This window comes from Papaver somniferum, chromosome 4 (genome assembly GCF_003573695.1).
Source record: "Papaver somniferum cultivar HN1 chromosome 4, ASM357369v1, whole genome shotgun sequence".
In the NCBI taxonomy this organism is placed as follows: Eukaryota; Viridiplantae; Streptophyta; class Magnoliopsida; order Ranunculales; family Papaveraceae; genus Papaver; species Papaver somniferum.
In genome coordinates, this window is record NC_039361.1 from 46465672 (window position 1) to 46537760 (window position 72089).

Consider the following 72089-nt stretch of genomic DNA (forward strand, 5'->3'; position numbering starts at 1 on the left):
AAAAAAAATTCCACGACAAATTTTCTATGGGAAACTTTGTTTAACCACAAGTTGTAACACGCGTATCCAAGAGGAGCACACACAGCCAAAGGAGTGGGGGAATGATGCTCGCTTCAACAAGCCATATTTTGCCTCATAAAACACGCCCCTAGCCAAAACCGTGTCTTGCAACGGGAAGCATGCTCTCGGCCAAAAGGAAGAGTGCATCCTACCGCGGAAATTGTGCTCACAACCACAAAGGAAAAGGAAACCCTAAAGCTAGGTTTTCATGGGAAAGGAATTAATGGCAGCCACCCGTCCGTGCATGCCTACTTTGCATAATAATTGTTTTCGTTGTTACTAATGTGGTGGCTAACATTACCGCGGTGCTACTGGCAAAGAGGAATCATTCATACTAAAGTATTTATACAAATTTATGGAAGACACCTATGGCTAGGGTTTACACCAATACAGAAGAGCAATCAAAATAAGAAACACTGGTATACGTACCTGAAATATGCTCTCCTTCTTTATTGCTACTGCTCTTCCGATAGCACCAAGATGTGGAAACAAAGACAATAATACGAGATAAAGAGGATAGGTAATGCCTTTTATAGGCATAACACTTTTGGAGTTCGATTGAAGGAAGGTTTCTTGTTTGCGCTATACACGGAAAAAAGCAACCGGGCCCACACTGACGACGCTCCATGGCGCTAACAGGCCGCGGCTAAGCCAGCACCAACAGTCCACGCGCAAGCTAGACCAAAGGTCCGCGACCCAGCCAGTGCTACGCCCGGCGCCAACAAGCCACTCCCAGCGCCAACAATCCACGTCCAAGTCAGCAGCCATCTCTGCCCTTCCACATCCCAGCCAAAGCAGCGCCATCCACCATTCCAAGCAAGCAGCGTTATTCCAAGGTCAGCAACGCCATCTCCGTACGGTCAAGATTGAAGTGTCATCTCCGCCGTTCAAAGAAGCGTCATCTTCACCATTCCAAGTCAAGCGCCATCTCCACACATTCTGTGACCTAGCTTGCCCTTGACCGTTCCACGAGACAAGTTGCAGTGCCATCTCTGCCGATTAGTAACCAAAGTTGTTGCGCTGACGACCAACACCCTATGGCTGAGCCAGAGTTATGCAAATCCACCAATGCAAGGATCACATATTATTCATGCCTTCTGACAAAGGTTAGCCAAATTTTCCTGACAATCTCTTCATAACTTGTCGTTTTGATTTTATCCTTGTATGTCACCATCTCATGTTTACCCCGCAACAATGCAACTATCACGGGCTAAGCAGTGTACTTAATGTTGATGGTGGTTTTTAACTTAGGGTTAAAATCGTAAAACCTTGTATCTGATGTGACGTCACTCTGTAAGGAAGCGGAGCCATGAGTGTCAACCTCTTCACTGGCATATTTATTAAGCCGTTTAATATATTTACATGAAATTTATCCAGACTGGCGCATGTAGCAGCAATCCCACATGCTCTGTAAATTTCGGCGCCTTGCCTATGTTACTTATTAATATGAGAATCACTGAGTACCTTTCATGTGCTATATTCCCCGACAGAACCCTTAATATCAGTATGGCATGACGAATTTGTGTTCACTCGCAGCAGAGTAGCACGAATCTCCAAGTACCAAAGTTAAGGCCCTTGCACAAAATACTCAGTCAGAAAGCGCACTGCACTCTATAAATAAAGAATTTTGTGCCAGCACATAGAATTCAATCAATTTTGTGATAACTCACAAAACTCATGAACTTGACTAATTTACAAAGTTGGGGTTTTTGCGTCCTGCGCGGTATATCATACCCCGTTGGTCGAGACCATGCTTAAATAACTAAGCAATTAATCCGATGTGGATTAATAGGAGCAGGGTCCTACCCAAAATCAGAATACAAAGAATAACGGAGCCGCGGGGTAGGAGCAGAAATAAAAGGGAGCGTGGCCACGCCACAGGCTAGCCAGTGCCGCTTGGCCACGCCCCATGCTACTCAACCGACCCTTGTTACTTTATCGACCAATCGGGTCGCATTAAACCTGTCACGCGCACCAAAAGGGTAGCCGCGCCCGTGCTTGGCCCACCCCCTACTTTCAGTGACCAATCAGGTTGCTCTAAACCTACCACAGAGAGGTGGAAATTGTGTCAAGAGGTCTCCATACTAAGTTGGCTTTCCAAAACCGTGCCAACATGCTAACGTCATGCCAAACATGCCAAAACAAGCATGTCAGACGCACATGCCAAACGCGCCACTTACCGCGACAGCATGCCAAAACTTTCCAACCCACTCTCCGTGCGTGACCAGCTTCACAACAGACTTCAATTTGGATAGCCTAAACCCTAGGCGTGGACATGCTCTAGTGGCAGTGGAAGTAACCCTAATTTCTAATCGTGGCACAAAATTATGCCACCTCGGGCTCGCAACATGCCATATATGCTAATTAGGTTTCCAACATGCCAAACCCTAATTTAGGCAAAGTTGCTGCGCCAACCGAGCCAAACAATGTTCCACATAACATGGGGATCAATGTGGCCATTGAAACTGATGTTGCCACACCACGTTTGAGTCTAACACCAACGTGCCAAAATTTCAGTGGCCATGGCTACGCCAGGCGCCACTTGCACCATCGTGCCGCTGGCATCACAAACTATGCCAGCCATTCCACCGTGCCACTGGCATGCATGAACTATGCCATCCATGCCACAATACCGCTGGCATACACTAAAGGCGCCATTGTGCCACTATCAGGTGCCAACAAAAGGTATCCATAATCAACGGCTACCCTTCCTCATGAGATGCAATCTCAGCCATCCAAGTTTGCCACCAAACTGACAGACTTGTGGCAACTTTTAGGCGACCAGCCACCTAAGTCTAGTGGCCATGGCTACGCCAGGCGCCACTTGCACCATCGTGTCGTTGGCATGCACAAACTATGCCAGCTATTCCATCGTGCCACTGGCATGCACGAACTATGTCATCCATGCCACAATGTCACTGGCATGCACTAAAGGCGCCATTGTGCCACTAACAGGCGCCAACAGAAGGTAGACATAATCGACGACTACCCTTCCTCATGAGATGCAATCTCATCCATCCAATTTCGCCACCAAGATGGCAGGCTTGTGGAAATGGGTGGCCAGCCGCCTAAATCTAGTGGCCATGTCTATGCCAGGCGCCACTTGCACCATCATTCCACTGGCATGCACGAGCCATGCCAGCCATGCCGCCGTGCCACTAGCATATACCAAAACGCCATTGTGCCATTATCAGGCGCCAACACAAGGTAGCCATAATCAATGGCTACCCTTCCTCATGAGATGTGATCTCAGCCATCGAAGTGTGCCACCGAACTGACAAACTTGTGGCAAATTTTAGGCAACCAGCCAAGACGAGCCTAATTGCATCACATGTTATTTTCCTACGGCAAGCCTCTTGATTTTAACTTGCCACACGTAGCAAAGTGCTACATGTTTTCCACGAAAACACTCGAGACATCAAACATGTCATAAACTGGGGGATGCTCATCAGGGTATTGGTCTGGCGGTTTACAGCATGCGGCGTGCAATACACCCATTACAAGAAAGTTTCATAAAGTGGGGCAGTTAGTAATGGCAAGAAGTAATGGTGTAAACGGATCCTTCATTATGGAAGCATAATTCCTGACGTTACACGTTACTTCACTCTTCCACCACTCAATCGTTTTCCACTTACTACGAGGCCAGGGTACGTTTTATTAGGACTTGTATAAATAGGTTTCACCTATTTCCACCAGACAATAAGTTTCGGTCAGAGAACAACATAGTATCCAGAAATCACCTGGTAGCTTTCCATTCTCCTAGCCGGTTCTACTTTCTGATACAAGTCATAAACAACCACACCTTCAGGATCAACGATTCTGGTCTCAACACTTTCTTCGCTTCCCTCCCTAAGACCAACCCTTCTCCTTCACTTTGTGACCGAAGCAAGCCTAGAACGGCCATTTCTTGGTTTAGGACAGGATTGTACATATTGATCTCTTGAATCAAAGGTACTCCCGTGCAGTATATTGTTTAGGGTTTAGACTTGTTTCTCATCCACACACACGAATTTACCAAAACCAGCAGAAATCATTTTCACCCTCAAACAGTCTCATCGTTTGTGATTCCACAATATCTTGTTTCGCTAATCGATTAAGATTATTGTGAGGTGATTGATAATACTAGGTTGTTCTTAGGGAATATAAGTCTGGTTTATCAATTGGTTCATGTTCACCTTGATTTATCAAAAGAGGGAAAAAAAACTCTTAGGTATTTCTGTGGGAGACAGATTTATTCAATCCTATTAACTTTTATGTGTGAGACAGATTTGTTTATCAAGTCTTCGATTTTGGTTCGTAGCAACTCTTGGTTGTGGGTGAGATCAGCTAAGGGAATCAAGTGCGCAATATCCTGATGGGATCAGAGACGTAAGGAGCGCAACTGTACCTTGAATCAGTGTGAGATTGATTAGGGTTCAACTACAGTCCAATCCGAAGTTAACTGGTAGTAGGCTAGTGTCTGTAGCGGCTTAATATAGTGTGATGTTCAAACTGGACTAGGTCCCGGGGTTTTTCTGCATTTGCGGTTTCCTCGTTAACAAAATTCTGGTGTCTGTGTTATTTCTTTTTGGCATTATATTTTTTTATATAATTGAAATATCACAGGTTGTGCATTAAGATCAATCAATTAGAATATCCAACCATTGGTTGTTTATTTACATTGATTGACACTTGAACATTGGTCTTGAAAAAGCGGGGGGGTACAACAACCACACCCAATATTGCGCTTACCAATCTGTATGGACTAACTCCAGTATACTTTCAAGAGAATCAACTAGACTCAATTTTAATAAAGTATATCAAAGAGTTATATTATATCGATCTCTCGATTTAATCCTTTCTCAAGCAAATAGAAATCAGCGAGTCCGATTAAATATAAGAGAGATAACTTGGATGGTACCAAAGACCAATATCCAAGTGTCAATCAATGTAAATCAACAACCAAAGGTCGGTTATTCTAATTTATTGAACTAACGCACAACCTGTAATATTTCAATTATATAACAAAATATAATACGGAATAGAAATAACACAGATCCCAGAATTTTTTTAACGAGGAAACCGCAAATACAGAAAAACCCCGGGACCTAGTCCAGATTGAACACACATTGTATTAAGCCGCTACAGACACTAGCCTACTACAAACTAACTTCGTCTGTACTATAGTTGAACCCCAATCAATCTCACACTGATCCAAGGTACAGTTATGCTCTTTATATCTCTGATCCCAACAGGATACTACGCAATTGATTCCCTTAGATGATCCCACCCACAACTAAGAGTTGCTACGATAGAATATGAAAGATCAGATCACACAACTACGAGAAAGTAGTATCGGTCTGGCTTCACAATCCCAGTGAAGTCTTTAAGTCGTTAACCTGGTTTTCAAGAAGAAACCTAAGGTTAAAGGGGAATCGACTCTAACTAATGCAACTAGTATCACACAGGAGGTGTGGGGATTAGGTTTCCCAGTTGCTAGAGTTCTTCTCCCTTATATAGTCTTTCAAATCAGGGTTTGCAATAAATGTTAGCTTGGTAACAAAGCATTCAATATTCACCGTTAGATGAAAACCTGATTAGATTCAAGCTAATATCTTTCGACCGTTGGATCGAAAACTTATCTTGTTACACACAAATGAAATGTACGATTTTAGGTTTGTGTAACCGTACCCAAACATGTACATTTGTTGGTTCAACAATATTTAACCAAATGGTTAGCCATATGAGCAATTTCATTTCAACCATATTCTTTTTCACCATAACTAGTTCAAATGACTCAAATGAACTAGTTAGAGAGTTGTTCAATTGCTTAGATCTTATAGAAGTATACAAGACACAATCGAAGCAAAAACGATTTGATTCACTCGAATCGATTCATGAACTTTATAGCCACGGTTTGCAAACTTGCATTCCTTAGTTTATATAAATATAAATTCACAAATAATTGTCTTTAGAAATAACCAACTCAAGTACGCGGACTAAGTTCGCGGACTTAAGTTCCCGGAAGGAGTTCACAAACTCCAGCTGATTTTCTCGGGATGAGAACCTCCCCCAGTTCGCGGACTGAGTTCACGGCTCTTGTTGCGGTTTCCTGATAAACAAAGTACGCATACTTTGGTTCAACGTATAAGGACTTATACATATATGTGTTACCACACAATGCTTATATCCAACATTGGTTATATATTTTAAGCTCTCATTTCAATCATTGAAACATTCTTAGAGGACGTTATATAGTTGTTATTCATAAACCATTTTTCGTTAAAGACATTTTCAAAGTGATTGAAACACAACATGACTTTCTTCATTAGGTAAAGATGAACTTGGCCAAAGCGAAAGCTTACCAACAAATATTTCTAGAAATAGATAAGCGAGATAAACTCGGCTCGAAATATAAAATGTGTATAATCAAAGTGTATATAGAAAAACGACTTTTGTCTCAAGATAGGAGATACAGTAGATAGACTTTTGAGTGATAGATAAGTTAAAGTCTCCACATACCTTTTAGTCGATAAAGTTCACCCAGTTCCTTGAGTAGTTCTTCATCTTATATGATGATCGCCATGGAGTTCTTGATCTCAATTACACTTTCTATCCGAGTCCGAGACTTAGCTATAGTAGACTAGAAATCAAGACTTATAGTTTTGATCACTAAAATTGACAAACATGCTTGAGATAGCAATGTATGCGAGTTCGACCGGCAGTGCTCTAACAATATCCCCCTTTGTCAATTTTAGTGACAAAACTATTAATACATATGGAATACAAAAATAAATAAATGAACTTTTGTAGCTCCTATTCCACATGCCTAATCTTCAACATTACTAGAAATCTTCGTCACTTCCAAGTAATCCAATGATTCCAAAGGTTGTAAGTTCAGCATCATCGTTGTTGAAAATCCGTAGCTATAACAATGAGAAAACATAATTCTCGATCATTGTTATCCAGTGTCATATTATCTTTATGCAGCATCAAAGTTCAATTGTATCACAACTTCGACAACAATACTATGGTGATATGTATCACTCCCCCTTAGTCAATACTCCATCTCACATGGAAACCACTCCCCCTTACATGATGATCTGAAAACCATATGTATTTGTAGTGTGAAATACATATTAATTCTCCCCCTTTTTGTCAATAAAATTGGCAAAGGTACAAGAACGGGATCCTAATGAAAATTTCCATAGAGACATTTCATGACCAAAAGTAAGCACATATCAACTTATTTAGATGCAATCATATAGCCGAAGCTAAATGCTTTCATCAAGGAGTTTATAAAGATACAAGATAACCCCTATAATATTCCACAGCCGCACTCCCCACAAAGATTTGGCAATTAAGCACAAGTTCAATTAAGAACTCACCCCCATAATATGTCATTCTAGAAATAACAACAAGAGCGACCTTAATTTCAAGAGATAAAAAGGATTTCTTTAGCAATAACAAATCACATACGAATATGAATTTGAATCCAAATAATACTCAATTAAATTAACCACAAGAAAACCCATGATTAATTCAACACAACTAAATTACCACAAGAGTGTGATCAATTTAATTGGTCATGCTCAACATAAGTGAACTTACGGAGCCTCACAGTATATACATAAAATATGGATCAGGAAGATCAATACTGTGGAATAGACAAGGATTCATTCTATTTTCCATCACCATTTACACAATGACATAGAATAGACATAATCCTCGTAAACAAAAGTTCATCCTATCTTCCATTAATAATGACATAATAGGATTCAAACTTTTGTGATGTCAAAAGCTCATTCATTCTTTTATCAATACATGCATATCGACTTACGAAGGACTTAACTTTTGACAAGGTATGGCACAATCATAGTTCACGGACGCAAACACACATATCCCATATTGCAATATATAAAACCATAAAGATTAATACTGCAAAAATATCATCTTCCAAACAATTTTTTAGAATTTAAACAAATAAACCTAAAAATAGGAAGATGAAAATGTTGGACATAGCTATGTGTAATCATAATAATGGTTATTCCAGACTCTAGTTATTCTTCTAAATAATATAATAAAAGAAGACTTACTAGGCAAAATAAAAACTACTCATCAGCTTCATCATTGGAAATACTCCAAGATGCTTGAATCATGTTCAATTCTTCCTTGAGCTCGGGAAACTTCGTTGCAACTAACAACAATTGTTCTTACACGCACTTCACCCTTGAATTGATCTTGCACACAAACTTGTGAATTTTATGAATAAGGCTCAAGGTGGTAGGGTCACAATCGTCAAGGGAATCATCTCTTTGTCTTTTGCATACATTCTCCCTTATACGTCTGAAAGTACAGGGACGAACAGGTTTGGGAACCCCAAGAGAATTTCCAATTGAATCAAAACCACGATGACGGCAAATTTGACTAATTAAGCAAGGTAACCTAACTTCTTTATGGGTGAAGTCATCGAGGTCATTTGAAAATGATGAAACCACAAATATCGAGACTTGGAACACCCATTTCAAGGAAATAGACCAATTCCGCAAACTCACGACTCCGCCGAGAAATCTCAATTGTGGAGGGACAAATATTAGAGATGTCAAGTTTTCCGAAAGCCATCAAGGCAACACTAAGAACATTAGTAGGAAATGAAAAAACGGGGGTCTAACAACACCATCCAATATTTCGCTTAGCAATATGTATGGACTAACTCTGAAATACTTTCTAGAGAATCAACTAGACAGTCAGACTCAATCTAGGTAAAAGTATCTCAAGGAGTTAATATATCTCTGTTGTTTTGATTTACTCAAGCTAATAGAAATCAGCGAGTCTTTAATCAAATACAAGGAATAACTTGGATGGTAACAAATACCAATATCCAAGGATCAATCAATATCAATCAACAACCGTAAGTCGGATTTCCAATTGATTTATTCAGACGCACAACCTGTATTATTTCAATTATATAAACAAATATAATGCAAAAATAGAAATAACACAGACACCATAAATTTTGTTAACGAGGAAACCGCAAGCGCAGAAAAACTCGGGACCTAGTCCAGATTGAACACACATTGTATTAAGGCGCTACAGACACTAGCCTACTCCAAGATAACTTCGGATTGGATTTTAGTTGAACCCAAATTAATCTCCCACTGATCCAAGGTACAGTTATGCTCCTACGCCTCTGATCCCAGCAGGATACTACGCACTTGATTCCCTTAGCTGATCTCACTCACAACTAAGAGTTTCTACGACCAAAAATCGCAGGCTTTGACAATAAACAAATATGTCTCACAGACAAGTCTATCAAAGGATCAATCTGTCTCCCACAGATAAACCCTAAAGTTTTTGTTCTGTCTTTTGATAATAATCAAGGTGAACAGGAACCAATTGATAATCCGGTCTTATATTCCCGAAGAACAACCTAGAGTTATCAATCACCTCACAACAATCTTAATCGTATGGTAGCGAAACAAGATGTTGCGGAATCACAAACAATGAGACGAAGATATTGTGATTACTTTTTATATCTTGCCTATTGGAGATATCAATCTCAAGCCAATCAATCTGATTGTACTCGTACGATAGAAGATGCAAGATCAGATCACACAACTACGATAAAAGTAGTATCGGTCTGGCTTCACAATCCCAATGAAGTATTTAAGTCGTTAACCTGGTTTTAGAAGAAGAAAACCAAAGGTTAAAGGAGAATCGACTCTAGCACGCAAACTAGTATCACACATAAGGTGTGGGGATTAGTTTTGCACAATACTAGATGTCTCCTTTATATAGTCTTTCAAATCAGGGTTTGCAATCAATGTTAGCTTAGTAACAAAGCATTCAATATTCACCGTTAGATGAAAACCTGATTTAGATTCAAGTTAATATTTCTCGACCGTTAGATCGAAAACTTAGCTTGTTACACACACTTGACAATGCACTCTTCTAGGTTTGTTAACCGTACCCAAACGTATGCACTTGTTGGTTCAACAATAGTTAACCAAAAGGTTAGCCATATGAGCATTTCATATCAACCATGTTCATCTTCACCATAACTAGTTCAAATGAATTCAAATGAACTAGTTAGAGAGTTGTTCAATTGCAAGGAAATTTTATGTACTACACAAGACACAATTGAAGCAAAGATGATTTGATTCGCTTGAATCGGTTCATGAAATTTTATAGCCACGGTTTGCAAACTGCATTCCTTAGTCTTTTTAAGTTTAAGTTCAGAAATCAACTTCATATATATAACCTTCTCAAGTTCGCAGACTAGGTTCGCGGACTTAAGTTATCGGGCAGAGTTTACAAACTCCAGCAGAAATTCTCGGGTATGAGAACTTCGCCGGTTCGTGGACTGGGTTCGCGGACTTAGCTTCACGCAAGTAGTTTGTCAACTCCATCAGAAATTCTCGGGTTTGAGAACTTTGGAAGTTCGCGGACTTGGCTCACGCCATTCTTCCAGTTCTCTTGATCAACAAAGTTCGCAAACTTTGGTTAAAGGAATAGGACTTATACATAAATGTGTTTCCACAACAATGCTTATGTCCACCATTGGTTATGTAATCTAAACTCTCATTTCAATCATTGAACCATTTCTCGTCAAAGCAATTTTCAAGATGATTGAAATATATCATGACTTTCGTCACATGGTAAAGATAAACTTGATCGAAGCGAAAAACTTACCAACACATATTTCGAGATATAGATAGGCGAGGTATACTCTGCTCGAAATACCAAATGTGTATAATCCAAGTCTATATATATAGCATACGACTTCTTGTCTCAAAGAGTAGGAAACAGAGTAGATAGAATTTTGAGTGATAGATAAGTTCAAGTCTTCACATACCTTTTTGTCGAGAAGTTCCACAGGTTCCTTGAGTAGTTCTTCTACTTGTATGATGAATCGCCATGATGTCCTTGAGCTCAACTACACTTTCTATCCTAGTCCGAAACTTATCTATAATAGACTAGAAATCAAGACTTATAGTTTTGATCACTAACATTGACAAACATGCTTGATATAGCAACGCATGCTGGTGCGACCGAGAAATGCTCTAACAATCTCCCCCTTTGTCTTTAGTAACAAAACTATCAATACATATGGAATACAAAAAAGATAAAGAAACTTTAGTAGCTACTATTCCACATGTCTAATCTTCAACATTCCTCGAAATATTCGTCACTTCCAAGTACTCCAATGATCCCAAAGGTTGTAAGTTTAGCATCACCGCTGTTGAAGATCCATAGCTATAACAATGAGAAAACATAGTTCTCGATCATTGTTATACAGTGTCATAGTATTATTACACAGCGTCAAAGTTCAATTGTATCACAACTTCACACTATGGTGATATGTATCACTCCCCCTTATTCAATACTACATCTCACATAGAAACCACTCCCCCTTATATAATGATCCGAAAACCATATGTATTTGTAGTATGAACTACATATTAATTATGCCCCTTCTTGTCAATAAAATTGGCAAAGGTACAAGAACGGGGTCATAATGAAATTTTCGAGTGAGACATTTCATGAAAAAAGGAAAAAAATACATACCAACAAATTTAGATGCAATCATAAAGCCGAAGCTAAATGCATTCATCAAGGAGTTTAAAGATACAATATAACCCCTCTAAAATTCCACATCCTCACACACCTCAAGATATGACCATTAAGTACAAGTTCAAAAGAGATCTCCCCCATTTGATGTCATTCCTGAAAGAACAACAAGAGCGACCTTAATTTCAAAAGAAAAGAAGGATTTTATTGGACACCAAAAATCATGAGAACGATTTTCTATATCAAAAAAACTCAATCAAATTAATCACAAGTAAACCCATGATTAATTTAATCGGAATACACAATCAAATTAAGCACAAGAGGTGATCAATTCAATTGATTATGCTCAACATAAGGGAACTTATGGAGACATGAAAAAACTCAACTAGATTAATTACAAGAGAACCCATAATTAATCTAATTGGAATACACAACCAAACTAATAACAAAAGTAATCAATTTAATTGTCATTCGTTTTTCTCGACATAAGAAAACTTATGGAGCAATAACTAAATAACCAAACAAGATGATTAATTTAGTTCGATATGCTCGACATAACATATCTCACGGAACACCAACTAAGATAATAAATCAACTTGGTTGTATACTGCTGAACATAAGATGCATTACGGAGCCTCACAGTAATACATAAAATATGGATCAGGGATGATCAATACTGCGGAATACACAAGGATTCGTTCTATCTTCAATCACTATTTGCATAACGACAATTAATAGACATAATCCTTGAAAACAAAATATTTTAACCTATCTTCCATCAAATGTTTGACAATATAGGCTTAACTTTTGTATTTGTCAAAACTCCATTCATTCTTTTACTAGTATGTGAATACCGAACACGAACGACTTTACTTTTGACAAAGTATGGGACAAACATAGTTCACGGACGTAAACACCAATGTCCCATAACAAATTGCAATATAACAAATCATAAAGATTAATACTGCAACACATCATCCTCCAAATATTTTTAAAATTTAATACCAATAAACCTAAAAAGAACAAGAAGATGAAAAATAATAGTTATGTGTAGTCACAATCATTGTTATTCAAAGAACTAGTTATTCTTCCAACTAAATCAAAAAGAAGACATACTAGGAAACTATTGAATCAGGTTTCTTTTACCACTTCATACCTTTGAAACGGACCATCAAAGTAAGTATCGCTGATATCCTTGATCTTCTTGACAGTCGAAACACCATGTTCAAGAGTTAAAACATTAGTTTTTAGGTCAACAATGCGAGCAAGATGTCTAGCTTTGGCGCAATCAAGGATAACTTTCTTCTGATTCCTGATTAAGATATTCTGAATATCAAGGATTTTTGCATGTCCATCAATAAGATGGTTTATCTGCAATTGAAGGTTAGCAACTTCGTTCTTAACCTCACTTTGAACGAGAATTAAATCCTTGACAGATTCTCCAATCCAAGAGTTATACTCTTTTCTTTCGAGCATCTTTTCAGAACAAAATCTTGAGCTGGATCACACCCTTTTAGGTCTTCCTCCGTTGTAGGGTTAACTTCTTCTTTAGGAATAGTTTCCACGGACATCCTTTTTGAAGATTAAGAACACATATATGAGATATATATATATATAAACCCTAGAGTTCCTTGAGGAGATATGGACGTCCGTGGGCTAACCCGAATGTATGAAAAAATATGATGGACCAAACAGGGAAAACTGCATATTGTGACATTTTCAATGCTTATAAACAGGTTAGAAGAGTCACAATGAAGAAATACTAAAAACTCACAATGTAAGCTATCAATCATACAGACATATGAAAATCAACTAAATACTTGAGCATTTCTCATTCATCATCCTTGTATCTCTCAAGTTAGATACGAGAATGGAACTTTCTACTATTAGGTAGCAGAGGGAGACATAGTCTCACCATAAGTATTGAGAGGATAGTTGTGATTTTCATCTGGATGGATGACCTTATTATTTCTTGTCTTCCCATGGATTTTTCAAATTTAGAGAATTTTCTCACAGCCCTTCCTGAAATCTCAAGAGAAAAAGCTTTCTGATTACTGAGTCTAGGACCTCTAGAGATCGGTTCTAGAGGATTTTCCAAAATGGGTCTCCATACTCTAGACTTAGATTTACCAGAGTTGTTCTTATAAGCACATGACATGCTTTCATTAGAAGCACAATAATTTGTACCACTAGCATGCACAAAGGTCCTGTAATGATTTCTAGGGAAGAGATCATTCTTATAAGTTGTCTGGTTTCCTATGGACATAAGGTTCACTGTTGTAGTCGAATGACTATTTGTTCCATTGACAGCGAAACGAAGCAAATTGTGAATCTTAGCAATTTGTTTTCTCCTGGCAAAACAATGGATAGCATAGTGGTTCCCTTTTCCACGGAAAGTACAGGTTTGTGGAGGAGAAGCAAAAAACGGCATCTGTTTTAACTTCACAGCCCTGTGAGAAGATGGTAAGTTATGTAAACTTTTCTTGAAACAATCTTCTCTTGGAGGATATTTATTCATGTACTGTACGCCAGGAACAGTTGGAACAGAAGATTTTTTCCTTAAGACAGAGTTATCCTTTTCCAAGGACTTGCACTGTTCATGGGATAGTGAAAGGGATGCTTCTATTTTCTCTTTTTCAACATGAAGTCTGTCAAGATCAAATGAATGCGTCTTGATCAAACTTTTTTCTCTAATTGACCCTTCTTTGACAATCTTTTCAAGATCACAAATCTTTTGACGTTGTAGATTATTTTATTGAAGAAGTTTCTCAATATCCTTAGAGAAGGACTCCATAATGTTATAGAGTACACGTTCTCGATCAATATACTTTTCAAATTCATCGATGAGTTGATCATGATTATGAAAATCAACAAACTCATTAGAATTTTTTGCGATTCTGGTGAGCTCCATTTCAGCTTTTGCCATTGTGTCCAATGTCTCATTGGAGGAAGAGTGATCAACACAAGATGAGACAATCTTCCTACCTCGGAATTCGGAAGAATCAACTAAGGAGAAATCCTTTGAGGTATTCCCGAGACAGCTGACATGGTTGAAAGCTTTAGGAGGAATCTTGGTAAGCGTAAGAGATTCTGTCCTCAGACTCATATTGGTTACAAACACAGACTTGTTAGGTATTGAACGTGTTTACCTGCTCTGATACCAATTAAAAAAACGGGGGTCTAACAACACCACCCAATATTTCGCTTAGCAATCTGTATGGAATAACTCCGAAATACTTTTTAGAGAATCAACTAGACAGTCAGACTCAATCTAGGTAAAAGTATCTCAAGGATTTAATATCTCTTTCTTGTTTTGATTTACTCAAGCTTATAGAAATCTGCGAGTCTTTAATCAAACACAATGAATAACTTGGATGGTACCAAAGACCAATATCCAAGGATCAATCAATATCAATCAACAACTGAAGGATGGATTTCCAATTTGTAGATGGTGGATTTTCGACAAAGTCTAAAATCGTAAAAACATAATTGTAGTACTTCCGATCCAACAATCAGATGAATATTGAGACCCATGTCTCTCGCCGAAATCATGAAAGCTTGTGCTGCAAAATCTCTGACTGAGAATACTGTCTCTCAGAGTATATGTATATGTGTAGTCTCTCAGCTGAGGCAACGACACATCTCATAATTACTGAGCAATTTCAGTAATTAATTCTATATAGAATCGAATGATTGCACGGCTCCTAGGCAGTTTGCCTACTAGTATAGAGCAACAACGTCTTCAGGATGCAACAATGTTTTCCCTGACTATATAAAGGAAATATGACGTTTCAACAAGCTCATATCTCTCAATTCTCAGATAATTAATGCTCATGGACAGCATGCCTGCTAGTATAAAGCCATCAATTAATTATCTCTAATCGTTAACTGAATATTCAGCAATATTATACGATTCTTCGTAATATTTCATCACTTCAATTTGTGGTTTTTCCCAGAAGAACTCCGCGGGTTAGTGATAAATATTCAACGTGCGGGCATCTGAGCGGCTCTCGAGTAAACCCCGACCAAAATGGTGCAAGTTTACGCAGCAATAATGCACAAACGAGCACCTGAATGCACAAACGAGCATTCCAAAACACGAAGGAACGATGAACCTATGCAAAATAGGAAGAAAATAATAAATAATAAAATATTAATCGAGACGCTGGGGGACTGGGCCCACAGGCCGTCCGGTCGTGCCGTGGCCGGTCCCACATGCCCTTTATTTTATTATTATTATTTTTTATGTTTCCCTCATCTCATGGAAACTCCCTGATTTCAGCAAATTCCTTGGTTTCAACAAACCTCTTGATTTTATGATATTTCCCTAAAATCATGAAAAATATTATAAAATTGGGAAAAGTGCCTTTGGACAGGCTCTTTGGCCGGCCGACTATGCCTTGGCCATGGCTGGTCCCACACTTGATGACTCCTTATTTTATTATTATTTTTTCATCATCTCATGAAGATTCCTCAGTTTCAGCAAAAACCCTGAATCCTTCATATTTTCTCAAAATGTTGCTCAAACGCGCATCAGAAAATATCGAAACTCTCAGGACTGAGACAAAAACATTATGGTGACACGTGCATGTCTCCATGACCAACCAAGGCTGTCCCTGAGGCTCGCAAAGAGCCGGTCCCATTTGTTTTAACAATTTTGACCTAATTTGCTCAATTGCTCATATTGGGTCCAAACTCTTCCCAATCAACTTGGAGTTTGCTCAAACGACCATCATCTGGTCCCATGATCACCAAGGTACGGTCTCATTCCACCTTGGTCGGTCCCTCATCTCTCCATAATCAGGTTTTACTACCTGACACTCACACGAGCACTATTTTAATAAATGATTAAACCATCATTTAATCATCTTTTCACCAACTGGTCTTCAGGAGACTTTGGTATTTTGCTCACTTGAGCATCTGAGAGCTACACGGTCGATTCATCATCCCACGTAGCCGGTCCTTCCTTCATATCATGAACGATTTTCAATAAATCATCAATTAATCATAAATTCAGCAATTGATCAAAATTAGGGTTTCAAATCCAGAGCTCTGCAAAAAACATAATTCTGATAAGATTCAAACATTAACAATTTCACTATGATCCCGTGGTCAACATTTTAATAATTATGCTCGCTTCAGATGTCAGCATCTTAAATCAACATTTGCTCAGACAAGCAACATTTGTTCAAATGAGCAACATATTCTCACACCAAAGAATATTGGTTCAATTATTAATATTCAACAATTCATCAGATGAGCAACATTCGCTCAAATGGAAAATATTTGTTCACGCTGAAGAATGTTGGTTCAACTATCAATATTCAATAATTCATCAGATGAGCAACATTTGCTCAGATGAGCAATATTTGCTCAGACTAGCAATATTTTCTCAGACTAAGAAATATTGGTTCAACTATCAATATTCAACGATTCAGCAACACAGTTTTCTCAGGTTATCAACATTTATTCGACAATGATATTTTCTGTCTCAGCAGACATGTTCGATTCATGAGTCTCAAAACATTTGCAAATTATGTTCAACTTAGCAATACAAGGACTCATAGTCCCATAAAGTCAGCAACTGACTAACTAAATACATGTCTGTCTTGCAAAATCCACATTCATGAGATATCAATCGTGTCACTTGGGGGGATATTAACTAGGGTTTTGGTCTGGCGGTCTACGGAACGTGTGTTCATACACATGATGAGAATGTGAGAAAGTCGTGCAATCAGTTGGAGGAGTTAGCAAAGTAGTGGGTGGAAAGTTAACCAAGTCTCCGCACGATGAGCAACTAGTTTCAACACGATTTTCCACTTCCCCACTCTTTGACTCCAACAACTGTCACACTTCATGGGATCATGGTGTTTTCAATTCAGCAATATAAAAGGCCTCTGAATCATGATTGAAACAGACAAGAATTTCTCGACAAGTTCACAGAGACAATCTTTCGTCTACACGAACTCATCGTCTGAGCAATCACTCTCAACTGAGTAAAATTCAATCATTCAGAACTTTCTTACGCAGAATACCCAACACGCCTACAATCTCGATCACCATTGATCTTATATATTTCTCATCTTCCCCCTACAGACCGACCCATCCTCTTTTGTGACCGAATTGACTTTGGAACGACCATTGTCTTGGTTTAGGCTGGAGTCCTACAGATTGATCTCTCGAACTTAAAGCACTCCCTTCTTGCAGTGCATCTGTGTGAGGTTGAGCATTTGCTCGGTTCAAGGAGTCTCCTCCGCACGGCCATCTCCTCGATTCCGTAAACACCAGCAAATCGTTTTCCCCCATCTACAGATTGGCGACCACGGTGGGAGATTAATCTCTCGGTTGCAATCTCAATTCACAAAGATGTCTGGTCTTAGGTCTGGGTTAGTTACAGGTTCCAACACAAACGATGCTAGCACTAGCAACAATAACAATAATAATATCCCGGAAACCATTCCGTCCGCTAGCACTGATGGTGGTGATGTTATTCCTCCTCATGCTAACATGGAAGGTCATCCCATGTTCGGTCGACGCCCTGAGGAAGTCAGGGAGAATCCACCACCTACCATGGCTGATCTCATCAAGGTGCAAGAGACTCTTGTAAAGAATCAAACTGGCATGGATGCAACACAGAAGGAGCTATTAAATTATCTTAAGACTCTCACTGACAAGATGTCATAGAAGACTCAAGGAAAAAGAAAAGAGACGGAAACATCTTTAGATGCTGATCCTGAAGTAGTTCCAATTCAAACAGTGGATGACAGCGAAGTCCGCAAAGCTGCAGACGATCCATCAGTGAAGGAATCATCAAATTTCATTACTCGGGAAGATTTGGAACGCCTCTTGGATAACCATGGAAAAGAAAAGACATCACATATCCATTGTCACCAGCCTCCACACCCTGATTCCTCTTCCAAAAGGTTATACCTCTCCAACCTTCACTTTGTATGATGGAACAGGCAATGCTCGGGAGCATGTTTCTCGGTTCCTGGAAGCCTTGGGTGAACATGAGCATAACCATGTGGTTCGCCTCAAAGAATTTTTAAAATCCTTGAAAGGCAGGGCATACACCTGGTACAACAACATCGCACCAGGAACTATCAACAATTGGGGAGAAATGATTAACGCCTTCTAAAGAAAGTACTTCTTTGTGTCAGAGCAAGTTACTCTCTCTGATCTTGGAAGAATGTTTCAGAGGAGCAATGAACATCCCAATGACTACTTGAAGAAATCCAGAGTCCAGGCCCTGGACTGTCATGATCCAAACATCATGGAGCAACAACTAGTATACATGTGTATCAACAGCATGATCCCGGTATACAGAGCTTTATTGGAAAATCTTCGTTTCCATACCTTCTCAGAGCTTCATGAAGCGGCGAAGTGATAGACACATTTTTGTGTCTAAGTTGTCCTCAATTTTCTGTATTGTCGGTACTCAATTTCATACTTATTGTGGTGTTTTATGTGTTGTAGGTATTTTTTGGAAATAAACGTTTTTGGAAGAATCATCTCGAAAAACTGCTAAAGGCACCCCCCGGAGGACATTTGCTAAATGAACCTCAGATTTGGCTAAGGGGAACCCAAGGTTATCTGCATCCCAAATTCATTCTCAGCACCCATGGCTATGTGTAGCCCAAATTTATCCATCACACCCATCTTCATCGTTTGAATTTTATTTTGACGGGAAAGCTTGCCAGACAAAAGCATAACTTCTGGTGGGATTTTTGGCGAGTTTTAGGGAGATTAAAGCGTGTGAATTGGTTGGAGATATCCTTTTTCGATTAAACAGGACTGGTATGCCAGTTGGATTCGTCTAAATTTGGCTACAATCTCGTGTGGAAGCAAACAGAGGACACGAGTTCTTCACGGGTTCTGTGTGTTCATAACATGTTCTGTGTGTTTCTGGAGTATGCTGAGTCGCAACAAATGCATTGTGGAGTTAAGAAAAGAGATTATATGCACGAATCATACAGCTGCAGAAGCATGAAGAGTCGAGAAAGGAAAGAAAATTGTCCGAGATTATTTATTATTTACTACCGAGCTATCGAAAGATTTTTCGGAGTAATGAGCGAAGATTCTTGTCGCTGTGGAGTATAAAAAGGGTCTTGAGGTAGCAGAGAGGGGGTACGGGGAGTTTGGGAGAGAAAAGAAAATCACTGCTTTAATAATTTTCTCACATTTTCATCATTTGTAAACCACTTTTTGAGCCATGAATAAATATTTTAAGTGTGTTTTCGACGTGATGAGCTAATCCCCAACACTGGGACGACGGAGGAAGACGAGTGTCATACATGGGTAAAATTATTTAATTCTTTTTAAGACCTTTGCATTAATTTTAATTGAAATATGATTTGAATTAATTGGTTGTCATTTAATTTGATGAAGTATGCTTAGCTTAAATGTTTTGATACATCATGCTTAGGATTTACAACTAATCTTTTGAGAATCTACCTTGGCAAAATCAGAGTCCATGTTAATTTTATTTATTGAGCTTTAATTGTTGAGAATAAATAAATCGAACCCTATGTTATGAATTCGACGAAATCCTAGTCCCAGTAACTCTCTTCATCTTATGACAAGATTTTGTATATATTTTTCTTTTCTTTTAGTTTATTAATTCTTAAAATCAATCTCATCAAGTCCGAGTGAACGACAACTCTATTTACCACTATATAAAAATACGATCAATTTTTGGCGCCGCCGACGCGGATTTTTTTATAGATTTGTTTTTAGGTTTTATTTTTTATTTTTTTATTTTTTATTATTTTTGTTCTTTTTTACGCGTTTTGGTATTTTTGTTTGCTTTCAGATTTGGAGCTAAGCTAAAGAAAAAGAGAAAGTGCTGAAAACAAAAGCGAAGCTAAATAAGGAAAGAAAAGAGGAATCCAAAAGGAGTGAAGAAGAAGATTTTTTTATATAGATATTTTATTTTATTTTTAGAAACTGTAAATAGCTTTTTATTTTTGTAGTTTCTTATTTTTGAACTTTTTGAATTTTATTTTTGGAACATTGGACATTAATATTTTTAAAACTCTAAGGAAGGGTGAATTAAATAAAACTGCTGCGGGGAAGGACGGCGATTACGATATCGCCTTGGCCCCTCGGGTTCGTACATGATATAGGAGTCGTGGCCCGAGTCGACTTCAGCGGTTCATTACCCGTCTGGTACGGGAGGTAAGACTCTATCCACCCACGAATCCCCTGTCCGTGGGTTTTATTTTATTTTGAGAATGTCAAATTGGTACAATATCCAATACAACGAATACCCAACTGAACAAAATGGACATTACTACTTTGACCATAGTGTGAATAGTGGTTGGGAACATCAACCTTTTGAAAGTTACGGGTCATACCATGGTGAACCCAATTACTATCCACATGCGCACAGGTCATACGAGCAAAATGATCCTCCTATTTCTCTAGAAGAGTCTCTCAAGAGTTTCAATGAGTCAACACAGAAGTTTCACTTATTTATGAAGGAGACTTATAATATTCCGCTTCCAGAAGAGTCCGTAGAGCAAATAATTAAGATGTCTCTAGAAGATTCCCTCAAGCAATTTACTGAAAGTACAGATAGGATTGTGGAAAGATTTGCTTAAGATAGTCTTAAATTCCAATATAGTGTTCCCAATACCACCCTTGAAAATAAGGATAGTTTTTATTCACATAATCAAGATGACAAGGTTAGAATTGGTAATACTACTTGTTTAGATGAGGTTCGATCATTTTCATGTAATGATGATTATGATGAGGATAGTATTGATGAAGAATCTGAAATATGTAGGCATAGTGATCAGGAATTTGTTACTCCGGTTGAGCTTTATAATGATAATGTTATTTCTAGTACAAATCTAAATAATTTTAATAATTATTCACCTATTCAAAAGGACGAGGATTTGACTAGAAATATCCCCGTTTTAGACGATGTAGTTTTTCCTTTTCACGAAGCCAACGAACGTTTAGAGGAACGAGTTTATTTTGAGTCTAGAGATTTAGAAACAATAGTCTTAGACAATGAAAGTGAATTCGTAGAGATGAGTGAGGATGAACCTGACTTAGAAGAATCAATTGACCATTTCCAGGAATCTGATGACTTAGAAATTAGGGAAGTTGTGACTAGTCTTTCTAGAGACACTGAAAACTCTAATTTTGGGGGTGATTATCATTCTTTGTCTGCTTTAACTCTTAGAAATGTCCCTCACTTAGAACTTGATATATGTGCCTCAACCATTGTGCCAGATTACCGTCATACTAGCTCTCCCGAACCTAATAATGTCCAGGAAGAAGTTCAGTTGTTAGAAACCCATCCTCTGGTTGATGTGGTTTACCCAGGCTATGATACCCATATTGATTTTGTTTTACTACCAAAAACTTTTATTCCAATTGTGGGAACGTTTGAATTTGAAATGTGTCAGTTATTGAGTTTTGAGACTAAACCTAATTACTTTAGGATATTAGGGTCGAACATTTGCTTAAGAATGACCACTATTATGGTCAACTGTTGATAGACGCATATATGTGTCTATTTTGTTCTCAATTATCTGTATTGTTAGTACTTGTTTTCGTCCTTATTATGGTATTTTGCGTGTTTGTAGGTATTTTTTGGAAATAAATGATTTTGGAAAAATCGGCTCGAAAAATTATGCGGAGCATCCCCGGTGGAAATTTGTTATTCGGACTCTCATTTTGGTTAAGGGGCAACCCAATTACTAAGGGGCCCTCAGTTGGGCATTTGCTATTTTCACTCCATAGACGGTTAGGGGGACATCCTTCTTCACGATTTGAAAATTCAAAATGGCGGGAAAGTTCATGCAGTTCACGGAAGAAATTTGGGTTCGATCTTGTGTGGGCTTTGAGCGAGATTTAATCACTGGATTTTGTTTTTATTGACCTGCTTGGGCTAAACAGGGATTGTATGGTTAATGGATTCGATCCAGTTGGGCTAGAACATCGAGTCTTGGTTAAACAGGGAAGAGAGATTATCACGGGATATTGGATGATACGTAACTGCATGGGAGAATATTTTCTTCTTTATTCAACAAGATTCGACCAATCAAGCCAGGATAAACAAGGAAATCCAGCTCAGAACAAACGTGTGAGAAGAGAACAGGAAAGTAGCTAATAGAAGACGCGTGAAAGGTGAACAGGGAAAGAAAATATTCCCGTGAAAATAAAAATCATTAAGGGAGAATAATTTTCATTTAACTCGGATTATCTCGGTGCTTTTGAGTATAAATATGTCTATGGGGTTGAATAGAATGGCTGTCGAGAGTTGGGAGAGAGTTAAAGACGTAAAAATCAAAGAACCAGACGCTGTGAAGAAGTTCCTGCTGCTGCTGGAACTGAAGAACACGAAGAACATTGGACGAGGCAGGAAAGTCGTTAAAAACTGTCGCTTTATTGCGACACTTTTCCACTCCTTTCCGCGACTGAGTCGTTGTACCAACAGCACTATATCTGTGTCGTTGATTCTGGACGCCTTCTGTGGGTCGCAGAATCCTGTTTTATACTATTTACTTATCTTTCTCTTCATTGTAAAACACTTTTGAGCATCAATGAAATTCTTTGAGAGGTTTTCCAATATGATGAGCAACTAATTCCCTCGTAACCAAGGCAATGGAGGAAGCTATTCACGCAACGTAAGTGGGTAACTATTTCATTTAATTATATAATTCACCTAATCGCTGCTTTTGCAGAGTTTTAAATTATTTGAATGATTGTCTTAATTATTTGTTATTCAGTTTGATAGGTTATACTTGGTTAAATCTCTTGATAATCTATGCTTAAAGTTTACAAATAAAATTTGAGAATTTGTATGATTGATAGTGAATTAAAGATAAAAGAGGACTTAAGAATAGAATAGAGTTTTGAAATATTTATCAATCAATTTTGCGTAATAGTGGAATCTAGTGTCTTGGTTACCTCTCGCACCCATTGTTAATATTTTTGTATATATATTTTTAAATCTAAAAATCCATTATCTTTACAAGTCCGAGCAACGAACTTTTACTACCACTTTCAAAACTACAACAACTGTGTGAGTCAAATATGATTGACTTAGAGGATCCCCAATTATTCAGGTTGTTGTTATGTGCTTCTGAGTCCCTAGTTAAGTATTTCCAGACTCTTCAACCTGACCTTCAGGATCTTACCTTTGAGGAAATTCGGCCCTTGAAAACATTTTATCTAGACCCTTTTATAGAACCTGAACTTGAACCACAACTAGATACAGTTGTCTTAATTAAAAAATTAGATAAGGGTATGTTCGGTATCTTCATGGTCTGCTGTAATTTCCTTTTCCTTTGGGTAACACTTTTTGATTCAGATGACCCGCAGTTGTTCAAGTTACTTCTATATGATTCTATGAGGTGACTAATTCCTTCCAATGTCTGGCTGAAGACTTTAAACTTATCACTTCGTGGGAGGTAACCCAATCTCATGCAATACGGTAATATCTTTCCTTAACTCTTTTGCTTAAAATGGTAACCGTTTATCCTTGTTCATATTCTTTTAATTTTATCTTTAGAACATTGAGGACAATGTTAGATTTAAGTTTGGGGGTATGGGAGAAACTTTTTACTTGCAATAAATAAACTCCAGAGCCTAGAAATTTATGTTTATTAAGGATGGCACTAACCAATCTAAGCGGATGGAAGCATCTTGGTTATAGGAGTTGAGGAACCAATCTGATTAGATGGAAACATCTAAAGAGTCTATTCATAAAAGCACAGAGCTCAGGTGTTAGAATTTAAAAATAAATAAAATAAAGTAAAAATAGTAGTTTCTCCATATCTCGTTGAATCCTTTTCACCTTCTGTTTTTATTTTCTTATAAGTGATTGGGTGAAATAGAGTGATTGAGATACAAAATAAAAAAAAAATGGTAGTTTCGCCATATCTCGTTGAATCCTTTTCACCTTCTGTTTTTATTTTCTTATAAGTGATTGGGTGAAATAGAGTGATTGAGATACAAAAAATAAAATAAAAAAATAAATAGAAGAGAGACCAGACCATCAGACCAACCGGAATAAATTCAATAAAGTCGACCACTAGAGCCCTTGTATATGCCAGTTGTGTTGACCTAGAGTTAGGATTATCACCCGCTGGTTCCCTTGTATATGCCAGTTGTATTGATATTAGTCATACCGGTATCTCAATCCATTAGGATAGGTTCACCTTTGTCAACATCAAAACCATCTATGTTTTTCTCTACATCCATCTTCTTAATCTTTCCATGTGATTGGTTGACTCCGGTTATGATGTACATAAACTATCTGAGTAGAGCTCTGTCACTTATATGAATTTTAGTATGCTTGAGTGCAAACTCGTGTATAATAATTGGAATTTCGCATCAGGGTACTTCCTCCTGTAGTCAATCAGAAGTATTCCAACCAAGGAGATTCTTTCGTGCCTTCCAAGGTTGTGCATAGATACCTAGGGTCCGGAGCAAAGGTTTTGTGGGTACACCTCTGGTAAGTCCTCCGGAGACAACACTCCGCCGCTAGGGCCACCTAGCGGTTTAACGGCTTGTTGCACGTGCTAAGTGTAGTCATTTTATTTTCTAGATTAGTTTTGCTCAAGAACTAGCAAATAATAAGTTTGAGGGTATTTGATAGACACATTTTTGTGTCTAAGTTGTCCTCAATTTTCTGTATTGTTGGTACTCAAATTCGTACTTATTGTGGTGTTTTACGTGTTTGTAGGTATTTTTGGAAATAAACGTTTTTGGAAGAATCAGTTCGAAAAACTGCTAAAGGCACCCCCGGAGGACATTTGCTAAACGGACCCCAGATTTGGATAAGGGGCACCCAAGGTTATGTGCAGCCAAAATTCATTCTCAGCACCCACGGCTATGTGTAACCCAAATTTATCCATCCACCCATCTTCATCGTTTGAATTTTATTTTGGCGGGAAATCTTGCCAGACAAAAGCATAACTTCTGGTGGGATTTTTGGCGAGTTTTAGGGAGATTAAAGCGTGTGAATTGGTTGGATATATCCTTTTTCGATTAAACAGGACTGGTATGCCAGTTGGGTTCGTCTAAATTTGGCTACAATCTCGTGTGGAAGCAAACAGAGGACACGAGTTCTTCACGGGTTCTGTGTGTTCATAACATGTTCTGTGTGTTTCTGGAGTATGCTGAGTCGCAACAGAGGCATTTTGGAGTTAAGAAAAGAGATTATATGCACGAATCATACAACTTCAGATGCATGAAGAGGAGAGAAAGGAAAGAAAATTGTCCGAGATTATTTTTTATTTACTGCCGAGCTATGGAAAGATTTTCCGGAGTAATGGGCGAAGATTCTTGTCATTGTGGAGTATAAAAAGGGTCTTGAGGTAGCAGAGAGGGGGTACGGGGAGTTTGGGAGAGAAAAGAAAATCACTGCTTTAATAATTTTCTCACATTTTCATCATTTGTAAACCACTTTTTGAGCCATGAATAAATATTTTAAGTGTGTTTTCGACGTGATGAGCTAATCCCCAACACTGGGACGACGGAGGTAGACGAGTGTCATACATGGGTAAAATTATTTAATTATTTTTAAGACCTTTGCATTAATTTTAATTGAAATATGATTTGAATTAATTGGTTGTCATTTAATTTGATGAAGTATGCTTAGCTTAAATGTTTTGATACATCATGCTTAGGATTTACAACTAATCTTTTGAGAATCTACCTTGGCAAAATCAGAGTCCATGTTAATTTTATTTATTGAGCTTTAATTGTTGAGAATAAATAAATCGAACCCTATGTTATGAATTCGACGAAATCCTAGTCCCAGTAACTCTCTTCATCTTATGACAAGATTTTGTATATATTTTTCTTTTATTTTAGTTTATTAATTCTTAAAATCAATCCCATCAAGTCCGAGTGAACGACAACTCTATTTACCACTATATAAAAATACGATCACGAAGAGATCGGCAACTACTGTACCTGCTCTACGGGAAAGAACAAAAGCTACAAAGGTTGAAGAACCGCGAGACACTCGAGGTAGCAGACGTACGGTCAAAAAGAAGTACAACCTCCAACCTTCCACAAATGCTATCGCATAAGGGAGCAAATGGAAAGCCGAACCACCGCGCAAGGATAATTCAGCTCCTTCAAAATCACAAAGGAAGGATAAGCAAGATGCACAAGCCCCTGAACATCGCACAAGGGCTCCTGATCATGACACACCTGACTTTCCCCTTTCCATTGAATAAGTGATCGAACTCCTGGATGCTTGGATCCAAGATGGTGCTATCAAGTTTCCATATGTCAAGAAATAATCAACTGAAGAAGACATGGAAATTCCTCGTTACTGCCGCTTCCACAGGTTCGTCAATCATCCCACAAGTGATTGCAGAGTATTAAAGCGCATATTCATGGAAAAGGTAGAATCGGGAGAGCTTAACTTGGGGACTGAGGGAGTGCACAGGGATCCTCTCCCAGTCAGGACTTTCTCCATCTCCGAACAACCAGTCAAATAAGAGGTTCAGTCATTGATCGAGCGAATTGATCTATCTGTCGAAGGCGCAAAGGGGAGACATATTCATGGATCTGAACCACATAGTGTCTGGGAAACGTCTACCGATTCCAGAAGTACCTCCTGAACCTCCAGCCACTGACAAGGAAATGTATGACTGGGGACTGCTCACCACAGTGCATATTAAAGGAAATAAATTCAAGAGAGAATTTGTTGATGTTGGCACTGCCATCAACACCATTCCTTTGAAAACTCTCAGGGCCGCTGGCATTACTCGACAAGAAGCTACTCGTGCTCCCATCTCAATCAGATACCTTGAAGGAACGCTCGCAAATACTTATCGCTACATCACTCTCAAAGTGAACATAAGCTCAACCTGGACAGAAACCAAGTTTCACATAATCAGGAAGATCCAGAATATGACATGTCCTTCAGACGAGCGTGGATCCACGCTGAAAAGATGGGTACTTACAAAGCTCCTTTGGTTACACATCTCTCCAACGAAGAAAGTTCTGATCCAGAAGATTTGGCGGACGTTCCATCATCAGAGCACTTGGAGGAATTTCGAACTTTGAAACAAGAACCTGCAAAAGATGCATAGACATTCATCAAAAGGTACTACACCCAGGAAAGTCTCATTCCTCCCATGTCCATGTCATTTATTTCCTCACATGCTATTCTAGCATGGGGACTCAATTCTGCTAGCATATCTGCTATTGCAAGACGCTATAAGTGGGTAATATCACTTCAACATATTTTAGCAAGTGGTTGAATCTGACATTTCTCCGAATCGAGCATCTCACTAATACATTCATTACCGAGATGATGTTCAAGCACGGCAAAGAACAATTTGGGCATTTCTCCATAGCCTTGCAGGAGTGTTCATGTGTACCACAAAATCAAAAAGCTCTGATGTCTGCACAAGTGTTGAATCCCACTACCACAACGACAAGAATGTTGAATCAACAGAAGATACTCAAGGTCGAAATGATCAAACCTAAGCTATTCGATGCTTTAGGAATATATGCTTCAACGCTCAAGCATTTAAGAAGCCATCAAATTGTACTCCCAATCAAAGAGTACAGCTTCAGCACAAATATCTCGACGATGATACACTGATTCAACATCAGCATGATCAAAGTGTAACTAAACTACAATCGATAAGTCTTCATTATCCCATGATAAGACTTCTGAAGCAGATGCAACATCATTCATACATAGATGTCACTAACTCCTTCAACATACACTGGGTAACCTGAGGTGATTCCGTGAAACTTCATCAACGGAACTTCTCTACATCACGAACCTTGCACGACCAAGGAACTTTTCCCCTCACATCCAGAATGAATATTTTCGCTGCTATCTGCCACAACAATATCGATTCCCCGACGAATCCACTGTGGAGAATTTGGGTTGAAATCCTAGTGCACCTTCATCTTAGGAATGCTCAAATCACCAATCAGTCTGTGCATATAAAGGAGGAGCAAAGACTATGTCGATAATCTAGCCTTTTCGGTCTCTGGAGCTACTCCAACCATAGTATCGGCATCAACAAGGATATGTGGAGAAACTCCATTTATAGTCTCAGCATCAACAAGAACATCTGGAGAAAATTAAGTCATGATCTCAGCATCAACAACGATCTCAGGAGCAACATCCTCATGACAGGGCTTCATCAACTAACCATTCTCCAAAGTGTTACACATGAAGCGGACTTCTCCAATAACTAATGATTCATATCAATATGTGTAGACATGATAATATGTTCACATGAAAGTCTTTCCGAAGCTTGCACAACAGGCGGGCACAATCCCAAGTCTTCTACAAGAAGTTCTCATCACCTCTACAAATGAGATACAACATACTTCAGCCCATGGGTTTACAAAAACGTACCAATGAGTGAGGAATGGGACAATACTTCCTTACCGAAAGATGTTCTTCTATGTCTCTTCTACAACATACCAAAAGGGCGCATCAATCGGACATACGAGCTGAAAGATATGGCCTTTACCGCCAGGTCTATGAAATCTGAAAAATTTGTATGGGATTATAAATTAAAAATGTGCACGCTTCGTTGGCTGACCTCTACAACTCCAAACTGAGTGATTCTTTTCTCATGAGATCACTATGTCTCTTAGCTTCAAAAGTTGGGGTCAAACATCGAATTCCGACGTCGTATGAGGTTCCCAAAGCTTCCAAAGCATACAACATACATGCAGAAATTCTTGGACGGGATTCATAACTTCCACAGTCGATTGGTGTCCACCAGGTCTTGCCAGAAGAAGGGAAAACGAAAGGGAGATATTTAACAAAATACTGGGGACTGACGGTCCACTGATCATCACGATCAACTTCACCGTCCAAGACTCGTAGTGCCAGGCTCTCCAGTGCTAATCATTTATCGTAAAAGGGATGATACCACCGGGACATGCAACCATGATCATTACATCATCCTCTCTTGAGAGAAACCTCAGTTATGGTCCCGTGACCAAGGTTTCAAAAGTGATGTTTCTACGACTAACAGAAACAAGATGGCATTGCAAAAACCATGCTCATGTATCAACAAAGGTTTCCTGATCACAAATGAATCAATGACATTAAAATCCTTCACCAACCATTGAAGACACAAGCGAACGGTCTAAAGACACAACAAGAGTGTTTTACAACAAGCTCGTCTGAGATGATTTTACACTGTCCCACATAAAGCAGAAAGCTGGGAGAAATTGGTGAATAATCTAGGGATGGGTCATATATCATTCTCTTCATATGGATGTCCTCTACAACATATCCAAAATTCACAACAATTGGAGAAACGAGCAAAACGATGTGCCCAAAACTTTGGACTGCATGACAGCTGAAAATTTCCTGAAAACTTCATGGAAGTTTACTGTTTCGTCAATTTCGGCCCTTAAACGTGCTCAAAAGACGAAAATCTTCTATGTTAAAGCTTGGAAATTTTCTGAGGATGAAGAAACATGGTATATCACAAAAATCCGACATCGAACGAAGATTCTACAACATTTTCAATGAAGACCTGACTTCTGAATTTTCTGATGACGAATTATGACGAAATTCTTCATTCATTTACATTTGAATCAGAAACTACGCCTTCTGCGCGAGATCAGACTTCATCTTTAGCCGCTAGTCTCATTTGCTGAAGCCGGCGGCGTTTTGCTGATAAGCTGCAATCCTTTCATCTTCAGTTTTCCTTTTCAGTAATAACTCATATCGTCCCTGCTTCTCTTCTGCATCCGCTAAGGCTAATAAAGCGTTGATTCCACCACGGAAGACTCCCAGATGATCGAGAGACATACAATGCATCAGCTTTCCAGCGTCTCTGAAAGGTTGATTCACCTCGGCATGAACATCTGCAGAAGTCTCCATCTTTGACTTGATATTTCTGGAGCGTTCCCCGGAAGGGCCAGAAGAGTGGTTGTAACCAGAAGTCACCACTATCTGAGGAGAAAGACATGGAGTCATGGATATACCAATAACAAACACGCAACAAAAATGGTAACAATCCAACTCTTACCTATTTACAATTTCACTAGCTGTAGTGATTATAACGTAAGAATTTCGAAAACTTGCTCGTTTCTTCAAATCTACAAAGACGAGAAAAATTCATTATTCAAAATCATGACTTGATTTTCATAAAACTGTGAACAACCCACGTGAATTTTAACATCCACTGGTTTTTCAAAAACTAGACAGACGTCCATTCTACAATTGTGAAAACTCACATACAGACATTATTTCGTCGTGTATAATGGTCTAGTTTCAACAGTTGTTCAAAATCAAAACATGATTTTACAAAATAGATAAATATTCAACGTGAAACTCACGTAAATTTGAAAAATATATCTATATATTTTTGCTCCCTCGCACGAGCATCTGCCTTTGAAACGAGAGTTTATTCCACTTTTTGAAATTTCACATATTCAAATAAAGAAAAAAAAAATTTGGTTTTCGTGAAAGCTCATAGACAAAATTTTATATCATCAGACTGAGGTCTATTTTATTTGTTCCTTAAACTAACAAACAAACAAGCGTCTGTTCCTAAAACAAGGATTTCTTTTCTTGGGCCCGGAACCATGAATCCTAAATCAACCAAGGTTCGATCACCAAATCAGCGGTTCAACACCAATTTATGCTCATTAGTGGATGCTCTATCATGCCACTGGGATCTTCGTTCAAGCCGTGGTCAAATCGCGCAATCGAAAATCCGATAACGTCTTACCTTATGACTAAGTTCAATTACTTATTTTTGTTCGTAACTGGAAAATCACCATTCAGTGTTGACTGAGGAACATGACTGTCACTCACCAAGCAAGGGACTTAATGTAGATGGTGGATTTTCGACAAAGGCTAAAATCGTAAAACCATAATTTTAGTACTCCCGATCCAGCAATCAGATGAGTATTGAGACCCATGTCTCTCGCCGAAAGCATGAAAGCTTGTGCTGCAAAATCTCTGACTGAGAATACTGTCTCTCAGAGTATATGTATATGTGTAGTCTCTCAGCTGAGGCAACGACACATCTCATAATTACTGAGCAATTTCAATAATTAATTCTATATATAATCGAATGATTGGACGGCTCCTAGGCAGCTTGCCTGCTAGTATAGAGCAACAACGTCTTCAGGATGCAACAATGTTTTCCCTGACTATATAAAGGAAATATGACGTTTCAACAAGCTCATATCTCTCAATTCTCAGATAATTAATGCTCCTGAACAACATGCCTTCTAGTATAGAGACATCAATTAATTATCTCTAATCGTTAACTGAATATTCAGCAATATTATACGATTCTTCGTAATATTTCATCACTTCAATTTGTGGTTTTTCCCAGCAGAATTCCGCGGGTTAGTGATAAATATTCAACGTGCGGGCATCTGAGCAGCTCTCGAGTAAACCCCGACCAAAATGGTGCAAGTGTACGCAGCAATAATGCACAAACGAGCACCTGAATGCACAAACGAGCATTCCAAAACACGAAGGAACGATGAACCTATGCAAAATAGGAAGAAAATAATAAATAATAAAATATTAATCGAGGCGCTGGGGGACTGGGCCCACAGGCCGGTCGTGCCGTGTCCGGTCCCACATGTCCTTTATTTTATTATTATTATTTTTTATGTTTCCCTCATCTCATGGAAATTCCATGATTTCAACAAATTCTTTGGTTTCAACAAACCTCTTGATTTTATGATATTTCCCTAAAATCATGAAAAATATTATAAAATTGGGAAAAGAGCCTTTGGACGGGCTCTTTGGCCGGCCGGCTATGCCTTGGCCATGGCTGGTCCCACACTTCATGACTCCTTATTTTATTATTATTTTTTCATCATCTCATGAAGATTCCTCAGTTTCAGCAAAAACCCTGAATCCTTCATATTTTCTCAAAATGTTGCTCAAACGCGCATCAGAAAATATCGAAACTCTCAGGACTGAGACACAAACATTATGGTGACACGTGCATATCTCCATGACCAACCAAGACTGGCCCTGAGGCTCGCAAAGAGCCGGTCCCATTTGTTTTATCAATTTTGACCTAATTTGCTCAATTGCTCATATTGGGTCCAAACTCTTCCCAATCAACTTGGAGTTTGCTCAAACGACCATCATCTGGTCCCATGATCACCAAGGGATGGTCTCATTCCCCCTTGGTCGGTCCCTCATCTCTCCATAATCAGGTTTTACTACCTGACACTCATATGAGCACTATTTTGATAAATGATTAAACCATCATTTAATCATCTTTTCACCAACTGGTCTTCAAGAGACTTTGGTATTTTGCTCACTTGAGCATCTGGGAGCTACACGGTCGATTCATCATCCCATGTAGCCGGTCCTTCCTTCATATCATGAACGATTTTCAATAAATCATCAATTAATCATAAATTCAACAATTGATCAAAATTAGGGTTTCGAATCCAGAGCTCTGCAAAAAACATAATTCTGATAAGATTCAAAAATTAACAATTTCACGTTGATCCAGTGGTCAAAATTTTAATAATTATGCTCGGCTCAGATGTCAGCATCTTAAATCAACATTTGCTCAGACAAGCAACATTTGTTCAAATGAGCAACATATTCTCACACCAAAGAATATTGGTTCAATTATTAATATTCAACAATTCATCAAATTAGAAACATTCGCTCAAATGGACAATATTTGTTCACGCTGAAGAATGTTGGTTCAACTATCAATATTCAATAATTCATCAGATGAGCAACATTTGCTCAGACTAAGGAATACTGGTTCAACTATCAATATTCAACGATTCAGCAGCACAGTTTGCTCAGGTTATCAACATTTATTCGACAATGATATTTTCTGTCTCAACAGACATGTTCGATTCACGAATATCAGAATATTTTCAAAAAATGTTCAACTCAGCAATACAAGGGCTAAATACACGTCTGTCTTGCAGACTTCACATTCATGAGATATCAATCGTGTCACATGGGGGGATATTAACTAGGGTTTTGGTCTGGAGGTCTACGACATGTGTGTTCATACACACGATGTGAATGTGAGCAAGTCGTTCAATCAGTTGGAGGAGTTAGCAAAGTAGTGGGTGGAAAGTTAACCAAGTCTCCGCACGATGAGCAACTGGTTTCAACACGAATTTCTACTTCCCCACTCTTTGACTACAGCAACTGTCACACTTCATGGGATCATGGTGTTTTCAATTCAGCAATATAAAAGGCCCCTGAATCATGATTGAAACAGACAAGAATTTCTCGACAAGTTCACACAGACAATCTTTCGTCTACACGAACTCATCGTCTGAGCAATCACTCTCAACTGAGTAAAATTCAATCATTCAGAACTTTCTTACGTAGAATACATAACACACCTACAATATCGATCACCATTGATCTCACACATTTCTCATCTTCCCTCCTACAGACCGACCCATCCTTTCTTGTGACCGAATTGACTCTGGAACGGCCATTGTCTTGGTTTAAGACGGAGTCCTACAGATTGATCTCTCAAACTTAAAGCACTCTCTTCTTGCAGTGCATCTGTCTGAGGTTGAGCATTTTCTCGGTTCATGGAGTCTCCTCCGCACGGTCATCTCCCCGATTCCGTAAAAACCAGCAAATCGTTTTTCCCCATCTACACAATTGATTGATTCAAACGCACAACCTGTATTATTTCAATTATATAAAAAATATAATGCGGAAATAGAAATAACACAGACACCAGAAATTTTGTTAACGAGGAAACCGCAAATGCAGAAAAACCCCGGGACTTAGTACAGATTTAACACACACTGTATTAAGCCGCTACAGATACTAGCCTACTCCAAGCTAACTTCGGACTGGACTTTAGTTGAACCCCAATCAATCTCCCACTGATCCAAGGTACAGTTATGCTCCTACGCCTCTGATCCCAGCTGGATACTGCGCACTTGATTCCCTTAGCTGATCTCACCCACAACTAAGAGTTGCTATGACCCAAAATCACAGGCTTTGACAATAAACAAATCTGTCTCACACAGACAAGTCTATCAAAGGATCAATCTGTCTACCGCAGATAAACCCTAAAGGTTTTGTTCCGTCTTTTGATAATAATCAAGGTGAATAGGAACCAATTGATAATCCAGTCTTATATTCCCGAAGAACAGCCTAGAGTTATCAATCACCTCACAACAATCTTAATCGTATGGTAGCGAAACAAGATGTTGTGGAATCAAAAACAATGAGACAAAGATGTTTGTGATTACTTTTTATATCTTGCCTATCGGAGATATCAATCTCAAGCCAATCAATCTGATTGTACTCGTACGATAGAAGATGCAAGATCAGATCACACAACTACGATAAAAGTAGTATCGGTCTGGATTCACAATCCCAATGAAGTCTTTAAGTCGTTAACCTGGTTTTAGAAGAAGAAAACCAAAAGTTAAAGGAGAATCGACTCTAGCATGCAAACTAGTATCACACGTAAGGTGTGGGGATTAGTTTTGCATAATACTAGATGTCTCCTTGATATAGTCTTTCAAGTCAGGGTTTGCAATCAATGTTAGCTTAGTAACAAAGCATTCAATATTCACCGTTATATGAAAACCTGATTTAGATTTAAGCTAATATTTCTCAAACGTTAGATCGAAAACTTAGCTTGTTACACACACTTGACAATGCACGCTTCTAGGTTTGTTAACTGTACCCAAACGTATGCACTTGTTGGTTCAACAATAGTTAACCAAAAGGTTAGCCATATGAGCATTTCATATCAACCATGTTCATCTTCACCATAACTAGTTCAAATGAATTCAAATGAACTAGTTACAGAGTTGTTCAATTGCAAGGAAATTTTATGTACTACACAAGACATAATTGAAGCAAAGATGATTTGATTCACTTGAATCGGTTCATGAACTTTTATTGCCATGGTTTGCAAACTGCATTCCTTAGTCTTTTTAAGTTTAAGTTCAGAAATCATCTTCAGATATATAACCTTCTCAAGTTCGCAGACTAGGTTCGCGGACTTAAGTTACCGGGCAGAGTTTACAAACTCCAGCAGAAATTCTCGGGTATGAGAACTTCGCCGGTTCGCGGACTGGGTTCGCGGACTGAGTTCGCGGACTTAGCTTCATGAAAGTAGTTTGTCAACTCCAGCAGAAATTCTCGGGTTTGAGAACTTCGGCAGTTCGCGGAAGTTCTCAAACCCAAGTGAATTATATCAAAGTAGTTTAGTCTTAATCTTAATAAATTATATCAAAGAGTTATATTATCTCGATCTCTCGATTTAATCTTTGCTCAAGGAAATAGAAATATGCGAGTCCGACTAAATATAAGAGAGATAACTTGGATGGTACCAAAGACCAATATCCAAGTGTCAATCAATGTAAATCAACAACCAAAGGTCGGATATTCTAATTGATTGAACTATCGCACAACCTTTGATATTTTAATTATATAACAAAATATAATGCGGAATAGAAATAACACAGACAACAGAATTTTGTTAACGAGGAAATCGCAAATACAGAAAAACCCCGGGACTTAGTCCAGATTGAACACACAATGTATTAAGACGCTACAAACACTAGCCTACTACAAACTAACTTCGGTCTGGACTGTAGTTGAACCCCAATCAATCTCACACTGATCCAAGGTACAATTATGCTCCTTGCACTCTGATCCCAGCAGGATACTACGCACTTGATTCCATAAGCTGATCTCACCCACAATTAAGAGTTGCTACGACCCAAAGTCGAAGACTTTAATAAACAAATCTGTATCACAGAGAAAAGTCTACGGTAATAGATAAATCTGTCTCCCACAGAAATACCTACGAGTTTTGTTCCGTCTTTTGATAAATCAAGGTGAACATGAACCAATTGATAAACCAGACTTATATTCCCGAAGAACAACTCAGTATTATCAATCACCTCACAATAATCTTAATCGACGCGACGAAAGAAGATATTGTGGAATCACAAACGATAAGACCAAGATGTTTGTGATTACTTTTATATCTTGCCTATCGGAGATATCAATCTCAAGCCAATCTTCGCGGTTGTACTCGTACGATAGAATATGCAAGATCAGATCACACAACTACGAGAAAGTAGTATCGGTCTGGCTTCACAATCCCAATGAAGTCTTTAAGTCGTTAACCTGGTTTTCAAGAAAAAATCTAAGGTTAAAGAAGAATTGACTCTAGCTAATACAACTAGTATCACACAGGAGGTGTGGGGATTAGGTTTCCTAGTTGCTAGAGTTTTCCCTTATATAGTATTCCAAATCAGGGTTTGCAATCAATGTTAGCTTGGTAACAAAGCATTCAATATTCACCATTAGATGAAAACGTGGTTAGATTCAAGCTAATATATTTCAACCATTGGATCGAAAACTTAGCTTGTTACACACAAATGAAATGCACGATTTTAGGTTTGTGTAACCGTACCCAAACATGTACATTTGTTGGTTCAACAATAGTTAACCAAATGGTTAGCCATATGAGCACTTTCATATCAACCATATTCTTCATCACCATAACTAGTTCAAATGACTCAAATGAACTAGTTAGAGAGTTTTTCAATTGCTTAGAACTTATAGAAGTATACAAGACACAATCGAAGCAAAAACGATTTGATTCACTCGAATCGATTCATGAAATTTATACCCACGGTTTGCAAACTTGCATTCCTTAGTTTATGTAAATATAAGTTCACAAATAATCGTCTTTAGAAATAACCAACTCAAGTACGCGGACTTCCCGGAAGGAGTTCACAAACTCCAGCAGATTTTCTCGGGATAAGAACCTCCGCCAGTTTGCGGACTGAGTTCACAGCCCTTGTTCCGGTTTTCCTGATAAACAAAGTACGCATACTTTGGTTCAAGGAATAATGACTTATACATATATGTGTTACCACACAATTCTTATATCCAACATTGGTTATAAATTCTAAACTCTCATTTCAATCATTGAAACATTCTTAGAGGGCGTTATATAGTTGTTATTCACAAACCATTTTTCATCAAAGCCATTTTCAAAGTGATTGAAACATAACATGACTTTCTTCACTAGGTAAAGATGAACTTGGACAAAGAGAAAGCTTACCAACACATATTTCGAGAAATAGATAAGCGAGATAAACTCGGCTCGAAATAGAAAATATGTATAATCAAAGTCTATATAGCAAAACGAATTTTGTCTCAAGATAGGAGATAGAGTAGATAGACTTTTGAGTGATAGATAAGTTCAAGTCTCCACATACCTTTTAGTCGATGAAGTTCCACCAGTTCCTTGAGTAGTTCTTCGTCTTGTATGATGATCGCCATGGAGTTCTTGAGCTCAACTACACTTTCTATCCTAGTCAGAGACTTAGCTATAGTAGACTAGAAATCAAGACTTATAGTTTTGATCACTAACATTGACAGACATGCTTGAGATAGCAACGCATGCGAGTTCGACCGAGCAGTGCTCTAACAGGGCTTTGATACCGTTCAAGTTACTCCTCTTATTCAACCGGGCTCGCAGATTTCTATTTGTTGATTGCGGATTGAATTAAAGGTTAGAGATATTAAACTCCTTGATATACTTACTCTAGATTGAGTCTGACTGTCTAGTTGATTCTCTAAAAATTATATTGGAGTAAGTACGGTGTGGTTGTTAGAACCCCGCATTTTCAACTCCTACAATATTCCACAGCCGCACTCCCACAAAGATTTGGCAATTAACCCTTAAGAACTCTCCCCCATAAAATGTCATTCCCGAAAGAACAGCAAGAGCGACCTTACTTTTACAAGAAAATAAGGATTTCTTTGGACATTAACAAATCACATGAGACATGAATTTTTATCCAGTAAACTCAATTAAATTAACCACAATGGAAACTAAATGATTAATTTAATCGAAAATGCTCAACATAAGAAAACTTACGGAGCCGTACAATACTTTCACACAAAAGTGGATCAGATAAAGATCAATATTGCGGAATATTCAAAGATTCATTCTATTTTTCATTAATATTTGTATAATGACACAATAAACTTAATCTTTGACATATAATATAAGAGATCATTCTATTTTACATAAATATTTACACAATGACATAATAGACTTAACTTTTGACACATGTGGGATAATCATAGTTCAGGGACGTAAACACACATATCCCATAACATTATTTGCAACATATGAATCCAATAAATATATTAATACTTCAAAAGCATCTTCCAAATAACTTAGAATTTAAATAAATAAATCTAAAAACATTGCAAGATGAAAATCGTTGGCAATAGCTATGTGTAGTCACAATAATTGTTATTCCAAACCCTAATTATCCTTCTTAAAACAAAAGAATAAATTCTCATAAGAAGTTTCCAAGACAATAAGACCTAAAGAGAACTTTAGACATAACCAACAACCGGGGATCGAACAAAAAGAAGTTCATCAATTGCTTTCTTCAGTTCAATTTTCAGAAACTCAAGATTCTTTGTTGCAATTTCAAGTTGACCACGAACAACCTCAAAATCTAGAAGAAGATTTCCAACCAATTGAGATGACATCTGAACTGGAAGATCATGTTCATGGTCGACTGCATGAAAGCAGGTAATGAAAACAGGGTTCTCGTGAAACTCAATGACTTTGCCTTCTTCAACTTTGTCTTCTTTTTTTTGCATCCATTGTGCACACCATAAAATTACAAGAGAGATCTTGATGTTACGGAACGAGCATATATCATATGAAGGAATCCATGATATATATACGAGATCTTCATAGGTAAACCATAGGTTACTCGTTTTCGTTCGGTAAGGGTCGGGTGCACGTATGTTCGTGGTTATGAACCAGGTTCAACACCAAGAAACAAATGGAGCCTATTTTTAGAAGTATGTTTTGGTAACATCAAAAAAAAATCTACAATATGACAGAACATCTTAGCTCAGAAATAGAGCACAAGGTAATTGTTTATCGTCAACAAATCAACTGTCATTGAGGAAAAACAGAACGAAGATTTTCAAAGTGAACAACAAAGAGAAATTTCTCAAGAGTTAATGATCATTCATATTACATCATATAATAATTAACCGGAGCAGAGCTCAGTAGTAAGATGATCATTTTATTTTTAAACCGAAAAACAGATACAACAAAGACCACTTTATCAAGAAGAAGAGCTTCTTGAGAATTATGAGCATCCTCACACGGTCTCAAAGAGTATGCATATTTGTAAGCAGTCAAGTTGTAATTTGACGAGCATATAGATCATCAATGGTTTTGATATTTTCCCTTTTTCTTTCTTGAATATCATCAGGAAAAATAAATAGAGTTAGTCTCGAGAGAATTAACAAGAGGAGGACAAGAGATACCTGAAGCTGCTGTCTTCCTTGCCTTTTTAATGTTGCATTTGAGTCTATTTATACTGGTCTTCAGTTCCGAAACACGATTATTGATATGAATATATTCAGGAACGATTGACAATTTTGATCCATCACTTTCTTTAGTTACGAAAGAAGAGTTTGAAGAATTTCCTTACTCATTAGATCAACAAGGCAGTCATTTGTCCGTATACCACATTTCTTTTTACAATTGTAGAAAGACTTTGTGTTATCACTACAGGCAAGACTTGGATCATCATACCACTTTTCTTGTCTTAGAGTTGGACGTTTAAGACTAGTAATATTAAAAACCGGCTTGATTACTTCCTTAGACATCCAGATAAGAATGTTATGAAGTTTTTCATTCCACAAGCAAAAAAGACATCTCTTCTCAAGATGACCTTTGATTCCGCAATAATAACATCTGAAGGGAATGTTACTAATCTTTCTCATATGAGTAGGAGGTTGACTTCCTTTGTTTATTGAAGCTTCTGCTGTAGAAGGTAATTTTTCATTTTTGCCATTAGTGCAAGTTTTCTGTAGGAAATTATTATTAGTACAAACAAAATTAATCTTGCTACTGCTTGGAGCGTCTATTCCTTCATAGTCCGGCCAAACCTCGTGTATCACGATGTTTCTTACAAGCTCCCAGCATAGTGTATAATTTTGTTGAACTAAGATTAAACCTTTCAAGTTTTCCTCCAGCATAATTACCTGGTTCTGAGCAGGAGAAAGCTCATCCTCCAATTGTTTCTCTCGTGAGAGAAAAACATTTTCTCTATGTTTAAAACAACACTGTTGAGAGCTACATCTAGCTTCAGATTCAGCAAGTTCTTCTTTCAACAAGTTCTTTTTGCTTTAACTACATTCATCAATATTATTGACGAGTTTAGTTGGAAACAATTTATTTGTTGGAAACTAAATAATGAGTCAAAAGATGATCATGTGAAAATCGCCTTGCAACGTCTTACATGATTTGTGTGAGACAATCGTTTAATGTAGATTTCGAATGTTTCATATTGATCATTCGATCACTTGAAAATTACTTATAAGCTAATAGTTTGTGTGAGACACCTATTGTCGTCTTCTAAGGATATTTCAATGATTGAAATGGGAGTTTAGAACAATTAGCCATTGACTGGATATAACACAGTATGCATACCCGTATGTAAACTGTTGTAAGAATGATTCAGGTCCGAGAACTAAGTATACATACCCGTACGCGAACGGTTTTAACTGTTAAAGTCCGGGAACCAAGTTTGCGTACCCGTTTACGAACTGTCGGAAAAGATCAAAGTCCGGAACTTTAGTTTGCGTACCCGTTTGCAAACTGAGTTGGTTTAAGTTCTAAAATCGGTTAAGTATGATTTCATACTCATGAACATATACATTTATAAATTAAGGAATACAATGTTTGCGAACCGTGGCTAAAATGTTCGTGAACTGATTCTTTTGAATCAATCCGATTTTTCTTCAATTATGTATTGTATACTTCTTCTATGGGAATATAAACAATTGAACAAATCTATGAGTAACACAATTAGATTCATTTGATTATCATTTGATATATAAATATTAAGATGAATGTGGTTAATACAAAAGTGTTCATATGGCTAACTTCGGTTAACTGTTATTGAGCCAACTCAATATACATGTTTAGGTACAATTACCCATATCTAAATGAAGGTATATTTCATTTCTGTGTAACAAGCTAATTCCATCTAACAATAGAGAGATATTGATTTGGTTTTAAGCAAACTTAGCTTGCATCTTAAATCAGGTTTTCGTCTAACAATGAATATTGATGCTTTGTTTCAAAGTTATCAAGCCCTGATTTGAAGACTATATAAGGGAGAACTCTAGCAACTGGAAAACCTAATCCCCAAACCTCCTGTGTGATACTAGTTTCGAATAGATTCAATTCTCCTTTAACATAGGTTTTTCCTAAAACCATTATAGGTTAATGACTTCAAGACTTCATTGGGATTCTGAATCCAGATCCAACTATTTTCTTTGTAGTTGCGTGTTCTAATCTTACATGTTTTATCGTATTGAGTATTATCTTCTCTAAGATTTTCTCGAGATTTATATCTGATAGGTAGGATATAAAAAGTAATCATAAAGCTCTTCGTCTCATTCTTTGTGATTCCACAATAACTTGTTCTACTACCATATAATTAAGTTATTGTGAGGTGATTGATATTTCTAGGTTGTTCTTCAAGAATATAAGACCGTATTATCAATTGGTTCCTGTTCACCTAGATTTATCAAAAGACGGAACAAAAACTTCATAGGTATTTCTGTGGGAGACATATTTATCTATCAGAATAGATTTTTCTGTGGGAGACAGATTTATCTTCGACTTTTGATCGTAGAAACTCTTAGTTTTGGGTGAGATCAGCTAAGGGAATCAAGTGCGCAGAGTCATGCTGGGATTCAGAGGCGTATGGAACGCGACTGTACCTTAATCAATGTGAGATTGATTACGGCTCAACTACATTCCAGTCCGAAGTTAACTTGTAGTAGGCGCTTGAGTCTGTAGCGGCTTAATACAGTATGGTGTTCAAATCTGGACTAGGTCCCGGAGTTTTTATGCATTTGCGGTTTCCTCTTTAACAAATTTTTTGATGTCTTTGTTATTTCTTTTCCGCATTATATTTGTTTATATTATTGTAATAATTCTATGACATTGTATAACAATATGAAAACAACTTTGTTGATTATTGTTATGGATACGGATCTTCAACAACTATGATGCTGAGTTGAACATGTTTAGAATCACTGGAGTACTTGGAGTGACGAATAATTCAAGGAATATTGAATAAAGAAAGAAATCAAGCATTTGGATGAGAAGCTACAAAGTTTATTTATTTTGTAATCGATATGTAGAGCACTGATCGGTCGAACTCGCAAGTGTTGCTATCTCAAGATTGTTTGTCAAGTTTAGTTGTCAAAACTATAAGTATTGATTTCTAGTATACTTATATCTATGTCTCGAATTAGGATAGTATGTCTAGTTGAGCTTTAGAATTCATGGCGTTTATCAATTGAAGACGAAGGACTACTAAGGGGAGCTTGTGGAACATCATCAACAAAAGGTATGCGGAGACTTGAACTCATCTATCACTCAAAAGTCTATTCTATTCTATTTCATATTGAGACAAAGTCGTATAGCTATATAGACTTTACATTATACACATTTGATATTTCGAAATGAGTTTAACTCGCTTATATCTTTCTCGAAGTGTTGGAAAGATTTTTGATTTAACCACGTTCATCATTATTCTTGACGAAAGTCAAAAGATGATCATGTGAAAATCACTTGATAACATCTTACATGATTTGTATGAGACCGTCATTTGATGTAGACTCGGAATTTTTTGTATTGATCATTCGATCACTTGAAAATTTCTTATAAGCTAATAGTTTGTGTGAGACATCTAATTGTCGTCTTCCAATAATGTTTCAACGATTGAAATAGGAGTTAAGAGCTAAAACCCATGTGTGAATACATTACGGTTTGTGTTCGTAGTGTACGAACTGTTTTGATGGAATTCAAGACCGGAAGTTAAGTTTGCATACATGTTCGCAAACTTATTCAACTATTTAAGTCAGGGTACTTAAGTTTGCATACCCTCTCGCAAACTGATTTAATTGTTGAAGTCCGGGAACCAAGTTTGCGTACCCGTTCACAAATAGTTTCTACTGAGTTCGGGACGGAGCTAAATTTTGCGTACCCGTTTGCAAAATGTCGGCTTGTGACCAATGTCTGGAATAACTTAAGTTTGCGTACCCGTTTGAAAAATTAAGTGGTTCAAGTTCCAAAATTGGTTAAGTATGATTTCATACTCATGAACAAATACGTTTATAAATTAAGGAATGCAATCTTTGCAAACCGTGGATAAAATGTTCATGAACTGATTCTTTTGAATCAATCCGATTTTGCTTCAATTGTGTCTTGTATACTTCTATGAGAATATAAACAATTGAACGACTCTATTAATAACACAATTAGATTCATTTGATTATCAATTGATCTACAAGTGTTAAGATGAACAAGGTTAAGAGAAAAGTGTTCATATGGCTAACTTCGGTTAACTGTTATTGAGCCAACTCAATATACATGTTTAGGTACGGTTACCTGTATCTAAATGAAGGTATATTTCATTTTTGCATAACAAGCTAAGACCATCTAACAGTGGAAAGATATTATCTTGAATCTTGAATCAGGTTTCATCTAACGGTGAATATTGATTGCTTTATTCCAAAGTTATCAAAACCTGATTTGAAGACTATATAATGGAATACTCTAGGAAATGGGAAACCTAATCCCCACACCTCCTGTGTGATACTAGTTGCGACTAGAGTCGATTCTCCTTTAACATAGGTTTTTCCTAAAACCATTATAGGTTAACGACTTAAAGACTTCATTGGGATTCTGAAGCCAGACCCAACTATTTTCTCTGTAGTTGCTTGTTCCGATCTTACTTTGTTCTATGATATTGAGTACTATGTTCTCTAAGATTTGCTCGAAATTTATCTCCGATAGGTAAGATATAAAAAGTAGTCAGAAATCTCCTTGTCTCATTCTTTGTGATTCCACAATAACTTGTTCTACTACCATATAGTTAAGTTATTGTGAGGTGATTGATATTTCTAGGATGTTCTTTGGGAATATAAGACCGGATTATCAATTGGTTCCTGTTCACCTTGATTTATAAAAAGACGTCATACGTATTTTTGTGGGAGACAGTAATATACTTTTCTGTGTGAGGCGGATTTGTTTATCAAGTCTTCGACTTTGGGTCGTAGCAACTCTTAGTTGTAGGTGATATCGCTAAGAGAATCAAGTGCGTAGAGTCCTGCTGGGATTTAGAGGCGTAAGGAACGCGACTGTACCTTAATCAGTGTGTGATTGGTAGGGCTCAGTTACATTCCATTCCGAAGTTAACTTTTATTAGGCTAGAGTCTGTAGCGGCTTAATACAGTGTGGTGTTCAAATCTGGACTAGGTCCCAGGGTTTTTCTGCATTTGCGGTTTTCTCGTTAACAAAACTTCTGGTGTTTGTGTTATTTCTTTTCCGCATTATAGTTTTATATAATTGAAATACCACAGGTTGCACGTAGTTCAATCAATTGGTAAATCCGACCTTTGGTTGTTGATTGAAATTAACTGTCACTTGAACATTGGTTTTTGATAACGTTCAAGTTATTTCTCATATCAACCGGGCTCACATCGATTGCCGATTGTGTTGAGAAATTGAGATATAACTCTTGGATATATTTCCTTGATTGAGTCTTACTATCTAGTTGATTCTCTTGGAATTATACTGGAGTTAGTCCATACAGATTTCCGAACAAAATATTGGGTGTAGTTTTTAGACCCCCTATTTTTCACTTCCAACATATCTTGATTTTATCAAGAGCACCAGCTATATCAGCCTCAAGATGTTTTTCTCGAGAGAGATATGCACCTTCTTTCTCTTTAAAACTATTTTCTTGAGAGTTAATCCTTGCTTCAGTACGATCTTCAAGTTTATTTGAATTTGAATATTCGGTACGATCTTTAAGAAGAGAATCAGTAATCTGATAACCACTATAATATCATTCGAAAACCTTTTCAATATTTTGGTTTCTCAACAAAGAGGAGTCAAGAGAGCAAGTAGTTCGGAATTTTCGTTTTTGACAAAGGACTCAGTAGCTTAGAGTACTCTGAGATATCCTCCTCTACATCTCATTCAATATCTGAATCACCAACATCGGAAATTCCATCTAACTTTTCTTGTAGGCATATTTCCCATTTGTCAGTATCTACATCATCAAAAAGGCTAACTTGTTTAGTAGATTCACATGGGGTGATATTACGAAGATCTTCATACGTTGATTTGATAAAGATGCCTTCGTCAAGTTTTAATTCAAAACTCTCTGTATCTTGTTTTACGTTTACCGAATCAATATCAGGTTCTTATATAACCGTTTTAGATTCAATTCTTATAGGGTGGATCGCACCAAACACACATTGTTAGATATTTTTGTGTTTTCTTGTTATGATACCAATTGAAATTACGAGGGTACAAAGTGCACCATAATATTTTCGATATCAACCTATAAGTCTGATACCTTGAGTGATCGTTTATGGAAAAAGTCGAGACAATATAACCCCAAGGTTATAACTTGATGATAGTTACGATACAAGACTGATATACCATAGAATTAATATCAAGTGCTTTGGATTAACATACAATGTTATTTACTTTATTATAACCAAATAATTATAACACGAAAGTAAAGTGAATGACAGGGCCATATTTTGTTAAGGATACCGCAAATGCAGAAAAACCCCAGGACTTAGTTCAGTTTTGAATACTCTCATAATTAAGTCGTTATACAAAGACACTACCAACTTTGTATAATTGAGACCAAGTAAGCTACCCTTGTTTACCTAGTTTCCTCAGTATACCTGCGCCTGCAACTAATCTAGACAACACACGTGAATCCTAAAATAGAGTTCACTATCTTAGGATGCTTCAGTCGCTATGAAGACTTTAAGCACTATACCCTTGGATTGTCTTCCAAACAGTAAAAGACTAATATGTTTGGTATATACCCTTCTATCTCAATAAGTACATCAGAGATAATGATGTTGACTGTGACAAAGCCTTTCTTGTTTAAAATAAATTAAACCTCCTTTGTGGTGTAAAGATAAGTACATCTGGGCGGCCCGTCCGTGTGGTGTAAAGATAAGTGAGATACAAAAATCCCGGGGTTTTCAATTCCAAGCCCTAAAAATGACCTCCTTCCTCCTCTGGTCGTAGATTTCTCCCCCCAGCATAAGCACTCAAATCTACTAAAAACCATTACAAAAGATGCAGGAGTTGCAAATATCAGGTTCCTCTATCATTCTCTTTTAAATTTTTTACTCAACATTTTGTTAGGTTTTACCAAGAAAATCCCCAAATCTTAGTTTTGATTCACAAAAATGGAAGAAGAAACAACAGATTCACCAGAATCGTCATCACCAGAATCAAAAGAAGACAGATTTAGCTTATTACCTAATGCATTAATTCATCATATCTTATCATTTGTCGATGACATGAGAATCACAGTACAAATGAGTATCTTGTCAAATAGATGGAGACATATTTGGAGATCTCTCCCAGCTCTTACTTTCAAGAACAATCTGATTGAAACTAATGGATTTAGGCATTTTGTTACTACTGCACTCATGCTTCACGACGATATTGATATACGTACTCTATCTGTTCTATGGATTGATCCCCTTAATACTGACATTGATATAAGTGATGTTTTTAATACATGGGTACTTTATGCTGTTAAACGGAAAGTTAAAGAGTTGTTGTTTTCTGTTATAGTTTATAAACCTCAGGTGTTTGAGTTTCCTGAGTGTGTCTATAATTGTAAGTCGTTGACGTATTTGCATTTATACTTGGGTAGTATGTATCATTCTACACTTCGCCTGCCCGAGTCAATACATTTACCTAATCTGAAATACGTGAAGTTTGAAGCTCTTCATTTGAATGAAGTTTTGATGAATGAGTTCTTCACAAGCTGTCCTGCTCTTGAGTCGGTAACCATAAAAGATTGTATTATGGGTGACTTGGAAATTAGTTCTCATACACTTAAGTACTTTACACTAGCATACTCATCCTTCAATGGAATTGTTAGCAATGTTGCCAGCCCGGTCTTGTTATTTGCTCCAAATCTCGAAGTCTTTGATATCATATGTCACCCGTCGCAGCTCTGTCTTGTTATTCGCTCCAAATCTCTGGTTAAAGCTGACGTTGAGATTATTGTACAAGAAAAAAGGAATAACCCATACACATATTCAGAGCTTCCTGGCGAACCGAAGGATATGTATGCTAAGGCTATGATGCTAATGCTAGAAAAATTTCATAACGTGAAAGATCTAACATTATCTTCTCGTTTTATACAGGTACGTCTTTTTTTTCTTCTTTTATTCCTGCTATGTAACATAATTAGTATCATTGTTAACGTTTATCTAAGTAAAATAACTTTTTCGTTATGTGGATCGAACAATCCTATCAAGTCAGTGTATGCAAATTATTATACATGATGATGCATGACTACCACCATATACATTTTCGTTATTTATTTACTTTTGTTTATGCATGTACCAAGATTATCTCAAGATCACCTAACTTATCAAAGACTCAGCCCCCTCAACTGGCTAATCTACGATGTCTGCGGCTGCATACTTTTCTTTCGAAGGGCTGTGCTCAAGCAATATTTTATTTGCCGAGGATTTCTCCTAAAATAGAATCTTTATCTGTACGTATAGACAAGGTAATAATTCGGGATCAAACTTTTTGTTATTAGTTCTATTTTATAATCATAATCTCGTTATAGAATTTATTTTTACTTGGAACTTTTGAGTTGCATATTCCTGCTTTGAAGATAAATTATGTTTGTTATCCAGGATTGCTTTGCCGAGCAACCAACAGAATTATACTGTGACGAGGTAAATATCACATGTTCTTACCTTACCTTACCTTTTTTTTTCTTGAATAAAAAGCTTAGGTTACATACAAGAAAATAAGATTGCATGATTTGATTATGCATCAAAACGTCATGCTGTACAAAAATGAATGAATATTAGAGGTCCTCTACTGTCCCATCCTTATAAAATCTGATTGTGAGGTATTCAATTTAACAGCTATTCTGTGGTGCCCCAAAGGAATAAAAGGTTTTTGATCTCTCTTTCAGACTTCCTCTTCCACCAGATACTCTATGATTTCTTTCTTTCCAGATCTTCCATGAATGTCATGAGGGAGTGGCTCCCAAATGTTATTCTTTCTGCTGCTCACCTAATCTTGAAAGACCTGTGAAGTGCTGCCATACTGTGTTATAGTGGCAGTGAAACATTAAGTGATGGGTAGTTTCCACATCCTCCCTACAAAATAGGTATAGTGGATCCACTATGTTCACCTCTCTATCCGGAGCATTTCTAGTGGTGAAATGGAGTTCATAAACGCTGCCCAATACGTGAATTCCACCTTTGTGGCACTTGTTTCTTCTACAGGAACTTGACCCATGAGTTACAGTATGAGGGGTTGAAAGGAGAGGGCTTTCCCACAGTGGTGTGTTAAATGAGGAGTTTGATCGTTTTAACCTCATCCTCTTTTATTGTTAGGTTTGGTGGAGGATCAATCTAAGGAAGCACATCTTCATATGTATTACTGCTAATCTTTTTAACCTCATCCTCTTCTCCGTGTTAGCTGCCAGTTCGAAGTTGAGGCCACCATATCTGCTAGTACCATATGCATTACTGCTAATCTTGAAAAGACCATGAAATGTCCCTTTAAATTGCCTATAGCACTCCATGAGTCAGTCATAGTGGAATTTCTTTGCCGCTATGGACTGTTAGTACTGAACTTTGAATTGACGATGCCTTTCCCTGAACCCCTTCCATGAATCTAGTTTGTGTCAGCTGGAAAGATGTTAGGTGCTCTTGTGTTAATTTTCTGTTAAACCATTTTTCTCCCAAGTACAGTTTTCTCTAAATCCACTTTAGAGTGGAGCACTGTTTGTTAGTTTCGAGCCTGCAGATTGTAGCCACACCCTGCACATTCACATTCTAGTGTCGCCTTTTCTGCTCCTTAAAAAGGTTTGCGTAATGTTCATCATTGTTTTGTCTATAACAACAGGAGTAGGGATTAATGACATGTAGTGAACTGGTAAACATGCTAGGTAGCTTCTTATTAGTGTTACCCTACCAGCCTTGCGCTTCCCTGGAGCAAGTTTTGCATCCATATTACGTTTTTTTAACTTTGGTTTCATAATGTTGTTATCATGGTAAGTGATTTGTTGTACTCATCATTTTTCTGGTTATTATCTAGATAAACTTTTTTCCAGAAAATATTGAAGATTATTGGAAGCCAGGGTTGACATCGCCGTGTGAGCCATTGCACCTCAAAGTTGTTGAGCTGGTAGACGTTTATGGATCCGTTAATGAACTTCGGTTTGTTGAAGTTTTCTTAAATATGCTGTCAAATTGGAGAAAGTGGCTCTTTATTGGAATTGGGATGGGTCAGCCAATCTTATGGAAAGAATTATGAAATTTGAAGAGAAGCTACGTTCATTACCAAGAGCCTCGTCCAGGGTTTCGACTTTGTTCTACTAAACTGTTCTTGGTGGTACACCATGATGTCATTTTCTGTTTATTAGATTGAGATTTTAGGGTTCTGATTTTGTGTTATGTTGACATAGTAACTTCTCTTTGTTCTATATTATTTTCTGCATCAGTATCTATTTGGAGACGCCTCTAATTTTTTTCAGAGCTAAACATACTTTTCACATTCTGATAGTCCGTGAAAATTTGTTTCATTGATCTTTCGATTAAAAAAGGAGTTCTTTGAGTCGAGTTCTATTATGAAAATAATTAATCAAATGAAACAAATTGGTGTGGTACTACTGTCATATGGAGATCATTAAGTTTTTTTCTATCATTCGCAATTTGAACTGAGGTACATCCTTACTTGCCTTACTTGCTGAAATTGTTGCCGCTGATGAAACTCTATACGATGAGTGGCATTTTTATGGGCCATTCACGCGATACACATAGAGAAGTGAGCTGAAATTCGGGCAGATGAGGGGAGACGGGATAATATTCAGTCCAAGTAATCAAATGGGAAAGGGATACCGGTTTTGCGAGGAAAAGTTTGATCAAGTGCGGAAACTGTGTCTTATAACCGATACAAACAGAGAAGTTGAACTTGAAAGCTCCATAAAGAGAGATGGATGGATATCACATTTTTTTTTAAGCAAAGGTCTTCGACAAGGCTAATGGTCCTCCTCAACTGTTGGAATAATCCAAACAGGGAGTTTAGACCAGTACATGGTAGAATTGTTTTGTTTTGCCCACAGAGCAAGCTCTTGAGCTACAGAATTACAAACTCTACGTTGAAAACTAAAAATACAAGCAGATAACTTAGTAGAGAAAAAGAGAATGTCTATAAAGATAGCATCCGTCCTAGTATCTCCATCGAAATTTCCAGCTGAAAATTGGTCGATTAGAGCTTTCGCATCACTTTCTATGATGATGTGAGATAGATGTTGTTCCACAGCTTTCTTTAAGACTGCCCAGATGGCTCTTGCTTCAGCTTCTTCAGCAGTGTGAACATCAAAGACTATGGAAGCACAAAGGGTTGCTTTTCTTGTGAAGTCTCGCATCACATACCCTGCACCATTTGCTCCAGAGATAACATCAAAGGCACCATCAGTATTACATTTAATCCAACCGAAAGAGGGGGGCATCCATTTATCACAAATACTGACAGGCATGATAGGGGGGATAGTCAGACTAGGATTCCTAGACTTCCTAGTAAGAAGCATAACTCTAGCTCTAGCTAAGACAGCAGTGAAGTTCTCCTTAATTCCTTGGAAAATGAGGTTATTTCTACTGGTCCAGAGAGATCATAAGATAGCCACAAAGAGACATCGATCATCATCAGGCAGTTTAGACTGAGTATCAATTAACCAGAGAGAAGCCAGTCAATAAAAGATTTGTTCTGAAAAAATTGAGTGTTGATATTGAAGTCAGAAATGAACCAGACCTTACTAGCAAAGGGGAAGGTGACCAAAACATCCATAATAGTTTCCTGAGGATCAGAACACCTAGGAAATCCACACTATGCATAGGCATTCTAGTGTGAAGGACAGTTCTAGAGGGAAAAGCATTTCTAGCTTCTCTCCAAAGAAAGACCTGAATTCTATAGAGAACTCTAACTTTCCAAATACACCTCCAATGGTTTTTACAAGGGGAAGGCCTAAGGCATCTATGCCCCAAGTAGGCAGATTTAGAAGAAAATTTGTCGTTCTTTGAAAGATCCCAAGCCCTCCTGTCAGGAGTGCAAAAATGGCTTAAGGCAATGGAGATAATATTCTGGACAGAAGCATTATCAAAATGAGTGTTAAGACGAGACACATCTCAACTTCTAGTTTGGAAGTCAATATAATAAACAACTTTAATACTAGGATCAGGAGGGACAAGAGGGTTGGGTGTGGCAGAACCCAAAGAAGGGATCCATTTATCACACCATGGGTCAATGAATTGGTCATCCCCAACAATCCAGGAAATAAAGGGTTTTATAAGTTCCTTGATGGCATGCAGGCACTTCCAAGTCCAAGGTCAATTGGCAGTGCATTTCACATTCAAAAAATCAGTTTTAGGAAAATATTTAGCCTTAAGAACAGTGGCCAATAAGCAATTATGATTTTGTAAGATTCTCCAGGCATTCCTAGCAAGCATTGCTAGGTTGTTTAACTCAGCCTTTCTGAACCCCATACCTCCTTCAGCTTTGGGGGAGCATAAAATATCCCAACCAAGGAGGTGCAACTTTCTATCCTTGGGATCTAAAGTTTCACCCCACCAGAACTTGCAGAGGTGAGAATCCATTTGTTTACAGAGGTGTTTAGGAATAAGAAAAGATCTCATTTGAAAAAGAGGAATAGCTTGGCTAATGTGCTTGATCAGAGTAGTTCTAGCATCTTGAGATAATAGCTTATGAAGCCAGATAGAAATCCCGGCATTAATGGATTGGAGAATACCCGTACGGGTCTGGATTTTAGAAGCTTGGAAAACAGTGAGGGTTCCAAGATATTTTTCTCCTAAATCTCTGCTTTGGATATCCAAAATATTGGCCAAAATAGATTTCCTATGTTCATGGATCTTCCTGCTAAACAAAATACCAGATTTTTCAAAGTTGATTTCTTTCCCAGAAGCTAGGAAGTACTTTTGGAGATAGTCTTTTATGACATGAATTTTTTTCAGTAGCTTTAGAAAACAAGAGAGAATCATCAGCAAACAAAAGGCGAGTCATTTCAGGAGCCTCTTTACAGACTTTAATGCCTTCTAAAGTCCCTTTTTTTTGAATGCTATCAATGTAAGAAGATAGGGCTTCAGAAAAAATGATATAAAGATAAGGAGAGAGTGGATCTCCCTGCCTTAGACCTCTCTCAGGTTGGAAAAAACCAGTAGGGCTACCATTAAGAAGGACATAATAGGAAACAGTAGAGACACACTGATTTATCAGCTTAACCCAATGGTTAGACAAACCCATTTTAGTTAAGACTTTTTCAAGAAAATTCCATTCAAGCTTATCATAGGCCTTATACATATCAAGTTTGATGGCAACTATGCCCTCAACCTTATCATTATGATTGACAGCATAAATGGCCTCATTGGCTAGCAAAATGTTATTAGAAATACTTCTCTTAGGGATAAAAGCACGTTGGTTTTGGGAAATGATTTTGTTCAGGAAGGGTTTCAGCCTATTAGCCAGAGTTTTTGAAATAATTTTGTAGATAAATTACAAAGACCTATTGGCCTATACTCAGTTACCAATTCAGCAATAGGGACTTTGGGGATAAGAGCTATATTGGTATGATTAAAAGCCTAAGCATTGTTACCAGTTCTAAAGCATGTTTGGGTCATATCAATAACAGATTCTCCCACAATATCCCAATGTTTTTGATAAAATAGGCATGTAAATCCATCAGGGACACGAGCCTCTCCCCCCCATTTGGAAGACATCATTCTTAATTTCCTATGGAGTCAGAGGCATATTTAAGGATGCATTATCTTCTTCAGAGAACTTAATAGGAATGTCAGCAAGAATTTCATCTTGAAATTGCTGAGGATGGGAGGAATAAAGACTTTTGAAATAATCTATGAAAGAATTTCCAATACTATCTCTATCAGTTAGAATAGTATTCAATGAGTTCTTTATCCAGCTAGTAGCATTCCTTTTTTCTTATAAATAGAGTTACTCAATGGAAATATGGTGAATTTCTGTCACCTTCCAAGAGCCAGACTTCTCTATATTTGTCCTTCAAATATAACTCCTCCAGGTTGTACAGATATTCCAACCTGGCTTTAATTCTAGAAGTATTACCAGTATCAGTTGGATTGAGAATTTGGAGGTCGGATAATTCTTTTCTAGTAGTGGATATATTAGTTTGAATATTACCAAAAGATGATATATTCCAATCTCTTAGGCCTTTCTTGGTACTTAAGAGCTTAGCTTTAAGTTTGTAGGAAGGGGAGCCTACCACATTAACAAACCAAGAGTTAGCTGTAATATCTCTACAGGTAGGATACTCTATCCACATGGCCATAAAATGAAAAGGTCTATGCATACAAATATCCTCATAGTTAAAACCTATATGCATAGGGAAATGATCAGAAGAGTCTATAGGGAGGTTGTTCACACAAAGTTTAGGAAAAAGATCTTCAGCAGTTTGATTAATAAGACATCTATCTAATCTTTCAAGAATCAAATCAGGACCTTGTTGCATATTAGACCAAGTAAACCTTGGTCCATAAAAACCAGGATCATGAAGATTAAAGACAAAACAAAAATTTCTAAGATTTTCAAAATCATTGTCATCCACTTCTAGGCCACCATTTTTATCTTCAGTTCATAGGAGGGCATTAACGTCTCCTATAAAGAAAACATGTTCATCTAAAGGGACGTTAATCTGTTGACATTGCTGTTCCCAAAAGGCTTGTCTTAGACTACTGTTAGGTTCACCATATATGAAATGAATATGGCAGGTCTTAGAGTGGATTATATCAGTAGTAGTAACATAGATTCCCCTCAGACTGGACGATATAATGTTGAGGTGTACTTCCTTATTCCAAGCAAGAGCAAGACCACCACTTCTCCCAACACTTGGAACATTAAAGGTACAAGGAAATCCCATATTTCTTAGTTTCCTAGCTGCCATGTCTTTGTTCATTTTAGTCTCAGAGAGGAAAATAATATCAGGTTTGACATTCTTACACAGTAGACTAAGCTCCTTATTAGCAGATTTTTTACCAAAACCCCTAAGGTTCCAAGCAATCATGTTGATGTTATTGACAGGGAAATGATTTATGGTATTATGAGCAGTATCGATTAAAGGAGATGGGAGGGGTTGATTTACCTGAGTGGCAGAGTCAGATCCACCACCAAGAGAGGCACTGGTACCATCACCACTCTGAGAAGCAAGTTGGGAGGAGTCGAGACTAGAACTAGCAGCATTGAGAGGAGAATTATTGAAGACACTATTGTTGCTTGGGGAATTGTCATCAGGTACATTGTAGCTCCCAAAAGAATTAAAGACTGTTTGGGTATTGAAGGAACAAGTAGAAAGTTCAATGGCTGGTAGTTCTCCCAATTTGGTAATTGGAGGACATAGCTTAGCATAATCAGGTTCAGTAGAAGTTTGTTCTTCAGGAATAACAACTATACTAGCCAGACTGGAATTAGCTCTCGTACGTTTCCGTAAGTCAGCTCTGGGATTAATCTTCCTTTTGAGATTTGCTAGAGCATCTTGTTCAACAATATTAGTTGTTCCTCTAGTGATGATTGGACTGGTATTTGGCATAACAGCAGTTTTGAATCTTCTTGAGGAATTTTTGGTACGAATCGGACCACTAGGAGTTGACTCGGTTCCAAAGATAAAAGCAGCAACCGTAACATTTTGAGTGGTAACTTGTTTTAGCACGATTGGCAGACCATTCTCCAACTGTGTCATATGTTTTTGAAAAGGTCCAACATCAAAGATCTTGAGAGTAGAGGATCTATTGATAAACAGGCCCATTTGAAAAGTGTTTGATAAACTCTTTTGAATAGAGTTCTCCATGCTTTGATCAATAGCTTCTGCTTTTCCTTTGTTGCACACTTCGATAGCAGTAGATTCAATTTGTGTTTCTGGTATAACTTCAGATTGTTGCATAATAGTATCAGTGATAGAAACAGATGAAGGAACTACTTGCTTGATTATAGGAGTCATCATTAACCTAGAAACAGCTGGAAGAGTATAATTGCTGCAGGATGCATCAATTTCTTTGATATTTTTTTGCTTTAGTTGCCAAGCAGGGCAGTTACGATCTTTGTGATCAAGAATGCGACAAGAGGTGCAGAAATACCTCGGAACTTTAATATGTCTACATTCAATCAGAAAATGTTCTCTTCTACCACTTGTGAAGATAGGAATACCTGTTGGTAAGGCTTGTTGGACTGGGATTCTAATACAAACTTTGACATTCTTCCTGAGAGGGTGTTTTCCAAAGGGATTTTGATCTTCAAGTAGTTCCCCCATGCTGAGAATGAGTTTCTGAAGATCTTCAATTCTGTGCATTCATTTGGAATGTTGCATAATATGAACCACATGATTTCCTCATCGAATGTGAGTTGATGGTTTGGAGACCAACCTTCGATCGGAACAACTCGTGGCACTATTAGATAACCACAAAAAAACCAAGGTTTTTGAGACTTGATTCTGTTAAAATCCTCTTCAGATAAGTAACGGATAAGAACTTTGTTTCGCTGGCCATTAAAGGTAGTTATGGTTGGGTGTTGAGCTAAAGGACAGTTATTACAGATATAGAACCGGATTGAAGAAGTTGGGATCAAAGTTTCACAGCAGACATATCCCACCATACACCATTTCCAATTGGTATCAGCTTCAGCTAGAACAACTTTTTTGTCAATGAAAACTGGTTTAGCAAGTGTAGAGGGTAAAGTTAATTTCTCAGACATTTGAGCAGAAAGTGTTTGAATTTATTGATTTAGACTTTGGGTATTCTCAGAAGATTGTGGGAATTCCATCATGTAAGAGAGGTGGATATATATGAATATGGGTCGATGGAGAACCGTTTTTCCAAGTAACTAATATAAAATACAGTTGCATAAAAAGGAATCTCTTATGAGTATTGTTTTGATATTGGATACAGACAATGTGGATGAGGGATAAACAGGAAGAATTTGTTTGTTTATGAGTTTGAACCTTAAAAAAGGAATGAGAATTTGTTGACTATGGATTGGAAAAATTTCAGGAGGTATTCGGTGTAATATAGTTGTTGTTATACTGCAAGACTTGCTTTGGGGAAGAGAGTTAACATAAGGAAAGTCCCTTTCATATCTTTGCTTTATTGACACTATCCCAGAAGAACAATTCACATGAGCATTATGGACAAGAATCCACGTATGGACAAATCCAGTAATACTTTGTTGGGATTTTTGTTGTAGGTAAGCTTGGGATACATGACGTAGTTTATGGTAGTTGGATATTTATCATGTTTGTCTCTTCTTGGGGTAACGTTTATACGATTATGCAAACATCCAAATGGAATGATGGTAGAGAATTGGAGGGAAAAATTGTGTTGAGGTGGGTGGCTATGGGTTGATTGTATAAGGTCCGTCGAGTAGTTTGGCTTAGACGTTGAGCTAGTAACGCATCTGCCAGCCATACCCCAAACCCAATAGTGCCTCTCAACTGATGCTGCATTCTTCTAGTCTGCATAAAACATAAAAAATCAATTAGACCCCAAACGGAAATCTCAAAGTTTGGTGACCTACCAAAGCCTTCCTTAATAGCAATTTTGTGAGAAGTAAGGGTAGTAATGAGGATTAGGTGTTGAAAATTGGTCTTGATAGGGTAATGATGGTCATTAAGGTGAAGGGGGTACGCATGGCTTTGAATGGGCGTAAAGAACAAAGCGACATGACGGTTAACTAAGCGCCATAAATGGTAGTTAATGAACAAAATTGTGCCTTTAAAGGGGGGGGGGTTTGGAAGAGACTAACATCGCCATTAACAAATTTACTAGAAAAGGGAAGGTTAAGAGATATTTTAGCAGAGAATGACAAGTTCCAGCGCCTCAAATCCGGCAAATCCTGCCAACTTCGATCAATACAATCAAGTGAAAAAACAGGCATTTTACTTGGAGATGGATGAATTAATGAGGTTGAGGGATGAGGTTCAGGGGGAGATAAATAGACGTGCAAGTGAGATTGCTGAACGTCAGAGAGAAGAGGAGGAAAAGAAGAGGAGAGAGGATGAAGAGACTGAATCGATGTTTGTTGCTTGGTTACCGAAGCATTATGAGAGGTCAGATCGGAAAACGGAGGAGAGGTCTGAAAGGAATCATAGGGGTCCAAAGTGTGGTAGTGCAACTGAGAGTGACTCCGAAGCGGATTCTGCAGCAGGGTACGAGTATCATGTGGAAGAGGTAAACACTAGTGAAGAAGGATTTGATGCTGCTGAGGACGGGCTAAAAATGGAGAAGTATCTTGATTGGAAGTTGCGAAGACGGTTTGAGTTTGAGAGATCCAATCCAAAGATATTTTCCAGAACCATGCAGGAAGGAGAACCCAAGGTGGAAGAGGAAAAGCTTATGTTGATACATCCCCGAACTGCTCAAGTTGAAGATTCCAGTGACTCTGATGAAAATCTTCCTGATGCCTCCAATGATGATGAAGAAGAAGATGAAAGTGATGAAGAGGAATCGTCTTATGGAGATACTGATACTTCTCCAGCTTCATCAGGCAGCAGTTGCAGTGAACATTATGCGGAGGACGAGGACTGGAGCTACGATGAAGAGGATTGGTAAAGTTCTCTTCTAGAGTGTCGAAAGCATCCAAGTTTTCATACTTTGAGAAAAGTTTGAAAATGATCAACAAGTTTTTTATAAGATGGCTTTCTCGATGCTTGCTCTTGGTCTTCTGAATTTTACTGCTGCTGTTGATAAACAGGTTACTTGTCTTCCTCCTCTTTTGATCGGTTTTTGAAGAATGTGTTTTATTTTCTAGTTGATGCGAATAGATGGTGTTTTTAAAAAGGTTTTTCTGGTTTGAATTAGTAATGCTTGGGTCTGTAATAGTCTTTTGGTGTTGGATATGGTATTTTGGATGGTAAGTGATTTGAACCGGGTTGTTTTGGTTATGGTGTTTAGGACTAGCAAAAATTTGTTTTGAACAAATGAGACTGTAATTGCTAGAAAGAAAATTTCATATGTAATTATTAATGCTAGTTGGAACTTTTTGAAGTAATGTTTAATGAACAAAATGCTTTTAAAATTGAGCTTGTTGAAGTAGTTCTGATGGATTTTCTTGTTAGGATAGTTTCTGATCGATAAGAATTGTAGGATGAATGTGATAACGGGTAGTAAGTAGGTTTTTTGGATGATGTAACTGCTAAAGATGATCACAAGAAAAAGAACGGATTGATGAATGTTAGTAAGATCAATACTCAGAGGTTTGATTTTTGAGAACATGAAGAAATTTCAGACGCATACGTGATAGACACATTTTTGTGTCCGATTTGTCTCGATTCTATATATTGTTAGGGCACATTTTTGTACTTATTATGGTGTTTTATTTATTTGTAGGTATTTTTGGCCAATAAACATTTTTGGAAAAAATTGGCTCGAAAATTTGTCGGAAAGCATCCGGAGGACACTTGCTATTTGGACCCCCGGTTTGGATAAGGGGCACCCCCAGGACACCCCTTAAGGCAGCTGCTAAAGGCACCCCTACTCTGGATAGGGGGCGCCCCCTTTCTTCATCAATTAAAAACCAGAAATGGCGGGAAAATAATTCTTTTAGCATGAAGATTATCTGAGTAGTTGGAAGCCGAGTTTTATGGGATAGGAAGGGGGACTTCGATATGCCAACTTGAAGGGAGGATCAATACGTGTTTAAACACGTCAGAGTAGAGCTTCAGGCCGATAAAAATGAAAGATATCTTCTCGGAGAAGGTGCGGGCCCTGTTTCAGATAAACACGACTTAGATCGTGTTTTTGGAGCAAATTTGTTGGAGTTGGACGTGGAATATGATGGATATAATCCTGTTACTCCAAAACAGGGAATGTATGGCGGCCAGATTCGAAAAAGAAGGAGTTTCCGTCGAGTTTAGACAAAACAGAGTCTTGGAGAGATACACGGACTTTGTTGGTTTTATTTGAGGAAGTTATGTGTAAAAACAGGCAGGATATCTTCCTTGATATTTCACTATATCCTTAGAAGGGTTTGGAAGAATTCAGACTCTGTGATTGACGCGTAAAGAAGAAAGAAAATAGAAAACTCCGAAACTTGCTGGGGAGATAAACCAAGATTTTGGGGGAGATTTAATCGAGTTGTGGCCTATAAAAGGAGAGGGGATAAGTCATATAAGAGATACGAAGCCTTTCACAGAAGTTTAGAACACCACAGAGCTCCAAAGATCGAGTTGCAGGAAAATACCTTATTCTGCTGCTGCTGCTGAAGAGGAAGAACACGAAGAACATTGACGCACAAGTATCTGTCGCAGAACACTATCGCTATTCAACAGCAGAACCCATCTATCGTTTATCAACAGTAATTGCATTAGGTCTTTAGGTACTGTTTCCTCTTTGTAACAGAGATTCTGCAACACCTTTACACTGTTGCGAATCGGCTGTGTTATCACTTTTTCACCTCCTTGTACACTTTTGAGCTATAAAAACATATTTTGAGAACATGGTTAATATGAGGAGCTAAACCCCATTGCTGAGGCGCTAGAGGAAGCATATTCTCTTTTATCTATTTATTGCAATTTTATTATGATTATTTGCCTTGAACTAATATCGAATATGATTTTTATTTGAGTAATTGTGATCTATTTTGATGGAGTATGCTTAGTTTAAGACTTTTGATGCTTCATACTTGGTATTTACAATTATTTCTTTTGAAAATCTACTTGTTGCAATAGTAAGAATCAAATTGAACGAGAAAATTGCATGAATACAAAGATTGGATTAAATCAACTTAAACTTGGAAAATAGTGGAATCTTAGCCTCAGTGTTCATTTAATATTGATACCAACTTTGTCAGTGTTTGTTATAATTATTAGTGAGTTTTCTATTTAGTTTTGAATTTAAGTCTAAAGTTATCCTTCACAAGTTCGAGAATCGAATCACTTTTTACCACTATCTACAAATCACATCAATACGTCATGATGACGGAGCAGAGCTGAACTCTCCATATTTTTTATCTTGGTCAACCTAGATGGGTTCCATATTCTATAGCGGGAATGGTATATTGACCGCGGGTTAAATCCCACGGTCCATCCCATAAAAGACAAAATCGGGAATCCCTCTGACCCAGCGGATTTGTAAGGGTGAGTTAAGGGTGGGACCCACCCCCTCTCTCATAATCCCACCATCGGGATGGCCCGCGGAATCCCAACTCGCGGGATGTTAATCATTTCCATATCTATAGAACAAGACAGTAAAGAAACCACTGATTCTCTGTATACATCCAGAAGAAAAGAAGGAACAAGTCAATGAGATGTGACTTTTGAGGCTCCTAGACCCTGGTCAATTTTAGTTTTTCACGTGGACTTTTATAATTAAGCTTTATCGTAATATTGTCCGTATGTGTTTTGATTTTTTTTTGATAAAAATGAGAAATATTGAAAAAAGACGTTGCAAATAATCCTGGCTAAATTGGGGGCATATGCCCATTAATTTGGACCTATGACTACAAGACAAAAAAATAATCAAAACTACTAGTTTATCCTATATTAAATATTAATACTACTATTTTGTCCCCATCAAATTCTAATCATAAAATTAAAAACTAAAATCAAAATCATAAAACTAAAAACTAAAATCAAAATAAAAATCATAAAACTTAAATCATAAAACTAAAAACTAAAATCAAAATCAAATTTATTTCCATCTCAACTTCAACTGATTCTTCTTCTTTTCTTCTCAACCCAATCCTTGTAAACTAGGTTTTAGTAACATAAAATCGCTCAAAAACTGAAAATTTTGAAATCAAATTTTTTCTGGTTTATCAGAATCGGTTAACGTTAATGTATATGTGATCCGATTGCAAATATAAACGGTTTATGTTCATGCCCACAAAGACTGACTGTCCTTGATATGTTTTCTGGTTCGAGAAATTTGAACCAAAATCGGATTACATTAGCACTTATAAAAACCGATTGTTGATGTATAATGTTAGAATCGGATTTTATATGTGTGTCGAGTAAACCGATTGTTGTAAGAAAAAATTCTCAGTTTTTCTGTATCTTTTTTTTTGTTAGAATCGGATTACATGAACACTTTTATAAACCGATTCCTGTTATTCAATGTCAATAATCGGTTTTTATGTGTGCATCGTGTATACCGATTCTGGTTATACCCGAATTAAAAATGAGTAGTATGATTTTACACAATTTCAAAAGGAGTATGATTTCATACTGAATCTCAAAATGAGTATATGAATTTAAATCAAACGAGTATAATTTAAATTATGTTTGATTTTTTTTTCTTTCCCATAATCGGTTTTTGTGTACATTTGTAAAAACCGATTCTGTTTTTTTTTTATGAATTGAAAAAATCAATCCAGAATCGTTTATGAGAGCATGAACATATACCGATTCTGGTTTGATTTTTTTTTTAAAAAAAAATTCACGTTTTGATAAACAATTAGTTAATTTTTAGCTTAATTTGATTAAACATCAATTAATCACCCGATTAACGTTAATTAATCAAGGGATAAATTAGCTATTTTCTAAAATAATTGGATAAGGGGTGATTTTTTTTACTTTTCAATGACCTTTTTTGTCATGTAGTCGTAGGCCCAAATTAATGGGTATATGACCCGATTGATGAGCATACCAACAAAGACTATATTACTATTCGCTCCCTCTCACAGTGAGACATGATAAATTGATTAAGGTTACACAACTTGGCATATGACGGGAAGTACATGGACAATGGAGAACATGTGGCTGTTTTTCGTTGGCGTATATCCTGAGAATAATACACATTGTATAGGGAATTCACATTTCTTTTGATACTACTAATATGTGGCTGTTTTTCATGCTTTTACAAGTCAGTAGATACCACTTCGCTATACTTTTGTTTTGTTCCGCTTTTGCCAAGTCGATCATCATCTTGCATGCATGGAAACACATAAATCCTAGCTAACTTATGGGACTGGGTTCTGTTTTCCTGTTGAATTCTGACTTACTATAATTAGTTAATATAATCCTACTAGAGTAGATAGATAGCAACAAGGAAGTACATATGTATGTTTTGATGTTTATCGTTTAAATTTTAGTAGGGAGTTTCCATGCACGATCGTGAATTAATTTAAAAAATATCTCTTTGACCAGTAACATACTTCTGTCAGTCAAACTTGAATTGTTTAGATCAGTGTATGTATTATTGCTAATTAAAATAGGAAATGCTAAACAACTCGTGTGGTTTTGGCCTCAATCTCAACCAAAATGAAGATTGTATAACAAGCTAATTATCTTGGATCTGCTATAATTGATGAAGCAGTCAAGATAATGTTTTCGTCATTCTTGTCTGAAGCTTGGACATATTTGTTTGTTTTCAGCCGAGTTTGATCTCATATTGTATTTTCGTCTTTGTTCTTCTCAATCCTTTGAAATGTCAACGGCTTAGTAATTCAACTTGTTTTTGACCAAAACAATTTCATTGCTAGCTAGCTGTAAACATGTTGGCTAAATGTATTATAAACATATTTCTATATATGTCATCCGTTCTACTGTTTTTCTTGTAGTTGCAGGAAATCCCACGACCACATCCTAATAATAATTCATAAATCAAACTAAGAAATCATCATGAAATACTCAAGATCTTTATTGAAAACTTAGAACAAATACAATGAAGTCACGTTAAAACCCTAATTTGGGAAGCAAATAACTTTCTCTCTTCAAAGTATTTTGTCTAACTCACCAAAAAAATCTCTCCCTCATACAATGGTGGTTGGTTCCTTTTATAGGAGTTTACATAGTGGAGGATAGCTAATAAAGCCCATATTTTCGGGTCTAAAGCGCGTCAATGTCGCACGATCTTTACCATTGCCGCACGGACTCTTCACTGCCGCATAGTTCTTCACACTTTTCTCGGGACTTTGGTGACGTCATTCAGTTCGTCATCTTAGATATGTTGTACACGTTTGTCTTCGCGTAGCACTAGAGGAACCATTTCGCATGACTAATAGGTGTGTGATATTTTGTACCCATATTTTGCTTTTTCTCGTATCGTTCTTTTGGAAGATAGAGCGGTATTAGAAATCCTAATCTTCCTTTTTCCGCACCAACCCATATTTTCGTATTCTCTTCAACCGATAATTTTTCGGGTTTTCAGCTTAACCGTCTACACGTATTGACTGTTCCCCTTTTAACCGACACGTTCTAATTTAACCGGCTGTCCATAATTTCCTTTATTAACCATAGTGAGGAGAGAGAGCTTTCTTCTTCTTCACTTTCTCTTTTCTGTCTGCAACTCTCTTTCATCTTCATCATTTCAAAATCCGGTTCCTTTATCTTCTCAGAAGTTTTACCAGTGTTAATCTTCGTCGGACTTCATGGATGCTCAACAAAGGTTAGCTTGCTCTACTATCTTTATTATTTTGTCCCTTTTTCTTTAAATTTTGACCACCATTGTTAATCTGCTACTCTTTTCTTCGACCTCCATTGTTAGTCTGCTATTGTTCTTTACTATTCCCATACTGGTTTTGTTGCTGCAAGAATTCCCCATCTGGTACTCTTCGTTTCAAAGTTTCAAACCCTAATCCCACTACTGGCCCTAAGGATGATGGGTCTCTCAAGAAGAAGTATTCGCATGACAAGGTAGTACGAAATATCTTTTTTTCTTTAAAACAACTAGTATAACACGCACGCGCGATGCGCCTGCCATTCCATTTTATGCAACAAAAAACATTCAAAAATATTTTATAACAATACGAAGCTTTGGAGAAAATCAAGAAGAATAGCCTTGGTAAAAATCAAGAAGAAGAAGATAGATTTTGACAGCAACTTCAAGGATTTTAGTAAAAGCTAATCCCAACACTCCATGGTCGGTCTTCTTGTGGTATCATCTTTGCATTCCTTAAGCATATGGTTTCAGGGAAGTGGGAAAATATGTATACATCGCTGTCCTTCCTCTACAATTATACACATTTTCTTAATGTAATGTAAATTCTGCCGGTAAAAAACATCAGGGAAGCTAATATGCAACGGTAACTTCCAACTAAATTTTAGTTAAACGTAAAATCCATCATAAATGGCCAAGGAGTTCACATCGAAATAAAAAATAGTTAACAAAAACGTTGAAGATCGATATATCAGGACAAACCACCAAAGTCAGAACTCAAAATTCTTGCAGAACATAGTACTCGCTTGAAGAGATGCACCAAGAAACAAATGTTCTACTTTTTGAATAACGAATTCATTTCTAAATCCCTTTATTAATCACAATTTCTTAATTAGTATCATCCACATCTACCACAAACTATTTGAGAAGCTCATGCTTAGCAATTCCTTCATAGTATAATAAAAAATTCATGCAAATCCCCATCAAGCAAATGCCATTTTTCTTTTTTTTGCAAAATGGGAAAACAAATTTAAAGCACAGTCCATCAGCTGTGGTGTCAGTTAGCTATGTATTTAACCTAGCTACCTGCTATCCATTAATTTCTACATAATGTTTACAATCTCAAAACAGAATGATTCTTAGTTTATCTCAGCGCCTGTGTAACAATGTTTGGTTTTTCATAGCAGGTCATAAATAAATTCCCAGACGTTTGCTTTTGTTGTACTACGAAGAAGGAATATGGCTATTGATCATACTTAGTTCCCAGCAACACATATTTCTGTTTTCACATTCAAATACTCCATTTCCCCCTTAGCTCACTTTGAAGTTGTTATTACCACCAACAAAACCAATTTCATCGTTAAAAAACAACACAAACCTATAAATTTGTTGGTGGTTTTATTACCACCAACAAAACCAATTTCCCCTAATTGCTTATGTTACCTAAATTAGGTGCATGAACTGTTTAAAAAAAAACCATACCCAATTGCTTTCTACTATCAATTTATACAAAATCAGTCCCAAAGTGCCAAATCTATAAATTAAAAATTGAGACCAAAATATTTCCACATAAAAGATCTCATCTTTCTTTCCCCTAAATCAAACCAGATCAATAAAAAGGAAAAAAAGCCTAAAATACTATATCCAAATCAAATTCTATTTCTAATCTGATAATCCAAAGGAAAATTTACCTCCTTGCTTCTTCACCAGCCGTTGAGTTACTGAGAACAAATTTTGAGCCAAATAGTTCTGTTTGTGTAGTCCGTTCTTCATCACCTTTTGTCTTCGATGTGAAATTATTTTCGAAAATAGAGAAAATTAGAGAAATCAACCAATTCATTCATCAAATTTGAATGAGATAAATCGATGTTGATTATGACAATTGAAGTTCGAAATTACCAAAATCTGTGATTTTTATGTTTCAAATAGGTTGTGTTGAGAGCCTAGTTAGTAAGTTCGCGAATGATTCGCGAATCATTCGCGAATTTTTCCGTATCACGAATTTTACCGTCTTATTCGCGTACGTTTGCAACTCCGAACCCAAGTCGCGTATTATGTGGCATTCCCGGATTATTTGCGAATCGTTCACGAATTTTACGTATCCCGAATGATACGTCCGCTTAATTCTCCATAAATTCTTTAGATTTTACTTTTCAAAGACTCCACTTTTTGGGATTTACTGCCTCCCGAGCATACACGACCGAATATTAGACGTGTTGTAATTTTTATGAAACAAAAACGACTGAAGAGATTTGAAGGTGAAGGTGAGAGAGATCTCAAACTCACTAACCAAGCATCTAAACCACCATACGACGTCCTCTTAGATAACTAATGTTGTATATATTATTAATATCATCATATTAAGTTTATTTTTTCTTTAAATAACTCACACATATGCATAAAAATTGGTCTATGACCTTATAAATACAAATTATTTGTTATATATAGATACCGAATTTTCAAAACCGAACTCACATTTATAAATCGAATTATACACGTATGTATGCCGTTCCGAATTACTGACGAATCACGTCCCGTTGACCGAATTTTGGACCGAATCTGGATTTTACAAAACCGTATAATACTCGTACGTTTACCGTTCCGTACGTTTGACGAATCCCGAATTGCTAACTAGGGTTGAGAGAGAAGAAACTAAACATACGTACTTTGCCTTTAAGTATGCTGAAATTTACCAAAGACACAGACAAAATATAAAAAACACGCAGTGGCTAATTGGTAATTTAACTGGATGGCTGTTAATAGAGTTTGTTTTCGTTTCGTCGGGAAGGAATATGGATAGTTGTGAGTAAGAGATCAGATGGACGGCTGTAATCAATTTCCGTGTTTCTAAGCGATCTGGTCCGACGGACTGCCCAGAAAGTACACGGAAATTTGAGGTGTATCAAAAAGTCCTCTTTTCTTTATATTAGTAAGATATTGTTGCCTTTATTTCTTATCTGCATTGTCATTCGCATGGTACTGAGGGTGAGACTCATCCTGAGAAGGAAGAAATTTAATAAAGTTCGTCGCGCTCCTACACTCAATACTTCCCTTGTCATACCGGAGCTCATTTTCAAATCTCGTCCTCAACAACGGGTATCTTCTATTGATGTTGTTAATACTCTTGCTAAGGATGCCGATACTCATACTGCTGCGAATTTTCCCGCATCTTTGGTGAATACCACCCTTCTTGATGAGGCTACTGTCATTCCTGTGAAAGACTTCGTTGCCTCGGCCTCTTTGAATATTTCCGCGTCCTTAAAGGAGATTCATGTCTCTGAGACTGTCGCACCTGCAATATCTGCCATTACTTCTTCTTCTGAGAATACCGCGTCAATGGAAACTCCTACCTCTTCTATTCATGCGAGCCTTCTCGCATCCGCAGATAGTACAATCATCCATACTTCAATGGATATCGTTTTTTCTCCCTCTAAAGGTGTTACTATGTCTACCCCTTCTCTTCCCATGATCACTTCTTCCACTCTGGAGTCCACTTTTACTGATAAGGGAGTCTTTGAAGGAGTCGAGTTTTCCACCAAGTCTTTATATGATATTATTAATGTCGCTCGCGCATCTATTAATGATCCTTTCCAAGTATCCAATCTTTCAGGATTATTGTATAGTTCTAATTTAAGAAATCAAACTATATCAGATGGGAATCGCATCCTCATGGAAGAAAAGCGTTCTTTTTTGAATGAGAAGGCTATGTTTACGCGGCAATACATTACTCTTCAAAAGACTTGTGCTGATCAAGAGAAATCCCTTCGCGTCTTGAAAGATCAAAGTGATGAGGCCGTGAAAAAATTAACTTTGGAGAACGAGAAGGTTATCCAGAGCAAAATAAAAATGACCGTAAGTAGGAATAAGCTTCGAGAACAGCATGCGGTGCTAAAGGGGTCATATGATATCCTACTAAAGGAAAATGCCTCTCTCTCCAAAGATGAAAAAAAAAATTCGTGCCAGTCTTCAAGGTTTAGTTGGTGATGATTTCGATAAGTGTATGGAGACTATTGAGAATAGCGGTCTTGCCTTGTCCCAGTATTTCACCTCTCAAAGGGAAGGTAGGCACATTAAGATGACTGCCTTAGTCTTCTTTTTAATCACTTGATGTTTCCTTGGTTACTGCGATTTTTCCACTCCCATATTAATTTGATGTTCTTTATGTTTTCAGAATCTGAGAGGTCGCATCAGTCCACCATCCAGAAATTGAGATCTGATCTAGCTAAGGCTAAAAAAGAACGCGAAAATCTTTCTGTGACACTTTCCTCTTCTCGTGATAGGGCCAATAGAAGGTGCTTGTATATTGAGAGGTTAATGGAAGTTTATGTAGAGAACACCAAGAAGAGTGCCGCACGGGTAGCCCACATTAAAGCTCAGTCTCTTGTGGATCGAGTTTGCCTCGATAATTCACTCCCTTTGTTAGATGTGGAACCTCTAGATATGGACAGAGATGAGGAGCTTCCTGAACCTGACAACGATTATTACTATGAAAGTAGTGATGAAGAAGTTCTTCCTCAAGGGGACCAACCCAAAGACAATGAAGCTGACAATGAACTTCTTTAAGGTTCGAATTCTGGTGCTAGGGGTGATCTTTCTGATGAAAAAGATGTTGAAAAAGATGTTGAACTTTCCGCACCAAATAATGATTGCCTCAGGGTGAACTTTCCGCACCAAATAATGATTTGCCTCAGGATGACCCTTAGTTTCTCTTCTCTTTTGTCTCTTATTTTCCTGGATATTCCTCTTCTTAGAACATGGATCTTGTTTTCCTGTTGTTGCTGCACATTAAAAGAAACACAGTTTTATTTCTATGTATGGTTATTTATTTCTAAGAAGGAAAATAATACCTCCGTTGTTATTTATTCCCATACTTGCCTCTATTATCGCCTTTGGAGAAATTACTTTGTCTTTGCTTCCTTTCTATTATGTGGCATTATCTATGCGTCATTGTAATTTTGAGCTTTGCGTGCGTTATTTTGTATACGTGTGCGTTATTATCTTTTTGTGATTACACCTGTGCGTCTTTTGTATATCAACTGTGTACTGTTTTACTTTGTGCGTCTCTCTCAAGTTCTTTATCTGCAAAATAAGTATCGTTATGTATAAGGTGGTCTTTAGGTTTTATAGTAAGGTCTTATTGAGCCTCCCTAGATAGAGGTCTTAATCAGCCTTCCCCTGTTAATAGGACTTATCGTTGCCCCAGGGTATTCTTTTGGTCGTGCGGCAAAATCGCAGGTAGTCATTACCTTTTCAAGTAATAATCCATTGATTTTGCCTTATCATCTTTCGTATTCTTGCCTCTGCAGGGTGTATGGATGCATCAATATGACAAGTCTAGTTACTCCCGTGAGTAAATGCCTTGTGATATTAACGTCTTCGACACAATTCAGCTCCCTAATGGAGGGTGCCGTCCTGATATTCCCCCTGATTTCCCCTTCAAGGAATCTTACCCCTACCAGGTTAGTGTGGGATCGTCCCATCCAATGATGCAACAATTAGTTGTTTTTGCGGCCTCTTGTCCCTCTACCGATATGGCTTATGGTTACAAGACCGTACCCTAATTTGGGTTTCTTTAGGACCGAGTGAATCAGAGTCAGGACTTGCCAAGAATGGCCAGGTACGCTTCAAACGCCCCAGGCACCCTTGACTCAACCGTTTACCGCGGTGTCGTGATCGATTTTCTACACTCCTTAGGTGAGATCTTAGTACCTTAGTTTTTCAACTAAGGAGTCTCTGCTGGATAGGCTTTTGTTTCGCCCCAATTCTCCATGACTCAGGTTCCAGGGTCGGTGTAGATTTCGCCTAAGCAATGCATTACTAGGTTTTCCCCAATTATGACGCGCTTTAGGGATTATTGTTGCCTCTTGCATTTATGCGAACTAGGGTGCACGCCGCAATTGGATGCCTAGCCTCTCTAGTTAGAGGTTTTAATTTTTATTGCCTCATATCAAGGTCTTATTTAGGAGATCTTATTGTTGCCTCATTCTTCTACTTGTATCTTTATGCGAAATATTCATTCTTTCGCATAAGAAATATTTTTTATATTTATTTAAACTTCAGATTCACACAATTTCCATTCTTGATGCGTACATATCACTTTATTCAATCTGCCGCATCGGCTTATGGATAATACTTCTTCAGGTATAGTCGATGCCATGGGTGGTCAAGTTCGCGTCCTGTGCTCTTCCCCTCGGGATCCATCATCTCATATGCTCCATTTCCATCTATCCTATTTACTATGTAAGGTCCATCCCATTTCTTCTCTAATTTTCCATCCCCTCCTCTTTGATAGGGCGGTATTTCTCGCAACACTAGTTCTCCTGGATGGAATTCTCTTTCCTTGACGCGCTTGTTATACTCTCGGGCTAGTCTTTTGTGATAGTTCTCCATGTGATGTAGAGCAATTTCTCTGTTTTCTTCTAAATCATCAAGCTTTTCCAAGATTAAATATGTGTTTAAGTTCTTCTCCCATGCTTCTGTCTTTGTGGTTGGTATGATAACTTCAGTTGGCAGCACCGCCTCTACTCCATATGTTAGACAGAAAGGGGACATCCCTGTAGCTTCTCTCTGCGTTGTTCTATACGCCCATACTGCATTATGTACTTGTTCGCACCATCCTTTGTTGTGTCCTTCCAACTTCTTCTTCAGTATATCCGCAATTATTTTATTGGTTGCCTCAGCCTGCCCATTACTCTGCGGATATAAAGGAGTTGACTCTCCACTTTGGATCTTGAACGCGTTAAGTAGCATTTCTATATTTTCGCCCTCGAACTGTTTTCCATTATTAGAGACTATTTGTGCTGGAATTCCAAATTTGCAAATGATGTTTTCATATATGAAGGTGAATACATCCCGATCTCGAATGTGTTGAACTGCTTTTACCTCCGCCCAGTTTGTGAAATAGTTTGTTGCCACAATTAAGTGTCTTTTTTGTCATGTTCCTGGTATAAATGGTCCAACAATGTCCAAACCCCATTTTTCAAAGGGCCAAACACTTTTTGATGAGCTTAACTCCACACCGGGCGCATGTATTCTCTTCCCATGTCGCTGACATTCTTCACATCGTCTTGATACTTCATTCGCATCTTCATGCATGTAGGGCCAGTAATATCCTTGTATCTTTGTTCTGTAGGCTAATGATCTTCCCCCTCTATGGTTCCCAGCGTCACCATAATGCACTGCCTTTAAAATTTCCATTCCTTCCTTGCGCGTAAGGCATCTGAGTGATGGTCCAAGGAATGATTTTTTGTAAAGTACGCCCTCTCTTAATTCGTAATTTGTCGCTCGGCTTTTTAACTTGTGCGCCTCTAATCCGTTTCTTGGTATTTATCCTTTTTCAAGATATAGATAAAGTTGTTTTCTCCAATCTTCTTCTTTATATGCTTGATCTTCTTCTTCATTCTCCACTACCATAACATCTACGTCTTTTTCTTGTTTCTTGATTGATGGAAAAGAGAGCGTCTCTATCTTTATGTACCGCGCGGTAGGGTCCACTAACATTAATGCGATGAATGCCAGTGCGTCTGCGAATCTATTGTCATTTCTACATATATATGTCTCCAGTCCACCTTTTTTATTTTTGCTGAGAGTTATGTGACAAGTTGCTTGGACTTTTGTAGAGATGGTTCATTTGTACAGTATATCCCTTATATTTGTCGTATTACCAACTGGGAATCACTAGTTTTCCTGATGTCATTTAACTCCATTTCTATTGCGAGTCTTAATGCATGTACAACTCCCTCGTATTGTGTGTCATTATTAATCTGCGAATTCTAATCTGAATGTGTGCACCACTCTTGTTCCTTGTGGTGAAATGATTAGTATCCCTATACCGTTACCTTCTCCATTCACTGAACCATCTACAAATATTTCCCATCTTTTGAGTTACGCTCTGTTAAAAGATCTTTTGGATTTCCCTGCTCTTCATCTATATACATCATTTCTTCTGCGCTCTCGTCCTCTTCTAATGGAAATTCTG

The 72089-nt window shown here is 37.5% G+C and overlaps 3 protein-coding genes across 4 annotated transcripts; 2 read left to right on the forward strand and 1 right to left on the reverse strand.

The window, feature by feature from the left end:
• Positions 1–46653: 46653 nt before the first annotated feature.
• On the forward strand, positions 46654–50261 carry LOC113275365 (F-box/LRR-repeat protein 25-like). 2 transcript variants are annotated; one of them, XM_026524849.1, is made up of 4 exons: positions 46654–47878; positions 48085–48249; positions 48383–48424; positions 49803–50261. In XM_026524849.1, the coding sequence occupies exons 1-4, from the start codon at positions 46904–46906 to the stop codon at positions 50019–50021; spliced, it is 1401 nt and encodes a 466-aa protein (XP_026380634.1). In that variant the 5' UTR covers positions 46654–46903; the 3' UTR covers positions 50022–50261. The 2 variants fall into 2 exon arrangements, with proteins under 2 accessions (XP_026380634.1, XP_026380636.1); XM_026524851.1 differs by having other exon boundaries at positions 49819–50214.
• A 484-nt stretch (positions 50262–50745) lies between these two features.
• Positions 50746–51246, reverse strand: LOC113272450. The gene has a single exon (XM_026522281.1). It carries the CDS (start codon positions 51244–51246, stop codon positions 50746–50748), a length of 501 nt encoding a protein of 166 aa, XP_026378066.1.
• Positions 51247–57595: 6349 nt separating this feature from the next.
• On the forward strand, positions 57596–58345 carry LOC113272451 (major centromere autoantigen B-like). The gene has a single exon (XM_026522282.1). The coding sequence runs from the start codon at positions 57596–57598 to the stop codon at positions 58343–58345; it is 750 nt and encodes a 249-aa protein (XP_026378067.1).
• The last annotated feature ends 13744 nt before the right edge of the window (positions 58346–72089 follow it).

Coding starts and splice junctions, on each gene's coding strand:
- LOC113275365 (XM_026524849.1), top strand. CDS start 46,904: ATGGAAGAAGAAACAACAGATTCACCAGAATCGTCATCACCAGAATCA. Junction 47,879..48,084: donor TATCTTCTCGTTTTATACAG/GTACGTCTTTTT, acceptor GCATGTACCAAG/ATTATCTCAAGATCACCTAA. Junction 48,250..48,382: donor TATCTGTACGTATAGACAAG/GTAATAATTCGG, acceptor TTTGTTATCCAG/GATTGCTTTGCCGAGCAACC.
- LOC113272450 (XM_026522281.1), bottom strand. CDS start 51,246: ATGCCTGTCAGTATTTGTGATAAATGGATGCCCCCCTCTTTCGGTTGG.
- LOC113272451 (XM_026522282.1), top strand. CDS start 57,596: ATGACAAGTTCCAGCGCCTCAAATCCGGCAAATCCTGCCAACTTCGAT.